General features: G+C 43.8%; 1 protein-coding gene across 3 annotated transcripts; it reads right to left on the bottom strand.

The window, feature by feature from the left end:
• Positions 1-1,922: 1,922 nt before the first annotated feature.
• On the bottom strand, positions 1,923-45,695 carry LOC145357226 (ras-related protein Rab-34-like). Of its 3 annotated transcripts, none has more exons than XM_080210381.1 (11): positions 45,363-45,695; positions 38,678-38,747; positions 30,203-30,294; positions 17,856-17,921; positions 17,587-17,688; positions 11,734-11,798; positions 9,965-10,016; positions 9,223-9,304; positions 7,424-7,514; positions 3,983-4,090; positions 1,923-2,171 (listed from the first exon to the last, which is right to left on the bottom strand). In XM_080210381.1, the coding sequence occupies exons 2-11, from the start codon at positions 38,729-38,731 to the stop codon at positions 2,104-2,106; spliced, it is 780 nt and encodes a 259-aa protein (XP_080066507.1). In that variant the 5' UTR covers positions 38,732-38,747; positions 45,363-45,695; the 3' UTR covers positions 1,923-2,103. The 3 variants fall into 3 exon arrangements, with proteins under 3 accessions (XP_080066507.1, XP_080066508.1, XP_080066509.1); XM_080210382.1 differs by lacking the exon at positions 45,363-45,695 and adding an exon at positions 45,133-45,281; XM_080210383.1 differs by lacking the exons at positions 30,203-30,294; positions 38,678-38,747; positions 45,363-45,695 and adding an exon at positions 28,477-28,618.
• Positions 45,696-52,877: the final 7,182 nt, after the last annotated feature.

Here is a 52,877-nt window from a genome sequence, read left to right as displayed (position 1 = left end):
CAGGCTTGAGGGGCTCAATGGCCTATCCGTGTCCCTAAGCCTATGGTGTCAATTTTACTGGTACGACAAGCAGGTACACCTGTCCGGGTGATGGACGGACACAGTAACACATCTAGTGAAATGCATTGGTATGTGTTTCAGTACGACCACAATTTGATGGGACAAGTCAGTCTCTGGATGCAGCAGCTGGTACAAGCTAACTTCACAGCAGAGCATGAAAAAAGCAGCAAGGACACTTCCAGCTGATGCCTGGCATCATTTTCCTTGGGATGAAACAGTTTTATATAAAGGCTGCTGCCTGCCCTCCTCTGATCTTAAGATCGAGGAGCGACTACACACATGGGGCAGGGTTTTACGGCCTTGCTCATCCCAAAACTGTACAATCCCACCCGAGGTCAACAGTCCTTTCCATGGTCTGCCCCTTGCCCGCTCCGATTCCCGTGGCAGGCAGGATGATACAATTCCGGCCATGGTCTTAAGATTTGTTCCTTCAAGCCCGCTCTCAAATGGTTATGCTCCACCGCCTCCCCACCTCCTCAATCTCAGCCCTCCTGACCCCCACCCACCCCCCACTAGAATCCCTGCAGTGCAGGAGGCCATTCAGCCCATTGAACCTATACCGACAACAATCTAGCCCAGGCCTTATCCTCATAATCTCACGTATTTACCCAACTAATCTCCCTGGGGCAATTTAGCACGGCTAATCAACCTAATGCGCACATCTTTGGACTATGGGAGGAAACTGGAGCACCACGGAGAACACGGGGAGAATGTGCAAGCTCCACACAGTCACCCGAGGCTGGAATTGAACCCAGGTCCCTGGCACTGTGAGGTTGCAGTGCTAACCACTGTGTCACCATGCCTCCCCAGGGAACAAGGAAATAAGATGGAAGGCTCAGAAATGCCCATTGCCCACTGCACTACAGTCTCTCTCTTTTCCATTGGGGTGAGTCCCCGAAATCCTGCAGCAATGTCAAGAGGCAGAGACCCATGACGTTGGATCTGTAACCATCTCATCTGTGCTTAGCACCCAGGGAAAAGTATCCACTGGCCGACTGAACAGGAAAATGTACTCCCTGTCTGCTGCAGGAGATACTGGCAAACAGCAGAGTAGCTACATGGTTTTGTATTTTAAAACTGGGACTTAATTTAGAAGCCAGGCATCGCAAGAGGCTATCGCATACGCACAGGAAAGTGGAAGGAAATACCTTGCAATTTTGTTCTGATCATCAGGCAGCTAAATCATCTGAAAATGATTCACAACTAATTAGATTTTAGGTTTGATTTGTAATGCTGGCAGGATTAAAAACATGCAAGTGACATCCCAAAACATGAACAGTGAGCTTCTCCTCGATACATTAATGCTAAAACTCTGCAGTTCCTCACATTAGCACTGAACTATACACAAGCATCACAAAAACTTTGGTTCAGTCACAGGATTGGGAATATCGTTGATTTGTGACGCTATTTGCAACCATGTCAAGTCTTAAGTGTGAAAAATTGGCCATATTTTCACTTGGATTATCCAGACAAATACAAGGAAAAACAAGTGGGGAATAACACACAAGGAAACCCATCCAATTTGACCTCCATTATAGCAAATGGGCATTAAATTGAATAAGCTCACTAAAGAACGTGCGATTCTCTCTGCCTGGTTTTTGTCTATTTTTGTATCAAACCAGGGAATTCGATTGAAATGTACACTAGCCTTGCAGCTTCTATTTCAGAACTTTGGTCTTTAATTTTGCTATAGGGTGGAGATTTCTTAGCTTGAAGCAAGTCAGTGGTGTGAGACACGGACCATTGCCAACAATGGTTTTCTTCCTGCTTCTAACAGAGCTCAACCCAGTTGGTCTCAAGGGAATGCTACATTTTTCCAGTTGGTAATTGGAAAGTGATCCGCGATTGACACACGTGAGATGACCTCAAGTGGGCAGGGTTTCTTGCTGGGCATTCGCCTGGCTGGCATTTCCTTTTCATCTTTTGGCGTTGCTTCCAAAGGTGATCAGTGAGCGGCTGCTGACACTTTGCTGGCGTGAGAAATCTTTGGTTAAAAATGAATGTAGTGCAACAGGTAATCTCTCTAGGGTGGCAGTGCGGTGGTCACTGACAGCAGTGAAGTTTGGACTTCTTTGCATTCCTGAACCGGTTTTTATCATTGTTGCTGATGCCTACAGAGAAAGAAAGTATTTGTAAAAATAAAATGATAAGATTGTACATTTTTGCTTTTTATGCTTTATTATAACAAAAATCAGTTCGGAGGCATGGTATTCAGATTATAGTTTTAAGAATTTTGATAAATTGCTGAACTCACCCTCCCTGTATCTTGCCCAGATTTTCTCCATTCACCCTGTGACACCGAGGTCTATTTTAAGTGATCCCATGAGGCTTGAGGATGTCATTGGGTTCTTAGATTTACCCAAGCATTTTGGCTACTATCATCTTAGCTGGAATTCTGATTTGGGATGTCATTTGTAATTTGTAAACTGGATTCCTACTTCATGCGCAGGACTTACAATCAAAGTACTAATGGGTGAAACATACACAACCCATCAAGCCTGCCCCACACTGCCCACCATCTCCCCACAACCCAGTTTAACTGCAGCCGGACAATTTTACACCTTTTCCTGGAAGCTAGCCACTTAGCAGTGCCAATTTGAGACCAAATATCAATAAATGAGGCCTTTGCCACAAGCCTCATGACATTGTAATGACGGGTGGGCAATGGGTATTCGCTGCATGCTAACTACATGTTGTGTATCTCAACTAAAATAAGTGGTCACATTGAGGTTTATTTTCACTTCCATCTCTTTGCTGACAGAGCCTGACAGAGCCTCTAGAACCAGGCAGATTTTTTGAAATAAAAAATACATGTGTTTCTAGAATGGGAGTGCGATCTAAGTTATTGCCAGGTTAAACATTGAAAATGACCCTTAGCTGCACACTCACCTTAGATTGATATTTTAAATAGCATTATAGAATCCCTACAGTGAAAAAGGAGGCCATTCGGCCCATCAAGGCAGCAGGACTCTCTGAAAGAGCATTCCACCCTGGCCCTCCTCTCCACTCGATCACTGTAGCCTTGCGCATTTACCATGGCCAATCTACCTAACCTACATATCTTTAGACTCTAAGGGGCAATTTTAGCGTTTGACCAATCCACCTAACCTGCACATCTTTGGAGTGTGGGAGCAACTGGAGAAACCTACGCAGATATGGGGAGAACATGCAAACTTCACACAATCTCCCAGGGCGAGAATCAAACCCGGGTCCCTGTGCTGTGAGGCAACAGCGCTAACCACTGTGCAACTGTCCCATGCTAGAGGTTTTTTCCTTTTTCCCTCTCCCCACTGTTAGTACACTCAGAATGTAATTGGTGATAACATTGGATCTGTTGTAATGTGACCAATGGAAACAAGCTGTAAGAGTCAGCTGACCCAGTAAACCATGTAACCAATGACACGATGATATGACGGTCAGCTGACCAGCTGACTCAGTATAAATAAGAACCTGTTGATAATTGTTAAATTGCTTGGAATGGCCCAGGGTGAGGCCTCAAGTTTAGAGTAATGAAGTGTCATTATTAAACCTTTTCTTTGATTTATAAGTTGGGGTAAGTTTAGTTCTATTTTTATTGTCTACACTGGAAGAGTTCCTTCTGGATGAACACACTTTTCCATTTTGCCAGTTGACAGGGTAGTTAGGGATCACCTATCACTGCTGAACAACAGTATCTGTCAGGGAGTCCATGGAGCCTTCTCTGTTCACTTTGCCATTCCTGCTTCACATCTGACAACACAGCCAAGATGAAGAACTCACTGTGTGGGGAGCAATCACATCTTTTAAAATAGATATTTAATCAGTTTCTCCACATAGTTAAAGGAATTTCCTTTTTCATTCTTGTTGCTATTTACAACTACTGTGAGCTGAATGGTTACTACTGAAAATGAGCGATATTGTATTGAATTAATCCTGTACTTACGCACAACATCCCCAATCTTCCTGGGGCCAGTCTTCTCTAGCTCCGCCAAGACATTGGCTTCGAAGGTCAATGATGCAACTCTGAAGAAGAACTCCTTTACATTCTCTCCTAATTTCAATGAAAAAGCATGTTTTAGTTTTCAATTGAAGAACTGCAGCATTTTCCACTGGCACAGTTTATCATATTAACATGTAACTATCTTGCAGCACAAGAAATATGCCAACATGTCAATGCCATTGAGTTTTGGGAACCCCATTATAGACAGGTATTGCCAAGAGGAGAAGGCAAGCCCTAAGGACATCATTGACAGCACCCGTGTCAGTAGCACAGTGGTTTGCACTGCTGCTTCACATCTCCAGGGACTCAGGTTCAATTCTGGTCTATGTGGAGTTTATACATTCTCCCCGTGTCTGTGTGGGTTTCCTCCCACAGTCAAGGATGCGCCGGTTAGTTGGATTGGCCAAGCTAAATTGCCCCATAGTGTCCAAAGATGTGTAGGTTAGATGGATTAGCTGTTGGAATATGTAGGGTTATGGGGATAGGGCAAGGGAGAGTACCTAGGTAACATACTCTGTCAGACAGTTGTTGCAAACCCAATGGGCTGAATGGCCTCTTCTGTATCTATTTTGTGATTCCAACTCCTAACGTAGAGTTCATGAGTTCCAGTGGCAGATTTCTAGATATTGGTCATTTATTGGAAAGTGTGGGCCAGGGAGACCCATGCAAAAAACAGAAAATGAAAAGCTCCCAACAGTATAGCTGTCTGCAATACAATGATATCTAAAGTGCCTCTTACAATACACTCCTGCCATTAGTTACACTCGAAATACAAACACACTAAGGAGGAGTAGAGAGAAAGTTACTTAAAAGTAGGAAACACAGTTCTTATTTTGTAAAATTCACAAAATGGCAAGTGATTCCTTCAGGAAAATGTTGGATTTTTGTGTGGAAATCCATTAATGTTGCATTCAACTCATTTCAGGAAGGACAGGCTAATAATACAGATACTGATAAAATGAACTGTTTGCTTTAGGTTTTTGTTTAAATATTGGGCTCATTGGAATTTTCCAGCCGGAATATTTACAATTTAAGTAGTTCAAGAGCACCATCTAGTGGAATCGTTCAGAGGTAACATGTTTTCTTAGTCTTGACAACAAGTTACATAATCGTCAGAAAATTCCTCAGCGGATTCTCATTTACAGGGTTTATCCACGGTGTCCACCAAAGTTACACTGGCTGGTTGGGAGACTCCCTGAACAGATGTTCAGCAAATATGGTAGGAAAACATCCAAAGGCATGATGGAGGAATGGTAGGCGAGGGGGCTGAATTTGTACACTAAATAGGAATTGAGCAAAAGTTTGGGCCAGATGATGGAACACTGCTCAAAGACAGAGGTTTTAAAAAGGCATTTTGAGCCTCGGAGAAATGCAACAAGATGGATGTTTAGGAAGAGAATTCCCCAGTAGGGGAACCATTAGATGGGAGGCCCTGTCATTGATGATGGAGCAAGAGGAGGCAGAAAATAAACATTACTTGAAGATGTGAGCTGGGAATTGGGACTGGAAGAGATTGGAAGAGACCTTGCTAGGATTTGTAAACTGGTTCAAGTTTGTCACCAAGGTAGTACTACATCTAGGTATATGAATATTTGCCCAGTACACTCAAACGTCACACAAAAGCACACATGCACACGCGATCAACCCTGCCAGGTGCACATCTACGATTCTTGGTATGACCTCCCTCATTCTCATTTCAATATTAACCCTATCATGGTGAAATGTTAGAATATAAAACAGGGCATGTCCTGGTTCCGACAGGGGTGGGATTCCAAAGAAGAGTCACAGTGAACTTGAGACATCAACTGTGCTACTCTCTCCACAGATTACCATTGCAAGCATTCTTTCTGGTTGTGTCACAGTTTGGTATGGCTCCTGCTCTGCCCAAGACCGCAAGAAACTACAAAGGGTCACGAATGTAGCTCAGTCCATTATGCAAATCAGAAAAAGCCAACATAATTAAGGACCCCACACCGCATAAACACCACATTCCAAGACTAGGACACAGGATAAAAACAAAGAACAAGTTACCATGATAATCACCAAATAACAAGATATGGGGATATACATTAATGAAAGATTGGCAGGAAACAAATTTCTATTGGGTGAGAAAGGGCAAAAAGCTATGCTATGACTGGTGGATATGTATACAAATGAAGGATTAGAAAAATTGCTCATTTTGTAGTTGCTGTAATTAACTATAACTGCTAGATTTTCTCTATGAATCAACAGAACATCTGGCAATACTTTGCTTGCCTCGTGTTCTCACTTGCGCACAAGTTATTAAAGCTTGGAAGTTGAGTACTCTGGGGTTAAGTGTTGTTTGTACCCAAGTTGACTACAGTTTAAGTGTTGTCTGTACCAAAATCCTCTACACCCAGATATTCTCTCTTCCACCTTCTTCTGTCAGAAAAGGATACAGAAGTCTGAGATCACGTATCGACCGATTCAAGAAGAGCTTCTTCCCTGCTGCCATCAGACTTTTGAATGCACATACCTCGCATTAAGTCAATCTTTCTCTACACCCTAGCTATGACTGTAACATTACATTCTGCACTCTCTCCTTTTCTTCCCTATGTACAGTCTGCTTTGTCTGTATAGCATGCAAGAAACAATATTTTTTCCTGTTTACTAATATGTGGTAATAATAAATCAAATCAAATCAAAAGATGCTGCCAGACTCAGCTAAGTATTTCTGCTTCCATGAGGGAGAGAAGCTTATACACAGCATCTGGTTAGTACGTGAGATAGATTCAATCCCACAATAATAACTTGGAACTTAAAACGGTCACAATCCCTTTTTAAAACAAACATGAAAATAAGGTTAAGGTCACTGAGGGTGATAGTCATTTTGTTGACAGGGTAGAAAAGGCAGACATCGAATCAATCACATCTTTCTTAATTTTTATTTCCTTTGAAAGAAGAATTCATAGAATCCTTACAGTGCTGAAGGAGGCCATTCAGCCCATCAAATCTGCACGACTCATATTTCTCAGGCCCACCACTCTTTCCCCCATCCCCATGCACTTACCCCACTAATCCCTTTAACCTACACATCTTGGGACACTAAGGGGAAATTTAATACAACCAATCCGGATCCCTGACACTGTGAGGCAGCAGTGCTAACCACTGTGCTATCCCATTAACGCTAGGTGAGATTGGGAAGGATTGGGAAAGATGAATAACGTGCGGAAGATCCAAACTTACCCACTTATAACATCACACAGATTTAAATGACCCCACCACATCGGAAATATTCGCTCCTCCAATAGTACAATTTCTTAACTTTCATTTTATAAAGAAATTGACAATATCAGATGTTATAGATTGCACATCTGCTGCTCTTATCACCTTGAAACTAAACTCAACTCACTTCTTCCTCACCTGTTAGAGATGACACTGCCCAATATTCTGCTTGTATTTCCTTGGCAATTTTGAGGGCATCTTTCTCTATCAGGTTGTACTGGGCGACTGTCTGTAAAGGACAAGGAACAACACATTGTGTAAATATTGCGTCCAAAACATGAGACAGATTCTGCTGCAGGGCTTTCAGCCAAGTTGAGACATAGGGCGGAATTCCCCACTTTCACACTAAGTGTGGGAACAGGTTTGCTGGCCCAAATGCTGAGACCCTGCCCTGAATTCTGCACTTGGAGCCTCATTAATTATTCACAGGCAAGTTCCCCTCCCACTCTCCTGGCAGACTGGCAGCTGATTTGTTCACCCACTCTCGGCTGAGGGGATCCCACTGGGGGGAGAGGGGGCAAGGTGTGTGTAGCCCCCAGGGGAGAGGGATAAGCTCGGGCAGTGCCTTGGCATTACCCCCTGGTAGTGGTCCAAACTGTGCCAGGGTCCTCTGGGCAGCCCTGATGCTTAAGGCGGGGCTAAGTGGCGATGCCTGAGAAGGAGGGGGGAGGGTGGGATGAGGGGAGGAGGGGTTCAATGGCAGTCAGGGGATGATGGCAGTGAAGTGGAAAAGTGTCCAAGATATTGCCACAGTGGTTGTGTTGGTTGGGGGGGTGCGGTGAGGGGAGGGGGCTGTGGAAAGAGAGACCCCCAATATTTCCATATTGGAGGAGTCATCCTGATACTTTTGGGGGTGGTCCTCTCCATGGAGGGGTGGGAATGGGGTGCCTTTTAATGACACTTGGGCAAATTTTTCTATTCCTCCTGCCACAGGAATTGTAGCGGGCGAGGGGTGGACCATGGCAGGATTTTCCAGTTTCGGGGCGAACATGACTGGAAAGTCCTGCCTGATATCCTTATCTCCATGTGGTCAGCATTTCCGGCTAGTTCAGGCCCTGTGACAGTGCAAATCAGGCCCATAGTATCAAAGGGAAGATCAATCTTATTTCTCTAGCTGAAATAAGACCTATCGAGTCGTCAGACCAACTGGGAGTCCTGGCGAATTCTAAATGTCCGCTTCCTTTAGTGTACTTCTTTGCGGCTTCCCAAGTAATATGGTTGAAATCTGTGGGAAGCGACTGCCAGGCTGCTAACATCATGTGGATGTGACCATTGTTTCTTGTAGAAATGTCTCCTGGTGGGCAGATTGGGAAAATGCTAGCCAAACCTTAAATGCTACTTTGGATAAGCAAGGCAGGATGAGAAGACCAAAAATCATAAATGTAAAGTAGTAACAGTAATGGAATATCAAAGACGAGAAGGAACAATGACACATGGGTACAGTGAAGATGTGGAATTTTTTTCCCCAAAGGTGGCTGTGTTCATTGAAACTCTTCCCTGCGGCCATCAGGCTTTTGAATAGACCTACCTTATATTAAGTTGATCTTTCTCTACACCCTAGCTATGACTGTAACACTATATTCTGCACTCTCGTTTCCTTCTCTATGAACGGTATGCTTTGTCTGTACAATATGCAAAAAAACAATGCTTTTCACTATATACTAATACATGTGACAACAATCAATTAAATCAAAAAAATTTTGAAGATTGACACTGATAGATGTTTGCTAGACAAGGTTAACAAGGAAAGGGGTTAATGAAGCTTAAGCAGGTCAGCCATGGCCCAAATAAGTGGTAGATAGGAGCGGAATGGTTTATTCCTGTTCCTGTGTTCTTCAAGTATATGAAGTTCTAACTTTTAAAATGTAAGCTTTGGAACACTGGAAAAATCTCTATTTTAATGAATTCTCTGCAAACGAGAAGCAGTTGCTACTTACACTAAGGTCTTTCTTGGTCCCAACTAAGAACAACAGTACCGAGGTAGGATCATTTTCCTTAAGGGCATCTTTTAACCATTGTCTGAGGGAAAAAAGGAACAGAGGGACAACTATTAAAAGGATAAAGGTGACAACACTTAGAGTCATAAATAACAATACTCCACTGCTGAATTTGAGCTTTTCATCTGAAAACTAGTTTGATTTGTCATCACAGAACTATAGAATCCTTACAGTGCAAAAGGAGGCCATTGGTTCATTGAGTCTACACTGACTCTGCGAAAGGACATCTTACCCCAGGCCCAACCCCTGGGGTGGCATGGTGGCACAGTGGTTAGCACTGCTGCCTCACAGTGCCAGGGTCCTGGGTTCGATTGGCGGCTTGGGTCACTGTGTAGAGTTGCACATTTTCTCCTTGTCTGCGTGGATTTCCTCTGGGTGCTCCGGTTTCCTCCCACAGTCCAAAGATGTGGGATTACAGGGATAGGGCGGGGCAGACATCCTGGGTAAAATGCTCTGTCGGCCAGTCGGCGCAGGCTCGATGGGCTGAATGGCCTCTCCTGCACTGCAGGGATGTTATGATTCTATTAATACCATTAAAATAAGCACGCCAGAGTTGTGATTATCACAAGTCCAACAACCCAAATGCGAAAGGGAAATAGGCTGACATTTTTCAAAGCAATAGCATGGGTTGTTTTGAAAGCTTATGAAATGATAGGTAAAGCAAAATCAATTTGTTACTTACTCTGCATGATCCAACGATGCTATGTCATTGACATCAAATACAATTATTATTGCTGAAAAAGATCACATTACAATTAGTATTTTCCAGAACAGCAAAAGGAGTGATTAGCAAAATAAATTCAACTAAATATCAAAAATCTATGGGGGCTGGAAAAAAAGCAATCCAATTGATAAATCTACAGTGCTCAATGTAAGCCTACTTGTGACACTAATAAGTAAACTCAAAATTTTAAACCATAGATTTACCCTGTAAATCCCCCTGACATTAAGGGACAATTTAGAACGGCAAATCCACCTGTGTGAGGAAACCGGAGCACCCGGAAGAAACCCATGTAGACATGGGGAGAATGTGCAAACTCCACACTGACAGTCACCCAGGGCTGGAATTGAACCCAGTTCCCTGGCGCTGTGAGGCAGCGATGATGCCCACGTTATGGAGAAAGGTTGAACAGGCCTTTAGCATTGGAATTTAGAAGGATGAGAGGTGATCTTAATGAAATATGTAAGATCCCGAGGGGACTTGCTGGGGTGGACACCCGGAAGATGCTTCCTCTTGTCGGGGAGGGTTAAACTAGGGAATATGGTTTAAAAATAAGAGGTCTTCCTTTTAAGATGGAAATGAGGGGAATTGCTTTTCTCCTGCTTGACTAGGGGTGTGATCTAGGTATGGAGAGAGATCAATCTCTTGAATCTTGTAGGAAGACTGTCTCATTACTCCCCAGCTCCACTTGTACATTACTCTTCAACCGTTGAAATTATAGGTCTTCCCTGACCTTCTGATTTAATAGTGCAGCATATTCCTGAGGCCTTGGGTCTGAAGGCAGCACTGGCAAAGGGAAGGAAGGAGGGGTGGGTTGGGGTAGCTCCCCTGGGCGGTCATGGGGTGAAGTGGGGTCCCTTGTGCAGGTGTTCGTGGAGGGGGAGGGTGCCAGTATGGGTATCTGCAGTAATTACCATAGTTCTTTTGCTGGGTAACTATTAGTGTAGCCCAGTTGAAACCACCCAATGTTTGAAATTTAAGTGCATTTCAGGATGGTTCCCAGTGCAAAGCAATTGCACTGAGACGGTTTGCACTTCTGAGCCATTGTCGTACCAAACTTACTTGGGAATTTCTGAAAGGGATTCCGCAGCACATGACTTGGTATCCCCCACCCCATTCGCACCCCCCCAATCCTCCCACCCCCACTACCCACCCCAGTGCTCACCCTACTTCCTCACCCCCAATCCTCCCACGTGCAAGGAAGGTTCGCCAGGATGTTCTCTGGTCTCGAGGGCATTGGCTATGAGGAGAGGTTGAATAAACTAGGATTGTTCTCATTGGAGGCTAATGGAAGACTTGATCGAGGTCTACAAAATTATGAAAGGCATGGACGGGGGAATAATCAGGGGCTTTTTCCCAGGATGGAAGTATCAGTTACAAGGTGGCAAAGGTTCAAGGTGAGGGGGGAAAGTTTAAGGGGGATATGCAGGGGACTGTCCTGGTCAGAGGAGGTAGTGGAAGCAGGCACTTTGTCCGGATGTGTACATGAATAGAGAGGGAATAGAGGGATAAGGACTGAGTAAGGGCAGAAGTTATTTTTAGTTTAATTATGACATCATGATCTGCACAGGTTTGGAGGGCCGAAAGGCCTGTTACCGTGCGGTACTTTTATTTGTTCTTTGAATAGGCAACAAACCTGCATTCCCTCGGTAAACAGCTCTGAAGTTACATTATGGGCTGGCCAATTAAACAGCATTACTATTGATGCTGCTGAAAAATGAAACTTGTACCTTGTGCTCCTCTGTAATATGTCGATGCAATACATTTGAATCTCTCCTGTCCTGCCGTGTCCCACCTGTTGGAAAATATGCACAGAATTAGTAAAATTTATATTGTACAATTCATTTGTATCTCAGAGTTTCTTCATAAAATCTTAATCCCTAATTGGTGATAAATTGTCCTGCTGTGAGTCTCACATCTTTTTCATTTGTTCCTTCATGTAATCGGTTATCTAGCTCTCTCTCAACTGGTAATTATTAATTTCATCCATTCTTTTTTCTATTTGGCTTTCCCTCTATCTTTTTCTTTCCCAAGTGCCTCTCTTCTCCTTTTCTTCTTGTGATCTGTATCTCTTGTATCTTCTGCTCCTCAGTTGCTTACAGATAAAAAGTAAATGGTGTATTACTCAGTGCTGGTGTAGCTTTTCCAACAATTATACACTCTAGAAATGCTGGAACAGGAATAGTCTACTTATCCCTTCGAGCCTGTACCACCATTCAGATAGATCAAGGCAGATCTGAACCTTAACTCCACAGAATCCCTACAGTGCAGAAGGAGACCATTTGGCCCATTCAGTCTGCATCGACCCACCTTCATGTCTTCTGGACCATCTCTCCCTAACATCCTCAGCCCCTGCCTCAGAGCTGCTCTACATTAGTAAGTGATTCTCTGTTCCTGGCAAAGGCCTGTTCAATGGGAGTACCAGCAATCAAATTGCAGTGTTGCAGTTCTGTCTTCAAGTTGTAGAGGGGCGACACATTGGTTAGTGCTGTTGACTCAAAGCACCAGGAATCTGGGTTCGATTCCTGGCTTGGGTCACTGCCTGTGTGGAGTTGGCATGTTCTCCCCGTGTCTGCGTGGGTTTTCTCTGGGTGCTCCGGTTTCCTCCCACAATCTGGAAAATGCGCAGGTCAGGTGCATTGGCCATGCTAAGTTATCCTTCAGAGTATCCGAATAGGTGCCAGAGTGTGGCGACTAGGGGATTTTCACTGTAACTTCATTGCAGTGTTAACGTAAGCCCACTTGTGACTAATAAATAAATTAACTTAATTACAGTCCGTCAACTAAGCCTCTCCTCCCAGAGCCCACAGCCGGTAGATTACCTCAAGGAGCTTGGGTTGCACTGCAGTGCTCCCAGGTTAATATTTCTGTCAAGTCTTTAACAGTCAGGTTTAGGCTTCTGCCCAGGCCCACAGCCCACATGCCTGACACTAGCCCCAACTCCCTAATCCTACATCGAACTGTGGCTCCATCTTTCTTCAGTAATGAACAAGACATCTCTGATGAAAACTTACTCACAAATAAACAAAATGTTCTCTGCACCTGGGGGGTCTCAAAGTGTCTTCATAAAAATACTTGGAAAAGCATTAGTTGGCAGAAAGAGGAGTTTGGAAAGTGACTCCTATTTGACACTCAATATGGTTAAGGAAAAGGTACACAACATTATTATTACAGTATTATTACAATCATTATTACAGTGTTAACATAGGTCAAATCACAGTGTTATTTATTTATTAGGGGTGTGTTGATTGGCTGCATATCTGGCTCTCATTGCTGTATCAGGTGCTTCTCTCCTGGTCACACTGCATACTGGATGATACTCACAGGATTATAGAATCCCTACAGTGCAACATGAAGCCATTAGGCCCATCGAGCTTGCACCAACAACAATCTCACTCGTGCTCTATTCCAATAACCCCGTGTATTTACCCTGCTAATCCCCCTGACACTCAGGGACAATTTAGCATGGCCAATCCACCTACCCCGCACATCTTTGGACTGCGGGATAAAATAGTAACACCTGGAGGAAACCCACGCAGACATGGTGAGAAATGTGCAAACTCTACGCAGACAGTCGTAAAAGACACCTGCAAAAGGGGAAGCCAATTATATCTAAGCAATCACAGAAAATAATTACTACACAATCTTAAAGGAATAATGCATTTAAAATTGGGCAACATTTAATGCAACAACCATAAGAATGAACAGACGACAAGGGACAGGAAAATAGCAGAAGATCCAGATAGCGGGCATTTCTTTTAAAGAAAGTGGATCCAAAGCAGTGCAAGACCTCAAAGGAGGAAATTAAAACCTCAAGAAAGGGGCAAAGTTGCAGCTCAGAGGAAGTAATAAGCCCTCAAACAAGAGGTAACACTAGACTCAGAGTGGGCGATTCTCCCAAAAAAATTCCAAGTGTTGAATTTGTATAAAAATGAGTAAATCCCGCTGTTTTCTTCAGCAGGAGTTTCAAAATGTATCTCCCATACTCTGGCACTGCAGAGTGCCACAGCATAATTTACAGAAATAATCAGTGGGCTGGGCCCATTCCTGCTGGAAAGCTGGCAGCATAGCAATGACGGGGTCACTGCGCACGCGCTGATCTGTCAGTGCTGATATTGGCGCAAGAACAGTAGCCCTGAGCAGCTGGTCTCCCAATCGCTGACCAGCCCTATGATCCCCACATCACTGGCCGTGCGACCCCACGCCCCCCAACCCCCCATGGCCCTGATCACTTGGCTGTTTGGGTCAGCCTCGACACCCCCCCCAACACAGCCCCGATCTCCCGATCCCCTTGTTGGTGTTGTTGGTGCAGGAGATTGTGCAGAGAGGCTTACAGCTTGAGGGGTACCACACCGCATCAAGTATGGCTGACCAGGAGTCTCTCACTGCCTGCCACTGGCGTGTTTGGAAGAATTTGTAGGTTGACGCTCAACCTGTTTGGCCACGTTATGAATGCACCTTCCCTGGCCATCGAGTCCTGGAACTCAAATGCAGAGCTTCAGGCTCAGAGGTAAGGACGCTACTCACTGCGCCACAAGACCTCCTGTGAAGGACTGGGCAAGTGACTTATTTTATATCAAATATTGAAACTTTATTTACATTTGTGTATGGTATTGCAACTCAGACCTACCCACTTATTTCATGGTTTCATATTAAAGAATCCTTCTTTTTTTTAAAATGTATTGTTTTTCCTTTGTTGGAACTCAGTTCCATACAACAGATGTCAGTACTCTCAGATCCATCAGTCAAGTGTCCCATATACATATAGTTTTGGCAGAATGTCATTCTCAGGCACATCACAGTTGAACTTAATTCTGTCTTCATGATGTCCTCACAAAGCACTTCCAGCAGAGTTGCCACGGGCAAATCACTGAACTCTGACCTGTGGTCACAGAGTACCAATCAGAGATCAATGAATGCCAATTAGAGGTCATTATGTGTTGCTCGGAGGTCACTGGGATTAGCAAATACTCATGTATAGTCACTGAATATTAGTGGTCACGATAGGTTGATTATGGGTCAATAAATACCAATCAGGATCACTAGATGCTGATCAGGGGTCACTAACACTGATTCACAATCATTGAACAATTTGGATCACGGAGTAACGCTCAAGTTGTACTTCAGTTCATGTAATTTAGTTTATTTTACTTGATTGACATGGAAGTATCAATCTGAATTGGGGATTCTGGCCACTTTTTCCTTTCTCTAATTCTAGGCACTTTGCAAAATTACAGCACCCACCTGACATTGCTCTGGCTGAGGTAGGCTAACTTGCAAAGGCTAGGGCCAAACTGTTGACCTTCCAGTTCAGTGAGCACAAAAGTCTGTTCTTAACATGATGTTACCCAAGCAACTGAGCACAAGGATACAGCAGGTCTGGGTGAACTTCCATTCAGGCAGGGTATGGTTTACACAAGCAATTATACTACACAACTCCAAAGGCCAACTGCTTTGTTTCGACTGAACCCTGAACGTTGTTTGTTCCTGACAGATTTGAGATGAAAGTATGACGTGGCGAAAACAATCTTAGCTTCTCTGCCTTCCCGATCACACGCTTCATTCAGTCCTGAAGGCAACACAGTGAGGGCTGTAACCTTCCCCCCAGGTCACTGCTAGCTCTGATCAGTTTGAGCTATGAACGCCTTCTGTTCAGGGTTTTGTCACTACAGAGCACACCAGTTGATGTTACTGGCAGAATCTATCTAGAGAGGGCATCGGAACCTGGATTTTAACTCAAGCCCTCTCAGATCAACGATCTACCTATGAGCATTCAGACTGCGTGTCTCATAGAATCATAGAATACACAGGAGGCCATTCAGCCTATTGTGATGGGGCTTGCTTTTTGAAAGAGCTATCCAAATAGACCTATTCCCCTGCTCCTCCTTCACAGAGGTACAATTTCTTTTCCTTTTCAAACATTACTGAATTCCACCACTCTTTCAAGCAGCACAGTCCAGATCGTAACAACTTCATAGAAACCCAGGTGTCGTTGAGGCCTTCTGTGTCCATTCAGCCCTGCAGAGACTGGGGTGTATTACTGACCCCTTGAATCATAGAAACCCTAAAGTGCAGAAGGAGGCTATTTGGCCCATTGAGTCTGCACCAACAATAATCCCACCCAAGCCCTATCCCCGAAACCTCACATATTTACCCTGCTAATCTCTCTAACATACACATCCTGGAACTCTAAGGGGCAATTTACCCTGGCCAATCAACCTAACCCGCACATCTTTGGACTGTGGGAGGAAAGCGGAGCGCCCGGAGGAAACCCACACAGACACAGGGAGAATTAGCAAACTCCACATAGACAGAGACCCAAGCCGGGAATTGAACCCTGGTCTCTGGCACTGTGAGGCAGCAGTGCTAACCACGATTCCACCATGCTCTGTTAACTTGCTGTGTTAACAAAGAAGAAATCTTTGGTTCTTCTACCACTTGCTTTAAATCTATGTCCTCTAGTTACTGATCCTCTTGCTAGTAAAGATGGTGCTCTATCAAAGCCTATCATAATTTTGGGCACCTTTATGAAATGTCCCCTTAATCTTCTATGCCTGAAGGAGAAGTATCACAGCTTCTCTAGTCTCTCCACATAACTGAAGCCTCTCATCCTGACTGCTATTCTAGTGAACCTTCTCTGCATCCTCTCCAACTCCTTGACATCCTTTCTAAATTATGGTGCCCAGAATCGCACACACTCTAACTGAGACGTAATAGTAATTTATGATGGTCGGAAAAGCTTCCTTGCTTTTGTACAATGCCTCCCATTTACAAAGTCAAAAATCCCCTATACCTTTTTATGATCCTTATAAATCTATCCTGTCATCTTCAAAGACCTGTGTATGTTCATCTCTTTGTGTCTCTGTTTCTACAGCCTTTTGAAATTGACCCATTTACTTTATATTGCCTCACCTCATTCTTCCTTCTGAAGTGTATCATTTAACACTTCTTTGCATTGAACTTCATCTGCCATGGCTGAGTCCTAGTCCACCATAGCATCAAAGAATCATACAGTGCAGGAGGCCATTTGTTCCATTGGGTCTGCATTGACCACAATCCCACCCAGGCCCCTATCCACATAGCCCCATGCATTTATCCTAGCTAGTCCCCTTGACACTAAGGGGTGATTTAGCATGGCCAATCCACCTAATTGCACATCTTTGGACTGTGAGAGGAAACCAGAGCACCCAGAGGAGACCCATGCAAACATGGGGAGAACATGCAAACTTCATTTAGTCAGTGATCCAACTCGGGAATCGAACCTGGCATTGTGAGGCAGCAGCGCTAACCACTGTATCCCTGTGCCAGCCCATCACCAGTCCATCTACATCCCCCTGACATAACGGACAGAATTCTCTGGGCACGCAGGTCCTGAGACCGTAAATTCCCACCCAAACTCAGCAGACCTTTGGATGGTCCACCGAATTTTCTGTCTCACCCACTACGACTCCCATGGTGGGTGAGGCGGGAGACTTTTGGCCAACATTTATACTTGTGATAAGCTATTTAATCCAAGAGTGGTGGGCCACTGTGCAGCAATCAAATAAGACACGGCTCAATATTCATTCCAGCTCCATACGTACAGCTGCAAACTGAAGGGAACTCCCAGTACTTCAAACCGCTCCATCTCAAAATCCACCCCAATCGTCGCTTTGTAATTCTTGTCAAAGGTGTCCTTGCAGAACCTGCAGGATGGAGGAACAGATTGGTGTGAAATACGTGTGATCTCAGATAGCAACATGTTTGTAAAAGCTGTAAGATACACTCAGGCTGTCTCTCTGTCCCAGCTCATTTGTTATTTTCACCAATGGTTTCATTAGCAAGTGTAGATCCATTTTTGGATTGTACTTACCGGTTGATCAAACATGTTTTCCCGACAGACAGGTCCCCCACGACAATGATCTTGGAAATCTTCAACCTAAAATTAAAATAGATTTTTTTTTACATGTCTCTTAAAAATGATGAAATATTTATTTTCAGAAGCAAATTTTCTCCCCTCATAAGGCTTTTTAAAAATTAATTCATGGAATATCGGCGTCGCTAGCTGGCCAACATTTATTGCCCACCCCAAATTGCACCTGAGAAGGTGGTGGTGAGCCTATGAAAGTTTATAAAATTATGAAGGGCATAGATAGGGTGAACAGTTGGAAGTTTTTTCCCAGGTCAGAAATGACAAACACAAAGGGTCACAAGTTCAAGGTAAGGGGGGAGGCAAGGTTCAATACAGATATGTGGGGGATATTTTTTATGACGTGGAGATGCTGCCGTTGGACTGGGGTAAACAGACTAAGAAGCCTCACAACACCAGGTTAAAGTCTAATAAGTTTATTTGATAGTAAGCCCACTAGCTTTTGGGGTTTGTCCGAAACAAGGGAGTTTTTTTTAGCCAGAGGGTGGTGGGGGCCTGGAATGCACGACCAGGCAAGGTAGCTGAGGCAGACACGCTAGGATCATTTAGGACTTATCTAGATAGCCACATGAACAGACTGGGAATAGAGGGATACAAACGGATGGTCTAGTTAGGAGCACACGATTGGTGCAAGCTTGGAGGGCCATAGGGCCTGTTCCTGTGCTGTATTGTTCTTTGTTCTTGAAACGCTGTAGTAGTGATTGATACAACTGAATGGCTTGCTGGGCCATTTCAGAGGGCAGTGAGAGTCAGCCACATTTCGTGGCTCTGGGGTCACACGTGGCCCAGAGCAGATAAGGTTGACAGATTTCCTTCCCTAAAGGACATTAGTGAACCACATGGTTTTTACAAGGATCGACAATAGTTTCAAGGGCACCAGCTGATTTATAATTCCAGATATTTTTTATTGAGTTCAAATTCCACCATCTGCCGTGGCAGGATTTGAACCCGGGTCCCCAGAATGTTAGCTGAGTTTCTGAATTAATAGTCTTCGCGATAATACCACCAAGCCATCACCTCCCCTAAGGGGGGCTGCTGATATTTGAAAGAGACAATTAACCACATTATTGTGAAGTTTTTTTCCCTCATTACTTTAACTGAGGTACTGATTCATTGCAAATGAAGAGAATAGTGTCTTCATTAAATTAGTGGGGGCGAATACATTGACTCCGTCTACACTTCCCGCTGCCTCGGGAAAACAGCCAGCTTAATCAAAAACCCCATGCACCTCAGGCATACTCTCTTCCTCCTTCATCTGTCAGGAAAAAGGTACAAAAGTCTGAAAACATGGACCTACCGACTCAAGAACAGCTTCTTCCTTGCTGTCATCAGACTTTTGAATGGTCCTACCATATATTAAGCTGATCTTTCTCTTCACCCTATCTGTAACTGCAACACTATATTCTGTATCATATCCTTTCCTTCTCCTCTATGTGCTCAATGAATGGTACGTTTGTATTGCACACAAGAAACAATACATTTCACTGTATCCCAATACATGTGACAATAATAAATCAAATCAAAAAAAAGTGAGTACTTGCTATTCACCCGTGCACCAATAAGGGGCAGCACGGTGGCACAGTGATTAGCACTGCTGCCTCACAGCACCAGGACCTGGGTTCAATTCCCCGCTTGGATCACTTTCTATGCAGTCTGCACATTCTCCCAGTTGCTGTGTGTTTCCTCCAGGTGCTCCCACAGTCCAAAAGATATGCTGGTCAGGTGCATTGGCCATGCTAAATTCTCCCTCAATGTACCTGAACAGGGGCTGGAGTGTGGCAACTAGGGGATTTTCATAGTAACTTCATCGCAGTGTGAATGTAAGCCTACTTGTGACATTAATAAATAAACTTTATCTTTAGGGCCAGGCTGAAAACTGTAGTCGTTGGATCATAAAATATGTAATATGTGTCTCTGCAAATTGATGTTTGTAAGTGCATAAAGACTAGTCTCCAGCTCCATTCTCTACCAAAGGAATCACAACACCCAATGTTTTGATTTATAACAACAGCATGCAATTCCTACTTTACAGCACAGATAATGTCAATACAGTAAATGAGCAATCACACAAAAACAGTCTTTCTACTTCTGGTAGAATAAATGTAAATTAAAAACAAGAATTTGAGTGTCACTGCCTGTGCACTCTCAGGGAATCTTTGACCCATTTTGCTAGAATTTTCCACTGAGGCGTTTGCAGCTCCAACTTCCATCGTAAATTGCATAAATATGTGGTGAATCATTGGTCGAAATGAGGCACACATGCAGCTCAAATGACAATATAACTTTGGTACTAAAATTCCACAGCATTAACAACCTCACTGGAGAGGTTCTCAGGATAACTGGTTTGAGAAATGGAAACCTTCACAATATGTGGTGTTCTTTGGAAGCTAAGACAGAATTGAAGGAGCTTTATTCCACAAAGGTTCTGATTTTGATCTGGAAGTGTTTAATGTGGGTTGCCAAAAACAACAGCCTATGAATAATAAGCATGGTCTGGTGATGAATAGAATCATAGAATCCCTGCAGAGCAGAAGGAGGCCCCATTCAGCCTATCAAGCCAACACCAACTCTCTGATAGAGTACCTTACCCAGGCTCCCTCTCCCACCCTATCCCCGTTGCCCCACATATTTTCCAAGGCTAATCCATCTAACCTTCACATCTTGGGGCACTAAAGGGCAATTTAATATAGCCAATCAACCTAACCAACAACTTTGGACTGTGGGAGGAAACTGGAGCACCTGGAGGAAACCTATGCAGACACGGGGAGAACGTGCAAATTCCACACAGTCACCCATGGCCAGATTTGAACCCGGGTCCTGGCACTGGGAGGAACAGTGTTAATCACTGTGCTGCCCCAACATATATCCCATCAAACTAACTGGGAAGTTAATTTGTTTGAGAATATTCTCTGATGAAAGCAGAAAAAGTGCTGATGCTAAATTTTACACAAAAGATACAAACGCATAATGGCTGGTTGCTTAAACCTTACACCAGCTTAGGAGTAAGGTCTTGGAAAAGTTCCTGGACAGGTGAAAAGCAACATTTAATAACTGGTCTGATGACCATCTATTAACAATAGTTTTTGAGAGTCTTCCATCCCTTTAGCATTTCCGGCAAATCATTAAAACGTTGTCTTGCAGAACCTCCTTCTCAATTACAGGTGGCACAGTGGTGGCTCACAGCACCAGGAACTCAGGTTCGATTCCTGTATGTGCGGAGTTTGCACGTCCTTCCTGTGTCTGCATGGGTTTCCTCTGGGTGCTCCAGTTGCTTCCCAAAGATGTGCTGGTTAGGTGTATTGGCCATGCTAAATTGCTCCTTAGTGTACCTGAACAGGCGCCAGAGTGTGGTGACTTGGAGTTTCACAGTAACTTCACTGCAGTGTGAATGTAAACCTACTTGTGATTCTGATAAATAAACTTTAAGAACTCAGAAAGAGTGAATGAGTGAAACAACACAAATGAAATTACAGTGCCACAAAAGTGGTGACGGGAATTCCCATTTCAATAAGGCTGGCTCAATGCCTAAAGCTATCCTTCTATTGCAGGGGAACTGTGGAAGCGGACAGAAACCTGACGTGTAAGTCTCACACAACCAGTTGAGATGCAAAAGTAAATCTCAGCAAAGCCCACATAATAAAAGCAAAATACTACAGATGCTGGAATCTGAAAGAAAAACAGAAAATGCTGGAAAAATCTCAGCAAGTCTGACAGCATCTGTGACAGAGAATAGAGCCAACGTTTCAAAGCTAGATGACCCTTCATCAGAGCTCTAGACTTGAAACATTGGCTCTATTCTCTCCCCGCAGATGCTGTATGAACTGCTGAGATTTTCCAGCATTTTCAGCAAAGCCCAGCGTGTTTACTTTCAGGGTGCAGTCAGCTGTGTGAGACCCGCGGGTCAGAAATCAATATTGCAGGTAGAGGCCTCCATGCAACTTAAGAATCTCTCCCTCACTTCCATTTCTTCAAAAAAAATAGCGTGCCTCTTCGGTTTTAAGCTTTCCTCAAATTGATAGCAGCTCCTGGGTTGACATTAACAAGGTCCAGTTACCTAGCTACACCTAACTGTAGCACATTTACAGCTTGTCATCAACGGTAGTGTATGTACACAGCTATCGTAGCAACCAAGCATTAATCAAGCTTCAACAACATAACGGAAGATCCTTAATGTTGAGCAAATAGATGCAGTTTGTATAATCCAAACTAATTTCTCCACAAATGGAGGTTGGAAAACAATACTTCCTTATTTAGCACGTTACTTTTGTAATTTACAATGAATGTGGTTTTTCATCTCCTTATTAGTAATCGCTGCTGTAATTATACCTCCAATGCTATGGTTAACATACAGATTATTGTCCTTTACTAAGATTCAAGCGTGGTCCTGTTGTGACTAGCAAGCTGATGTATGAATTTGTCAATCGATGCACTTCACACAGCATTAACTAATTTTGACTTGCCCCACAAATATGAAAAGAGACTTCCGTTTCTTCCACAACAGCAATGTAATCTTATCCAGCACCTTTAACATTGTGAAATATTCCACGGCACTTCAGAGGAGCATTATGGGGCAGTATTAGAATGAGGTGAAGTTTTCCCATCCGTGGGAACGGTAGCGGGCGGGACACGGATCATGCAAAGGTCCGTTGACCGCGGGCGGGAATTCCCGGTCTTGGGAAAAGTTCGGTCAAAAAATCCTGACCTCAGAGTCATGCAGTGAAGTACTAGGCCAAATGGTCAGAAGCTTGGTCAAAGAGGTTGGTTTTAAAGGGAGGCAGAGAGGTTTAGGAAGGAAACAGAATATAGGGCCATGCAGCTGAAGGCATGGACACGAGGCAGAATGATTAAAATTGGGGATGCTCAAGAGGGCAGAATTAGATGAGTGCAGATGTCTCAGAGATTAGAGTCATAAAGATTTACAGCATGGAAACAGGCCCTTTGGCCCAACTTGTCCATGCCGCTCTTTTTTTTATAACTCCTAAACTAATCCCAATTGCCCGCATTTGGCCCATAACCCTCAATACCCATTATAACTGTCTAAATGTCTCTTAAAAGGTAAAAGTGTACCTGCCTCTATTACTACCTCTAGCAGCTTGTTCCAGAACTCACCACCCTCTGTGTGAAAAAAATGCCCCGCTGGACACTTTTGTATCTCTCCACTCTCACCTTAAACCTATGCCCTCTAGTTTTAGACTCCCCTACCTTTTGGAAAAGATATTGACTATCTATTTTGTGCACACTCCTCATTATTTTATAGACTTGTATAATGTCACCCCTTAGCCTCCTACGCGCCAAAGAAAAAAGTCCCAGTCTATCCAGACTCTCCTTATAACTCAATCCATCAAGTCCCAGTAGCATCCTAATAAATCTTTTCTGCACTCTTTCTAGTTTTGTGGGGATGGCGGGGATTACAGAGATAGGGAGGGGTAAAACTGTAAGGACCAAGCAAATGGAGTTTACAATACCTTGTTGTACAGCTGAGGAACAAGGATGAATTACAGGTCAGAAAGTCATACAGTGCAGAAACGGCCCTTCAGCCCATCATGTCTACACTGACAATAACCACCACGAAAGGCATGCGAATCCCATTTTCCTGCACTTGGCCTATATCTTTGAATGTCGTGATATTTCAAATGCTCATCCAAATATTTTTTAAAGGTTATAAGGTTTCCGGCCTCCATTACCTGCCCAGGCAGTGCATTCCTAACTCAGCTTTGAATAAATTCGATGATTCAACCTCTACGGCTTACTGGGTTTCCTCTGGGTGCTCCGGTTTCTTCCCGTAGTCCGAAAGATGTACTAATTAGGCGCCTTGGCCATGCTAAAATGCCCCTGAGCGTGCCCAAAGAGACGTTGGCGAGGGGAGACCTTGGATTTTCACAGTAACTTCATTGCAGTGTTCGTGTAAGTCTACTTGTAACACTAAGAAAAAACTTAAACTTATTGTGCAAGAGAGTTCCACAGACCATTTGAGAATAAATGTCTCCTCATACCACCAGCAAGGGTGCACCTAATGAGAAAGTTCCATCTGAAATAGATTGTTAGCTGCATGTCCATCATCTTTCCATAGAGGGAAGGACAGATGAGGAGGGATTTAAAAATTAGGATAAGAATTTTAAAATGGAGCCACTGCTTGATCAGGTATCAAAACATAACACTCTTAAGAACAATCTATTAAGACAAGCACTGGATAATTACATTCTCATTCCATTCAGATTCCACATTCTTACCTGGAGTGAACTTTACCATTTCTCAACAGAGTTGTTAGGTGTAATACCTTACAGTAGCTCAATGCTGACAAGAAGGGAGCAAGAATAACCCTGGCTATACAGAATGTTTTCTGGACACTAATGTAATCAAGGGGATAGTGCTGGATAAAAGGGTGAAGTAGAAGATCCACAGAATCCCTGCAGTGCAGAAGGAGGCTATTCGACCCATCGAGTCTGCACCAACTCTCTGAAAGAACATCTACCAAGGCCCTCCCCTCTGGCCTATACCCGCAACCTCAATTGTATGGTGTATAGTTCTGGTCACCTCACTTTAGGAAGAATGTGATAGCACTAGAATGGGTACAGAGGAGGTTCACCAGAATGTTCCCTGGGATGGCGCATTTGAGAAGAAACTAGACAGGCTAGAATTGTTTTCTTTGGAGCAGTGAAGGTTGAGGGTGGACATGATTGAGATCTATAAGATTATGAGGGTGAGCAGGGACAGAGCCTAATAGGGCTGGCAACAGAGATCATGGCACCCAATCTGTGTTAAAGCAATAAAACACACACACACACACACACACACACACACACACACACACACACACACACACACACACACACACACACACACACACACTTTCATTGCCCTTTCTGTGTCCCTCTGGCCTTCATAATGCTCTCTTTCCCTGTCTCATTGTCCGTTTTTTCTCTCACCTTCATTGCCCTGTGTCCCTCTCTCCTTCGTAATGCTCTCTTTCCCTCCCTCACTGCCCTTGTTCTCTCTCACTTTCATTGCCTTCTCTTTCCCTATCCTCTCTCTACTTCATTGTCCCCCTTCATTATCCTCTTCCTTTCCCTCGCTCCTTCATTGCCCTCTCTCTTTCCCTCCCTTTCTCTCTCACCTCCATTGCCCTCTCTCTCTTTTTCCCATCCAACAGCTTCATTGTTCTCTATCTCTGCTTTTGCTCTTCTTTCCTTTATCCCTCTCCCTTTAACGCCAGTTTACTTAAGCATTGTTATTAATGAAAGGAATTTCAGCTGTCATGCACGGGAGAAAGTTTCACCCCTTTATGCACGGGGTGAAACTTTCTTGCTGCAGTAAAGCAGAGGCTGAGATTCTTGCCATCAACAAGAAGGCAAGAACAGCAGGGAGAGAGACACCTGCAACAGGTGCCTGCCATATAAAGACACCAATTAATCGTTCTTAGTTAAAGCAAGCAGAATGCTCAATGTTCAAATTCCTGAAGTATTGTTAGAACATTATCCCCCATCACTTTGTGTAGGCTTGTGTAAATATGCAAGCAGGGCAAATAGCCATTTGGGTTGTGTTTCCTCATTGCATCTGAACACCCCCATAGAAACTCAGTATGAACAGCTGCTGATGTTTGCTCTGTCAGTGTCAGTTTATTCTAACAAACTATTATCTAAGACCCTGGGAGTATAATGGCCTCGCTTGTACAGTGGTTTTAATGTCATTAACGATCCCAGATCACTTCACAAAGAGATTGACAGGCACTGGGGGAAGGGCTAACGTATGGGTTAAAGGTTGTGAATCTTCACCCCACCCACCAATCCCAAAAGGAGCCACCACAGAAATAGCAAGATTCTGGAATCATAAAATCCCTACAGCACAGAGGAGGCCATTTGGCCCATTGAACCTGCACCAACAACAATCCCAGCCTGGCTCTCTCCCCACAACCCACCTACTTACCTTGCCAATCTCTCTGACACTAAGGGGCAACTTTGTATTTAGGGCAGCACGGTGGCACAGTGGCTAGCACTGCTACCTCACAGCGCCAGAGCCCTGGGTTCGATTCCCAGCTTGGGTCACCATCTGTATGGAGTTGGCACATTCTCCCCGCGCGTGCATGGGTTTCCTCCAAGTGCTCCGGTTTCCTCCCACAGTACAAAGATCAGCGGGTTAGGGGGATTGGCCATGCTACATTGCCATTTAGTGTCAGGGGAACTAGCTAGGGTAAATGCATGGGGCTATGGGAATAGGGCCTGGGTGCATTTGTGGTCGGTGCAGACTCGATGGGCCGAATGGCCGCCTGCTGCAATGTAGGATTCTATGACTCTATCTTTAGAATGTGGGATGAAGCCGGAGCACCCGGAGGAAACCCAAACAGACAGTGAACCGGGGCTGGAATTGAACCCAGGTCCCTGGCGCTGTGGGATAGCAGTGTTAACCACTGTGCCACCAGACAAAGATTACTCACATGTTTAATCCGCTCTGTTCTAAATCATATTTTCTACATTTTTTTATTTACTTTCCTAAAGTGGAATTGAGATTATTTTAAAAAACAGTTCCTCTTTTGGGAAGGCACTATATACTTCTTTTGTTCTTTTAACTTATGACATGTGGTCTCAAATCCTACAGAGGACACAAAAACCCAAGGGTATCGCCTGCCTAGCTGTAAGGAAAGACGAGGCCCTAAGCTAATGCTCCACATCACTGCGGATCTGCAATGCCCTGATTTAATTTTAATTGATTTGATTTATTATTGTCACATATATTGTTCAGGTTGACTGGCCACGCTAAATTACTCATTAATGTCCTGTGATGTGTCGGTGAGAGGGATTAGCAGGGTTAATATGTGGGATTTCAGAGATAGGGCCTGGGTAGGATTGTGGTCGGTCCAGACTTGATGGGCCAAATGGCTTCTTCTGCACTGTAGGGTTTCAATGATTCTACTGGGATACAGTGAAAAGTATCATTTCTTGCGCACTATACAGACAAAACATACCATTCATAGAGTGCATAAGGGAAAAGGAAAGAAAGGGTGCCGAGTATAGCATTACAGTCACAGATAGTGTCCGGCGAAATATCAGTTTAACATATAGTAGGTCCATTCAAAATTTCCCTGCAGTTATGTGTATTCAACCGTGCAGCAGACAAACTGGATCATCAGTAATCAGCCACATTCTTCTAAAAAAGAAACTTGGCTTTGAAATTGAGTCATGGAACCTCTTCTCATATCACCCTCTGTCAACTAATTCCTGGGCCAAGATTTTGGGGAGTCCTTACTCGTTCTATATCATTGGTCATACAACACCTGGAGCAGAATGTGACTTGGATTATCCAGTTTCTAATCTAACTTCTGCCCCTTCCAACATCTTCTTGCCAGAGCTGGAAGCTGGGGAGGGGAAGGGGGAGTGGATTGGAAGGGCTGAGAATACATTCTCTTGGTGCTCACTAGCTGTTGCCAGGGGTTAAGATGCCACAAAGAGTTACTGGCCTCTCACAATCACATCCGATTTATTTCAGTCTTGCTGAGGCACACACATTCAAAAGTACTCAAAACCTGGGGCAGTGAAGTGCAAGTAATTCGGAATAAAAGGCCTGCCCAGGCATTCCTGTTTCTCGGTAGCTGCAGACTGTTGCCAGGACCTCCAACATTGCCACATTCCTGATCAGTTAGCTCACTTCAATAGACACGTGATCACTTAGGGTTGAACGTAGAAGAAAACTCCACTGATGGAAACAATTGATGACACAGTTGCCTACTGGGAGACAGTGTAATTTCAGCCGTTAACCCAAACTCTCTTTTCAGTCTTGCTGCTGCTTTTCATGCCGCAGTCACTGGCAATTAAGTGAATGGCTTTCAGTTGGAAGATGTGGAAAACAGCCAAGATTCCTGTCAGAAGGTGTTCCTGGGATACAAACACAAGCCTTTCTCAAAAGAAAATGTCCTCTTTCATTACAAAAACACTTCAACCCTGCGAATCGCTCCCAACTTCACAAACAGGAGGCCCAGTGAATAAGGCCATTTATAGTCTCTTGCCCACTACTGATTTAACCTTACAGGCACTCAGCTTCTCCTTGTGAAGTTTCTACTGCCTAAGAAAATCTCTCAAGGCAGCATCACAGTTTTCAAGCCAACCACTGGCCCAAAAACATCCATTACCAATTGCCACAAGCTGTTTTCTTTGGCCCATTTTCAAAACCCTTGCCAACAGATGACATATAGTGTGGGAGGCCTAATGAGACTAAAAGTGCATTGTCATCAGAACGGCTGACTATTCAGGACGTCTAGACAGTTGAAACTGTTCAAAACATACCAGTAGGAAACTGTGGCAAAATCTGCTGCCATTTATATCCATGGTGTTTTAGCTTTTGCCACCTCGACCAAAAGCCTGGCAGCAAAATAACTTTTTCTTAAAATGATTTATGCAGCAATTTAACCAGTAACGTTGGAGCCTTTCAAATTCAATCAGATGGATTTCCACAGCTCACAGAGGCACCTCAAAGGGTCATTTTCCTTCCTCCACAGCTACAACAGCAAGATATACAGTCACTGTCTACAGCCTTGACTTTCTGTCTGCCCACAAGTAGACCATAGGTCCCTTACCAGGAATGAAAGCCGTGACTCCTTAATTCAAAGCGAGACATGTTATGTATCGGGACGTGTACGGTTTTGTTTGTTGCTGCTGGTGTGATGGAATCCTCCTGGTGGGCTGGTCATGAGGGATGGGATTCAGCCAGGACAGGCCAAAGGACTTGCAGTGTTTTCTGTACCGGTGTCTGTGGGACATTTGAATCTCGAGATTCCCAATGAAGCCTGGGTTTCATTCACCCAGCTGTTCCCCAAGAATAAAAGCTGTTGGGTCTACACCTCCCACCAGAAAGACGTGCTTCAACATTTTATGGGGTGGGGGTATATTGCTTGCCCTCTCCCCCACCCCAGTAGCAAAGTTGGTCGACACCTCGCCGACTTTAAAAAGGGGCAGGATGTTTAGGGGGAGGATGTGAGGAAAAACCTTTTTGCCCAGAGGGTGGTGACAATCTGGAATGCGTTGCCTGGGAGGGTGGTAGAGGCAGGTTGCCTCACATCCTTTAAAAGGTATCTGATTGAACACTTGGCACATCATAATATTCAAGGCCACGGGCCAAGTTCAGGTAAATGGGATTAGGTAGATAGCTCAGGTGTTTCTCACGGTGCAGTGCAAACTCAATGGGCCCTAGGGCCTCTTCTGCTCTGTATGATTCTATGATGTTCATTCTCTGTTAGAACAATAACAACCATTTATTTCTTCAAATAATCATTCTTATCCTATATTACAGTCCTGGTTATGAGCAATCCGGATGCTGTCTTCCTTAAACTGCAAGTCACTGAAACAATCCCAACACATTTCCATTCTGCACTTAAGATTACATGTTCACCATCTCTGTCCCTGCCTTGCTCGACTATTCATGGGTTGTTAGAAAATTAATTTCAAAACCTTGCACTGCAGCATCTCACTGTGATCTCCTGCAGAAAATTCACACCACTAAAACAAACCAAAATCTTATTCTGTGCTTCCTCAACCATTATGCTCCTATCCTCTGGAACTTCCTTCCCTGAGCATCTCCACTTTGTCCTTTAAAAGCCTCCTCTGGCCTTTTCTGGTTTTTGCTTCCATCTCACCCTTCCTGACCTCTTACCTTTCTCCCTCTGCTTAATACCCATTCACCGCCCACTGCTCTAGGGAGCACTTTGCAAAATCTCTGCGTAGGCTGTGAGCATTCCCAAAAATCAAGAGTTAGACTCAAATTTCCGTGTCACCTTTGCACAAAAAAATTATAAAGAGGCAAATTCAGCTTGGAATACAGGCTGACCCTCTGCACAAACAGAGAATGGGGAGTTTAGATCTTCTCATTTGTGTTGTTGCAATTCCAGCAGGATTCAAATAACATCAAATGGAAAATTCAGGCTGGAATGCCTGCTGCCCCTTAATAAACTTTACTCATTGCTCTTAAAAGACAAAGTCAGGGTTCCGAGCTAACAGCCTGAGCAGTGATTAAAATCTGAATAAGCTCACCAAGTGCTTACTTAAGATGATTAATTGGAGCTTAACAGAATACAGTACCATAGTAATTGCAGCATTTAAAATGTTCTGCTATGTTCTGGATCTTCTAAAAGACGGGTAATGTCACAAAAGGTCCACTCTAGATTCACCGCTAAGGGTGTGGCACTAACCAGATCTGTTCGTACCTAGTTCAGCGCCGTAATTAGTTTCCATTCTAATGTTTATAGGCTGTATCTTTCAAATGATGCAAAGTTAGTATCCTTGAGGAAATTTTCAGGAGAGGCTTACCCAACGGTCCCTGTCCGGTCATCCTGGCAGGCTCGTTTCACTTTGGGATTAAATATATCCTTGGTATGTAGAGCAGCTTCTTTTGTGAAACACTGAAAAAAAAGTGTCAAATCACATTAAAATCGTGAAAACTGAAGGCAATCTCCAGTCTGCCCCCGGTTAGCCCAGCTGAAGGGAGCAAGAGTCCAATACCCCTTGGCTAAAAAAGGAAACACATACAGGCAAGGGGTTTCTGTTCTGAATCACCATCTAGTAACCTCGGCTCAACATTTGTGTGTGTGGATAACGTACAAACATAGGATGAGGTTTGAGCAAATAACTGGCACACACAATCTACGCTCACATGGGAAGAATGATCACATGTACATCTATGGGCAGCATGACGGCACAGTGGTTAGCATTGCTGCCTCATAACTCCAGAGACCCGGGTTCGATTCCCGGTTTAGGTTACTGTCTGTGTGGAGTCTGCATGTTCCCCGCGTGTTTGCATGGGTTTCCTCCAGGTGTTCCGGTTTCCTCCCACAATCCAAAGAGGTGAAGGTTAGGTGGATTGGCCATTCTCAGTTGCCCCTTAGTGTCCCACGGTGTGCAAATTAAATGGATTAGTCATGGTAAATGTGTGGGGTTTCAGGTCATCAACTTAAATTGCCTCTTTCCCATTGTAAAAAGGATAGCGCGGGGCAGAGGGCCTGGGTAAGATGTCCTATCAGAGAGTCGGTGCAGGCTCAATGGGCTGAATGACCTCTTCTGCACTGTAGGGACTCTATGATAATACATGGCACCAAAAGATCAACCTGCAACAGAGAGAGTCCCTTCAGGAAGGAAGGGACAAAATTTGGAGAAGGTTAGAATTAGAGTCACAAGGTTCAGATTTCAAATGCCACTCCAGGGCTTGAGCACAAAAAATCAAGGTTGATACTCCAATGCTGGAGTGAGGGATGGCAGCACTGTCAGAGATGCTGCCTTTCAGATGAGATGGTAAAGCAAGGCCTGTCCACCTGTTCAGGTGGATGACGAATCCTCTGGAGCTATTTTAAAGAAGAGCAGGGGAGTTATCCTCAATGTTCTGGCCAATATTTAAGCCTCAATCACAACAAATGAATATTGGGTCATTATCACATTGCTTTTTGTGGGAGTTTGCTAAGCACAAATTGGCTCTTGTGTTACATTACAACAGCCACTACACATTAGAAGTACTTCATTGGCTGTGAGATGTCTAGGGACGCACACACGCACCATCCATCATATTCTAAGAAGGGAGTTAAGATATTAGACTTTTCCCGATGTCATTCCAGGAGAATCCATTGAATCCTTACAGTGCAGAAGGAGGCCATTTTGTCCATCGACATTGCGCCAACTCTCCAAAAGAGCATCTTGTTCAGGCATCCAACACCCCCCACCATCACTACAGCCACTTCTTTGCTGTGTTGCTACTTTACATCAACAGTAATAAAGCCTCCAATGGAAGTTCAAATACAGTGCATCCAATTTATTATTATACTTATGATGTGTGAGTGGTTTTATCATAATACCTTCACATAGTACTGGGACATCATGCATGCTGTCTTTCCCCAAACATATTGGATAACATGAAGATTATTGGAATTGCTGATAGTGCCAGGGATCATCAGAGGGTACAAGATATAGATAAATTGGAGAAATGGCAGATAGAGTTTAATCAGGACAAATGCAAGGTGATGAATTTTGGAGAATCAAATTTAGGTGTAAATTATACTGTAAATGGTAAAGCCTTTAGGAATATTAACATACAGAGGGAGCTGGGCACGCAAGTCCACAGTTCCCTAAAAGTGGCAACACAGTGGGCCAAGGTGATCGAGAAGGCATATAACATGCTTGCCTTCATTGGCCAGGGCACTGAGTACAAGAATTAGGAAATCATGTTGCAGCTATATAAAAGCTTGGTTAGGCCGCATTTAGAGAATTGCATGCAATTCTGGTCACCACACTAGCAGAGAACGTGAAAGATTTGGAGAGAGTGCAAAGAAAGTTTACAGCATGTTGCCTGGTTTCAAAGGTGTTGACTATGAGGAGAGGTTGAATAAACTAAGATTGTTTTCACTGGAAAGACAGAGGCTGAGGTGAGACCTGATAGAGGTCTGCAAAATTATGAGAGGCACAGTCAGAGGCTTTTTCCCAAAGATGAAAGTGCCAATTATAAGGAGGCACAGGTTCAAGGCGAAAGGGGGAAAGTTTTAGGGAGATGTGCGGGGGAAGCTTTAATGCAGAGAGTGGTGGGTGCCTGGAACGCACTGCCAGAGATGATGGAAGCAGGTACATTAGCAACATTGAGAGACATCTGGAAGGGTGCATGAATAAGGAGGGAATAGAGGGATAAGGACCGAGTAAGGGCAGAAGGTTCTTTTTGTCATTTATTTAGGGCATCATAGTTAGCATGGGCTTGGCAGGCCAAAGGACCTATTTCTGTGTTCTACTTTTCTTTGTTCTATATCACCTCTATATGAACTCACTGTTAAAACATGTTGGCTGTCTGATTGCTTAGGAAACCGCTTCATTCTTCTTGTCCAATCATGTCAGCTGCTGCCTGCTGTCAAACACATTCTCTTTAAGTGCTGGTTGCTTCAGATACTATATCATCACCCTGAGAGATAGATGGCCATCTTATCCAGGTCTAATCTCTCAGTGTGCCAACTAACCTTTGTTGGAGCAGACCTTAGATATCATGAATCTTGATCTCAAAAGTTCTCTTAATTCATTCGATCAAAACATTGAAGCCAGAACAGAGAGTCTTGAAGAAAATGGAGCCCAAGTTGTGACTGATATGTATTGCTGTGAGGTTGTTCCTACAGTTCTTCCAGGCCCAAAAAGAGGAGCAACATGTTGAAATGCTGCCCAAAAGAATTAGCCCCATTTATTAAAAATGAGAGGTATTTTTGAGACTGCCCACCTGTCAGTGAGTGAACCAGGATCAAAGCATAAGAGCAGATTAGAATTAGCCCTGGGGTAGGCCTCTACTTTCATATCCCTTAAGAACATGAGGATTAAAGCCAGAGTAGGCCACTCAGCCCTTCAAACCTGCTCTGCCATTCAATACAACCATGGCTGATTTTATACTGTAACTCTACCTGCTCACACTATCCTCACATCCTGTAAGAACATAAGAAATAGGAGCAGGACTTGGCCATTTGGCCCTTCTCCCTTAATGCTGCCCTACTTAATAATACCCAGGTTATCTCCTCAAACATACAAAGGCTTTGAAAATCCCTGTTGTCTACATCAGTCTTGCTGGACTCTAATTTGTTATACGATTGTGTTCTGTCTTAAATCCAAAGTGATTTTCACATTTTGCCAGATTCCAAAGCACATTTAACAGGAAATCCCACCGTATATCCAGCAAGATTATCTTAGAAGGGCAACAAGACTAAATATTGAGCCATAAAGATTGTCATCTGAATTGGTTGCATTTTTAGAATGGCCATGTATGGTCAACATTCAGCCAACTGTTGACTGGATCATTCCAAAGAGTGTGTTTCTAAGAATGTTAAGCATGTGCTGATACATAAGATTATGAGGGGCGTACATGCCAGGGACAGGCTTCTGACATGTTACCATTCTGAAGCTATCTTCAGGTTCACCAACTTCTTCCTGGCTTATTTCCATCCAGATTAGATTCTGTATATTGCACTGACTCTGAGTACAATCATCTCTCATGTTTGCTGAACTAATCCTTTTTAAGTCTCATAGGGGACTCTGCGAGTGAGAAACTCCAGAATTTTGCTGTCAAAACTAATGGCTTTTTTTTGGACAGCCTCCATTTTACGTGACTGTTTTAACACCAGCTTCTGGCCTGAGCTCTCCTCTGCCATTGCAATGGTTTAAGTATCTCTTTAATCCATTTGAACACTGCTTAACAATCCAGTGCTCCATCAAACAGCCAGCTGTGTGCAGATGGAGGCTCACATAGTTTTATACGTCCGGTTCAAGATTATGTTAAACATTCATAGGCAGGCATAAATTCACCCAAAGCTTTCAGTGCTTCATGGTTAAACATTGAGCAGGATATCAATAATGATTTCGAGACATATGAGGCCCTATTTTATCATTTTGATTCTAAGTGCTGGGTGGGCTTGAAACTGGGAGTACTTCAGATATGACTTTTAGACCCATTCTGAGGCGCCCTCACAGGCACTCTGCCTGCACAAATATCAGTGATTCTGACTAGTGCTGCATAAACTTGTGGGTGGGGCTTAACGCAACCAAAATCCTGCAGCTCCGATCAGTGTCTCCAACTGTGCATGCGCAAAACCAAAGTGATAGAATGCTGCTCCCCATCCACAATGCTCCTGGGCTGGATAATGCCTCCTCCTGGCCCTCATAGAGATTGCTCCACCCCCACAACATTACTGACCTCCTTATCCCCCCACCCCTTCTTTCACCTAGACCGATCGCAGGCCCCTCCCACCCTCCCCCCTCACCAACCTCAAACAGAGTGAAAGCAGGCCCCACCTTCCACTCCACTGATCTCAGGCAGAGTGGCAGCAGTTCCCCCTTCCTCCTCACCGATCTCAGGCAGAATAGCAGCAGTCCCCTTTTCCTCCCCACCGATCTCAGGCACAGTGGCGGCGGTTCCCCCTTCCACCTCACCAATCTCAGGCAGAGTGGCAGTGGACCCACATTCTCCCCCACCAATTTCAAGCAGAGAACCTAGCTCCTCACTAATTGGAGCACCCGAATCAGACTTATATAGAGCATGTCTATTTTGTGCCGATTCTGGATGGATGAACGTGGTGGTAAACAGGGGAGTGCCGGTAAACTTGGGCACGTAGCCCATTAAGTTAATTTAAATACACGCAAATGTATTTAAATGCATTTGCCCGTTTCGGATGTGGTCCCGATCGCGACCATTTTTGGGCCTTGGTAAAGGGGGAACTGGCACAGAGGTGGGCGTATATCGCACCATTTGCCTCATGCCCAACTTTACCAAGTTTTCGCAATCGAAAATGGGCACAACGCAATGGTAAAATCGGGCTCATGAATTCACATCCTATTAGGTACATTCAGGTATTGCTTTGCTGGTTTTGGCATGCAGACTTCAGCGACAAATACGCAACTTCAAGGCCACACAACAAGAAATAACCTTGGCTCTAACTAGATAGCTAAACCTCTGCAGATGAAGGAACCCGCCAAGAAGTGATAAAAGCTTTCTTGTTGAAAGGCAAGTCTAGACCTGGATCAGAAAAAGACTCTTTGACATAACATTTCAAAAACCTTTTGAAGAGTAACAGCTTGAGGTGAAAGCAGTTCAGTAATACTGAGACTGGAGTAAAAATGTTGTTGCAGATCATTTTGACTGAGTCCTGTTCAAACATATGGGGCCCTATTTTAGGTGGAATCAAAACTATGCCACCCACTATCCTGAGGCTTGAAGCACTTTAATTTCTGTGGCATTTTTTTAAAATTGCCATTTCTTTTGCACGCGAATGAAAAGAAGGCCCTCGAAATTATCATGAGGAAGAATTATATGAATGCTCGGCACATTCATCTGAAGCTTCTTCCTTCATTGTTGTGGCAGAGATGGGACCAATTATTTTAAACAGGCTAATAGTACAAATAACACACATTAAGTTTTCAAAATGACAGCATAATTTCGAGAACATCATGTAAATTTTGTGACTTTAAAGTCACACTTGTAGCAGCTTAAAAACATACACTCATTCTCGAGTGAATTGAGAGGTTTTGAGAAAAGAACCACTTTTACCATCTATCCCCTGTCCATAACAGAGTGGAGTAATGTGACTAAGTACGAGCAAGAAGGGAAATACAAACTTAGGGGTGCTCTACAAAGTCAGACTCAGTTCATGCTCATCCACCTCTTCCATTTTCCTATTTCACCCTTTTTCCTCCTCTCCTCTCCTGAGTGCCCATGGGGTGGCACAGTGGTTAGCACTGCTGACTCACAGCATCAGGGACTCAAATTTGATTCCCGGCTTGGATCACTGTCTGAGCGGAGTTTGCACGTTCACCCCATGGGTTTCCTCCTACAGGCTGAAAGACGTGCTGGTTAGTGTATTGGTCATGCTAAATTCTCCCTCAGTGTACTCGAACAGGTGCTGGAGTGGGGCGACTAGAGGATTTTCACAGTAACTTCATTGCAGTAAGCCTACTTGTGACACTAATAAAATCAAAAAAAAAGTGCAGCTTCATGCAGTTTTATATCCCTCCAGTCCTTCCCCCAAATACATCCATCGGAATAGATAGTGAACATCTCTGCAGGCTACCACCCACAGAGGCCATCAGAGCTATGGTCAATCATATACAATGTATGATTACATTCTCACTTTCCAGCATGGTCTGTTAGATATTCTTAATTATGTTCACTCCAGTGTTCCATTGTAATTGCTATCATGAGAGAAAAATAAAGCTGTCATAATACCAACAACAACCCATTTGTTTTTAATAGATTACTATTGGTGTTCATTGAATAGAATACAAAATAGAATCCCTGCTGTACAGAAGGCGGCCATTTGGCCCTTCAAGCCTGCACCAACAAAAAATCCCACCCAGGCCTGATCCCTGTAACCTCACCTATTACGCTGCTCATCCCCCTGACACTATGGGGCAACTTAGCATGGCCAATCCACCTAACGCACACATCTTTGGACACTCAGAAAGCCATGGCCAAGGTGTATTTTTAAGAAACTTGAATTAGTTCTTCTTCACTTCTCTCCATAGTGCCACAATCTCCTTCACAAGTGGGGCAAGGAGACAGGTCCCAAAGTCCATCCCAGCCAGAATGAGGATCAAGACCTATCCTATTGGCACCAATCTGATCCACATTAGCCATCCAGCACCCCCCTCCCCCCATTAAGGAGTCCAAGTTGCCGGGGCTGTGACAGCATACGCATTTATATGAAACTTGTAGCCGGGAGCTGTGGTTAGAGGATAGCTATAGTGGAGGCTCCAAATTCTTTCCATCGTATGCTGGCCAGGAATCTCTCTTGCTCTTAGCACCTGTCATTGGCACATGGAGGGAGGATTTATAATTTGATACTCAAGCTATTTGGCTGTGTGATGAGCACATCTTCCTTTGGCAGTCAAATGCTAGGGTGGGACTTGAACCCCAAGCTTCCAGCTCGGAGGGCAGGGGCAGTACCTGCTGTACCACAGAGCCTCCTTGAATTAGTTAGATACTTTTAATTATAAATGGTTGCCTTAACTGTTAAGTGCAGAGATGTATTGCAGTGGTGAATCTCTGGAATTCTCTGCCCGTTGAAGTGGTGGAGGCTACCTCGTTAAATATTTTTAAGACGCGGGCTGATGGGTTTTTGATAAGAGAGGGGATTAAGGGTTACGGGAAGAGGGCGGGAATGTGGAACTGAGCCACGACAGATCAGCCATGATCTTATTGAATGGCGGGGCAGGCTTGAAGGGCCAGATGGCCTACTCCTGCTCCTATTTCTTATGTTCTTATGTTCAATTGCTTTGCCAGTGGAGAATGGCCTTGGTTGCGATAATGTGCATTACGTGCACATTGGTAGATAGAAATGTATCAACATTACATTCAGTGTGTATTCTTCTGGTGCATTTAATTGATTCTATTAGGAAGCCTCTTTTCTTTGCCCAAGAATCCATCTACAGATATGGCAATCAGTCTTCTATACTAACTGTATAGTGTGAATGATCAGAAATCTAAACATCAAAACAAAAACAAGTTTAAAAAATCTGAAATGCTCATTCTGAATGCTGGGATTTGGTTACACAGAGGAGTTTGCATTGGGCAACATTAACTTACTGACATGAATTTCAATTCCAAGTGGCATGTTGACAGTTACAAGTGTGTTCATTTTTTACAATAAGCAGATCTTGTCACCTGTCATCCACAAGCTGAATGTTTATTGATAATTCTCCCTTCACAGCGGGGCTATTGTGCTGCAGTCTCCTTCTTTGACGGAGACAACTATATCCACATTGGAAATAGCCAGACGTTTTGCTAACAGTGTTCTACATTCACAAGTTGAATTTGTATATAAACTACTGCAAGTCACTCATGGTATCATCAAACCTCAGCTTGTGTTCATGTAACTATTGTATTGCTCGTAGATATTCCAGGGTCTATGATATATTTCTAGTGTTTGCTGTCAACATCTCAGATCCCAATCAGCACTATTATCCTGTTACTGCACATCACAGAGCTCCCACCTTTACTGTGTGAACTGGGAGGCAGACAACACTGCTGTATGAATCTGACACACACTTGTTATCTGGACTGTTAGAAAAGATAAATTTCAGGAATCTTTGACACATTTTACAATCTGGTTATTAGCCCATCAAAAAGCTATCCATAATCCTCATATCACTAATTCCTCCAACCCTGCAAAGATATAAAGGTGACATTTGATTATTGAGACATAGACAATGTTGTGCTCTGTTATATATAAACGGTTCTGAAAAAAATGCAAGAAGGTGGTCCAAACAGGGCCAAGAAGTTCGACTTACCGAAGGTAGATCCGGTATGATTCGATCTCTTCTGACTGGTGGAAGTACACTCATGATTGGCTGCTACACTCTGCAGAGGGAATGAGACATTGCAAATTATGACTTTTTGTTTATTGAACATTGAGTATATTTGCATTGCAATGCTACTTTGTATGGTAAAGCATTCATTGTTTCTCTGGTCTAATCTTTCTTTGGAGAGAAATGGCACTAAGATGACATGCCTGGAAGGTGGGAACCAAGTCGCACTTCAGTGAAAACCTAATAAGCTGATATCTGAACCATCGGGTCTACAGTGCATGGAGAGCAGCATTGACAATCAGAACAGTCAATCTGCTTTACCGAAGGGACCTCAAAAGATATTCACATGCAGATCCATCTCAGTGGTCATCTTTACTGATGATAGTGGCCATCTTTACTGGCATTAGGAGCCATCATTAATGGTGCAGTGTCCTCTTTAATGGTGGCAATGGCCATCTTTAATGATGGCAGTGACCACCTTTAATGGTGGCAGTGGCCACCTTTAATTGCGGAAGTGGCCATCTTTAATGGCGGCAGCGGCCATCTTTAATGGCAGCAGTGGCCATCTTTAACGGTGACAGTGGCCACCTTTAATGGAGGCAGTGGCCATGTGTAATGATGGCAGTGGCCATCTTTAATGGCGGCAGTGGCCACCTATAATGGCAGCAGTGGCCATCTTTACTAGCAGCAGTGGTCATCTTTAATGGTGACAGTGGCCACCTTTAATGGCGGCAGTGGCCATCTTTAATGATGGCAGTGACCACCTTTAATGGCAGCACTGGCCACCTTTATTGGCAGCAGTGGCCATCTTTAATGGCGGCAGGGGCCATCTTCACTAGCGGCAGGGGCCATCTTTACTAGCGGCAGGGGCCATCTTTACTAGCGGCAGGGGCCATCTTTATTGGTGGCAGCTATGATGACAGTGCTTATGTTCACTGTGGGCTGGGCTTCTTCCCACTCAGTTCCAGGCAGATGGCACTATTTCAAAGAAGAGTCAGGGGCTTCTCCCCAGTTTCCTGACCAGTATTCATCCCTCAAGAAACAGATTATCCGGTTACTATCACGTTGCTGTTTCACTCATTAAAAGAACATTGATGGCACACAGATGTTGGTCTGTGATGCCAACTCAACCAAAGCAGAAACTGAAGCAGAATCCATTGTGCCAATGAATGGAATGCCCTAACTGGAAAGTCAGCTGCAAGTGCCCTCACTCTATAGTGATTCCACTTATTTCTCCCACGAGATAACCTTTAGGTGGTCCTTAATGCTAACACTCAGAAAGGACTGTGCCTCATTAGTGGGTAAATGTTTCCTCAGAGCATGAAGATCTGTTAGTATTAACAAATTAAATTATAAGGAAATGAATGGAATGTTGAGTTAATCTTTATTCGTGGCTCTCCAGGTTCTAGAATACACACCAATACCTTGAATGGAACAAAAATGAGGAGGAATGTAACATGGACTGCTAAGGTCCAGAAGATCCTAAACTCTGCCTCTGCCAGATGCTCCCTGGACTAACTGCAATCTATAACAAGGAAAGAAATATTCCACAGGGTAGTCACTTGGTTTGAAGAATTAAACTCTCCACAATGAAACTTGTAGAAATGCAGGGTAGGAAAATTCAAAAAAGACAAAGCAAATAAGAAATAGGAGTATGATTAAAAAGGGAGTGGTGTGGTTGCACAGTAGTTAGCACTCAAAGCTCCAGAGACATGAGTTCAATTCCTGGTTTGGGTCACTGTCTGTGTGGAGTTTGCACATTCTCCCAGTGCCTGCATGGGTTTCCTCCAGGTGCTCTGGTTTCCTCCTACAGTCCAAAGATGTGCAAGTTAGGTGCATGGCCATGTTAAATTGTCCCTTAGTGTCCCAGGATGTATGGGTTAAAGGGATTGGCGGGGTATATATCTGGGGTTACGTAAATAGGGCCGAGGTGGGATTTTTGTCTGTGCAGACTCTACAGTGCAAACCCTAAGTGCAGATGGGCTGAATGGCCTCCTTTTGCATTGTAGGGTTTCTGTAGTTTTTAAAGTATTGTGGGTGCTGGGATTTGAAACAAAAACAGAAAATGCTGGAAAATCTCAGCAGGTCTGACAGTATCTTTGGAGAGAATAAAGCCAACGTTTTGAGTCTAGATGACCCTTGTTCAGAGCTCAGATAGGAGTAACAATAGAACTAAATTGTGCACCTTAAACAGTAAGACCGATAGGGAGGTCTTGTGGCACAGTGAAGCTCTGTGTTCGAGTCCAACACCAGGATTTGTTGGCCAAGGAAGGAGCATTCATAACATAGTTCAACAGGCTAATGACCAGCTCAGAAATCTTTCACCTCACTATTCCTCAAAGGGGAAAACCCAGTGTGTCTGTGAAGATGTGCTATAAAAAACAAGACAGTTTCAATGGGAGGCATAATCTTCATTCCCCATCCTACTTTCAACCCCAGGTTCAGACACACCTCACGCATTCTAGAACTATGGAGTAAATATTCCAAATCAGGTTGTCAGCACAATGTTACAATTCAACCTTGACACTGAATTCACTGGGGACAATCCAGAACTATGACTGTTTATCCACAAGGTCTCATTAAGATTGGATTTTTGACAGAATGGTAGCCTTGTGTGCGTACTCAACTAAATCCGGTCCCCAGTCATCTTGCAGACAATTTATCTTGGGAAAAATTGCAGACAAGAGTCAGAAGTGAAGGGAGAGAGATCTGTTATGTGAACAGAAAGTGCTGGAAAATCCCAGCAGGTCTGACAGCATTTGTGGAAAGGGAATAGAGCCAGAGAGATACAGTGGCATAGTGGTTAGCACTGCTGCCCCATGTATCAGGGACCTGGGTTCAACTCCGACCTCGGTCACTGTCTGTGTGAAGTTTGCATGTTCGCCCTATGTCTGCGTGAGTTTACTCTGAATCTTTGGTTTCCTCTCACAGTCCGAAGATGTGTGGGTTAGGTTGATTGGCTATGCTAAATTGACCCCAGTGAGAGGGGGAATTAGCAGGGTAAATATGTGGGGTTACGGGAATAGGGCCTTGGTGGGATTGCGGTCAATAGAGACTCGATGGGCTGAATGGCCTCCTTCTGTACTATAGGGATGCAAAGAGCAGAAAGTGGAATCGTTGTGGGTGGAGATTAGGAACAGCAAAGGGAGGAAGACGCTGGTGGGTGTCGTCTATAGGCCCCTGAATAATGATCCGGAGATGGGGCGGGCTGTTAACGTTCAAATAAGTGCGGCGTGCAGGAATGGGACGGCGATAATTATGGGGGATTTCAATCTACATATTGATTGGTCGACCCATGTTGGACGCGGTGGGCTCGAGGAGGAGTTCTTGGAATGCTGCCAGGATAGTTTCCTTGAACAGTGTGTGTTAGAGCCGACAAGGGAGCGAGCTATCTTGGATCTGGTGTTATGTAATGAGGCGGGTAGAATTAGGGACCTTGTGGTGAAGGATCCTCTTGGGGAGAGTGATCATTGTATGGTGGAGTTTCTGGTGCAGATGGAGGAGGAGAAAGTGGGTTCCCAGACACACGTCCTTTGTTTGAATAGAGGGGAGTATGGTAGGATGAGAGAAGAATTGGCGAATGTTGACTGGGGGAGCGCGTTGGAAGGTAGGTCTGCTGAGGAGCAGTGGAGGATCTTTAAGGAGATCTTTCTTGGTGCTCAGCAGAAATTTATTCCGATGGTTAAAAAGGACCGTAGGAGGAGAGGTAATAAGCCATGGATAACGAAGGAGGTGAAGGAAAGTGTTAAATTAAAAGCGGAGGCGTTTAGAGTAGCTAAGAGTAGTGGGCGAGAAGAGGATTGGGAGAGGTTTAAATGTCAACAAAGATTGACAAAGAAGTTGATGAAGAAGGGTAGGAGAAACTATGAAGCTGGGCTAGCGCTTAATATAAAAAAGGATAGCAAGAGTTTTTATAAATATATAAAAAGGAAGAGGCTGGCTAGGGTGAACGTTGGACCCTTAGAGGATGAGGGGGGGACTTAGTGGTAGGGGATGGGGAAATGGCTGAGGTCTTGAATAACTTTTTTGTTTCGGTCTTCACGGAGGAGGACGTGAATAATTTGCCGGGTGTTAGCGATGGAAAGGTGGTAGGACTGGAGGGTCTCAATGACTTTATTGTTACTAGAGAGGCGGTGCTCGACAGACTGGAGGGACTGATTGTGGACAAGTCCCCAGGACCGGATGGAATGCATCCGAGGGTTCTGAAAGAAATGGCGGAGGTGATAGTGGATGCCTTGGTGGTTATTTTCCAAACGTCACTGGATTCCGGGGAAGTGCCGGAAGATTGGAAAACGGCTAATGTTACGCCATTGTTTAAGAAGGGTGGCAGGCAAAAGGCAGGGAATTATAGGCCGGTTAGTTTAACATCTGTTGTAGGTAAAATGTTGGAATCCGTCATCAAGGAGGAAATAGCGAGGCATCTTGAGGGGAATTGCTTGATAGAGCAGACGCAGCATGGTTTCGTTAAGGGGAAGTCATGTCTGACAAATTTATTGGAGTTCTATGAGAATGTGTCTAGGGCGGTGGATAGAGGAGAGCCTGTGGATGTGGTCTTTCTTGATTTTCAGAAGGCGTTTGACAAGGTACCTCACAAGAGGTTATTGCAGAAGGTAAGGGGGCATGGAGTTGGGGGTAGGGTGTTAGCATGGATAGAGGATTGGTTGTCAAATAGGAGGCAGAGAGTGGGGGTTAATGGGTGCTATTCGGATTGGCGGTTGGTGACGAGTGGAGTGCCCCGGGGGTCGGTGCTGGGGCCTCAGCTATTTACCATTTACATAGATGATCTGGAGGAGGGAACCGAGTGTATGGTGTCGAAATTTGCTGATGACACCAAGATTGGTGTAACGGCAAATTGCGCGGAGGATGTGGAGAGTCTGCAGAAGGATCTAGATAGGCTGGGCGAATGGGCCAGGAACTGGCAAATGGAATTTAATGTTGGCAAGTGTGAGGTGGTCCACTTTGGTAGGAATAATGGTAGGAAGGACTATTACTTACGGGGCGAAAAACTGCAGCAGGCGACGGTGCAGAGGGACCTCAGGGATGAGTCACAAAAACCCAGCCTGCAGGTGCAGCAGGTGGTCAGGAAGGCTAATGGGATGCTGGCCTTCATAGCGAGGGGGATTGAATATAAAAGTAGGGAGGTCTTGCTGCAGCTGTATAGGGCATTGGTGAGGCCGCAGCTGGAGTACTGTGTGCAGTTTTGGTCATCGCACTTACGCAAGGATATTTTGGCCTTGGAGGGAGTGCAGAGGAGGTTTACTAGGCTGATACCGGAGTTGAGGGGGTTGAGCTATGAGGAGAGGCTGAATAAACTAGGCTTGTACTCGTTAGAGTTTAGAAGAATGAGGGGAGATCTCATTGAGACATATAAGATGATGATTGGGATGGATAGGATAGAGGTGGAGAGACTCTTCCTGCTCAGAAAGGACAGTAGGGCTAGGGGGCACAGCCTCAAGATAAAGCGGGGGAGCGGTTTAGAACGGAGTTGAGGAGGAACTTCTTCACTCAAAGGGTGGTGAATCTCTGGAATTCTCTGCCCATTGAGGTGGTGGAGGCTGCCTCGCTAAATATTTTTAAGACGCGGGTTGATGGGTTTTTGATAAGCGAGGGGATTAAGGGTTATGGGGAGAGGGCGGGAATGTGGAACTGAGCCACGACAGATCAGCCATGATCTTATTGAATGGCGGGGCAGGCTCGAAGGGCTAGATGGCCTACTCCTGCTCCTATTTCTTATGTTCTTATGATGATATACGTGCTGATTAAGTGCATTGGCTATGCTATATTCTCCCTCAGGTTTACCCGAACTGGTGCTGGACTGTGGCGACTAGGAGATTTTCATAGTAATTTCATCGCAGCGTTTTGTAAACCTATTTATGACACTACAAATAAACTTTTTAAAAAGCTTTTGGAGTCTGGCTGACGCTTTGTTAGCTAAAATCTGTTAGCAAGATGATCAAGAGAGCCAAGCTTTTGAGGTCTAAATCAGTGTCCCTCTCCGTTCCTTACCACAAGCCCCTTTCCCCCCAATCCCTTCCCTTAGTCTTGCTTCTCCCGAATATTCCCATCCGAAGGGTTTCCAGACTCTTGCCCCGGAGCCCAATCTCAAATCGTCATCACCACCACCCCCCACCCTCCCCTTTGCTCCTCTCCGGAAACTACAAAACATGACTTCCTCAAGACTGGAAGAAAGCCAAAGTAAATGTTACAATGAACGATTAAGACGAAGTTTGTATTAGTGGGGTTGCATCCATGGCAAACGAGCCTTAGCGTGCACTCTCCTGTTTACTATTCTGTCAGCCGAACACAAAGTAACAACATGGGGAAAAAAAGCCGCAGTTCTTGCTTGGTTTTACAAAATAACAATCTTGGCTTGTGGATTTCTTTTCCTCCAACTTTGTATCAGTAAGAAAACTCCACACAATTAAACTGATACTCACCCCCGCTTACCAGTAGTGCCTGACTTAAGTAAGAAATGTTAAATAAATAAGTGCGCTTAAGTCGATTTCTTTTTCAAAATCACAGTTAAATCCGACAAAGATGGTTTAAACGACCGTCCACAGATCCAGGGAGTGAATCATGGAATAACATTATCCTCTGCATACCAGGGATCAAACCGCGCGGAGACAGGAATTTGGGACGAGAGTTTCTTTTAACTTTTGCTCGTTACCTGGTCGATTTCTGTGAAACTGACACTCGAGGCGTTTTGTTTTTTTTTTGTAACTCCTTTTCCGAGTCGGTTAGTGGCTGGTTCAGCTGGATGCGGTTCCTACGGACGAATCTGCTTAATCTTCGCCTCGGAGATTGTCCCAACGTGGCTGGGTCTCTGTCTCGCTCCCTCTCTCTCTTTCTTTCTCACAAGAGTAGGATTGACTTTGTCCCAGATTCCCAAATCCCCGCAAGGCGCCCAGCTAGAATCGGCAGCTGTTTCCCATTCCCTGTTCTAGAACTCCCTCCTGCTTGTTCCCAGGAATCACAGCAAGGACTGAATATTTCACCCAGAGAGATCACATCCTTTTACACATTTGGTATTGGGAGGAGTGCTATACTTTCCCAAATGTTACGAGAATTGAATAAGCGAAAAAAAAACATGTTTTTCCCTCTGCTATTCGGCATCATCTTGTGCCCGTATTTACAAAACGCCTTTAAGTCTAGAAGTTAAATTATTGTTGATAAAAGCGAATAATTGTCCTATCTGCTGTTTCTACCGGATTGTTTAAAATAAATTAAAGTCCCGCTCAATAGAACAGACAAGAGCGATGCAGTCTTGAACGGTGAACCACTGGTTTGCGAATATTGCCAACAGCAGTGTCTAAACCTTGTATATCCTTCGGGAAGCGGCTGGTTTCCAAATGACCAGATCTGATTGTATTATCAAACCATGCCAGAGATCTGGCGTTACTCAGTTGGTAAACTGCTCAGTGTAGATTCTGAGCTAACAATGCATTTTACTGTTTAAAGCGCATATTTTTTTGCAGTGCACAAGGGTCAACTCCACAGTGAAAGCCACCCAGATGTGAATGGATAAATGGGGCTGGACGAATATACAGAGTTCTGATCATTGTGTAAAGCTTTTTAGCTTGGAGGAAATTGGAAGGCTCCTCTGTAAAACTGATGGATAATCAGAATATTACAGTGACCTATTCAAGAGTGGATGAACTCATGGGATATTCTATGATTGAATGTAATTGTGAGAATTGGATATCATAAACTCAGAATCATGAATAGCTGGGAGTGAGTTACAGGCTGAAATTTGATTGAAGATGTTAGCTGTTTTATCGACAGAGTTAAAGATACCTGTGAATGAGTGTTGCGGCCTTTGATGTTCAGCCTTTTAATTTAATCACAACTTTGTTCTCTTCAAGTAACCAAGACCAAGTCACTGAGATCTCTTAAACAACTGTTATAATGCAGGCTGTAAGGAGAACCCTGGAAAGTCACAGTCTGTAACAAGCTAGAATATAGAATTGAGGAATACATAAGCAGTTGTAGTTTCAAATTTGATTACAAGTAATCAAGGTATCTCTGTCCACTCACAGCTATTTATTGAGGTTATATTGTGCATAAGATAGATATTAAAACCAATCACAATCATTTCACCCCTGCTAATTATAATATCTAATCAGTGTGAAGACTTAATCATGTGAGCTGACCTAATTCATAATTGTTACAAGTTATCATTGATGTCCCAGTTTGTGTCTGTGTTTGTGGATATCACTCTCTCCTCCCATATCCAGATATTTGATTTAATTAATTTTCACAGATGCTTATCTGTGTCGACTTCTGTAAAGACCTCTGGTTTTTCTCATAGCAGTTTATGTGATTTTTAAACGTGTGTGATTATTAACCCTTTCAATGAGTTACAGGCTGGAATTTAATTGAGCAGTTAAAGTGCATGGTATTGATGTATTTAAAGAAAGCTGGATAAAAAATGAGGGACAAAAGAATAAACGTGATGCTGGGATGAAATGAAACAAGGTGAATTGATGCTCATGTGGAGGTGGAAGAATTCCACGGGTCAATTGGGCAAAATGGCTAGTTTTGATCCTATGCGTCTATATAAATATCACTCTATATATTGTGGAGGTCTTGTGTCACAGTAGGGGTTTGCATCCCATCCAGGACTTGATGGCTAAGGAAGGTGCATTTATAACATGGCTAACAGGTTGAGTATCAACATGCAAAATCCTTCCAACACATCAATGGCAGTCTATAGAGCTGGAGAGATTCTTAGTCAACCAAGCTTGCTGTAGAGTGGCACCCCTCAAGCTATAAGCCTCTGAGGACAGGCTAGCGACCTGTCTTTGGAGAAGTTTGGTATGAGAACAGATGAAAGTCTGCCAGGAGTATAACCTTTTTAATGTAAATGCATATTGCTCCAATCTCCATAGACATCAATGCCACCTCTAGTCAGAGAGGTGTTTCTGGGAGTTCTACAATAGTAAGCTTTTAAAAGTGATATCCTTTATCATGTCATGATTTGAATCCTTTTAATCTTGTGGCTACCTGCAGTGAGAACATATAATCAATAAAAGGGTATATAAAACAAAATATTGCTTCTTTTAATGTCTATTTTTATCCATTTCTTATGACATTTTTTTACATTTCGATGATTTCATTGATAAAATTGCCATCAAATGTTATTACTTGAGTGCCATCTGCTGGACTTGGATCAGGTTTGTAATTTAGATCCGGTTTGGAACAGGTTTTGTAATTTAGTTAAAAACAAATGCTGAATGCTGGAATCTTTGACAAGCGGTTGTCCAGACTCGAAATGTTGGCTCCATTCTTTCTCCACAGATGCTGTCAGACCTGCTAAGATTTTCCAGCATTTTCTATCTTGTTTGTAATTCAGCAATTGTCTCAGGGTATTTAACCTTGAGTTACTGTATATTTGCGTTATATTCTTCATATCCCACACAACATACGCTTTTTTGGTTTCTCGACCAAGCTGGCCTCCATTTCTCTTCATCTACCTGATGAATTTACAACTTCTTCAATTGAATCAAAATTGTGCTTGGCATGCTCTATGTGGATGAGTCTAGTGTTTTAATAAATAGATAACTTAAAAATTTCAGAAAGATTGAAAAATAACATTTTAAAATCTTTTTTATTGAAAAAAAAACTTTTGTTTACTTGAAAATATTAAAGAAAGGGCCTGTTTGTGCTGTAGCGTTCGATGTTCTATGTTCTATGGCTTGGTAGGTATAGAAGTGATCAGCGCAACTTGTGGGCCAAAGGGCCTGTTTGTGCTGTAGTGTTCTACGTTCTATGTTCAAATTGCTTACTGCAATTTAACAAAGTGTCAACAACAGAGATAAATGGAACATTCCATTGCTTGTAGCTTTTTAACAGATTTGCACAGGTCATAATCGATTGGGCCCCGACAGAGAGGGATGAAGGGAGTCCCTCTCAACTCATCCCTCTCCCCTTCTGCCACTCAAAGTGCAAGACACAGCCAAGATTGATGTACAGGAAAACGCATGTAGTTTGTTTGCAGTAATCGAAATTTAAGTGACTGCTAAGGTCTGGCAATCTTAATTCCAAGCTACGCAACCCAGAGTTTCAGTTGTGAAGCTAAGCTACTGGTTTAAAAAAAATCTCATCCTACTTCTGTTACCAAAAGAGAAAATCTGGAAATCTCAGCAGGTCTGGCAACATTTGTAAGGAGAAAAAAGAGCTGACGTTTCGAGTCCAGATGATCGTTTGTCAAGCTACTTCCGTTAGTCAGTGTTGATCACCCACCCTGAGTAGCATTATATTACAATCGATTGAGAAATTTTAAAAAAAGTGATTCGTGTCTCAAATTCAGAATTTCCAGTGCCTCAAAAAATAGATCTGGTGTTACAGTGGTTAGCACTACTGCTTCACAGCACCAAGGACCTGGCTTCGATTCCCGACTCAGGTCACTGTCTGTGTGGAGCCTGCACGTTCTCTCCATGCATTTCCTCCAGGCGCTCTGGTTTCCTCTCACTGTTCTGGTCAGGTGCATTGACTGTGCTAAAATTTCCCTCAGTGTACCCGAACAGGTGCTGGATTGTGGCGACTAGGGGATTTTCACAGTAATTTCACTGCAAAGTTAATGTAAGCTTACTTGTGACAATAATAAATAAACTTAAACTTTCTGGATCTGGCCAGTTGGGGCACAGGAAAGCAGATCCGGACCCCAGGCCCTGTGGACCAAGTCACTGGCTATAGTATTCTCGTGGCTGGAGGTTGCATGTTAAGCAAATCTTCCCAGGTGTTGTAGCCTGTAAGGCTATGGACCAAACGCTGGAAAGTGCAATTAGGCTGGGTTGCTCGTTTTTCGACCAGCACAGACAGAGTAGGCCAGGAGGCCCCTTTCTGTGCTCTAAACCTTCTATGATTCCATGACCAAAGTCAGCAACAACAGTTTCCATCATCCCAGGACTGCCTTATTTCTAATCTTCACTTGTCTCAGTGTTGCTACTTGCTTCTTTCAAAAATAACTATCGAGCTGTCGCTCTGGATACTGAATGAAGTCAGGGTCAATCTTATGACAGGTAAGCTAGTGTACGTTTTGTCAACAAAACAAAGGAGATTGTCATAGACTTCAGGAAGCATAGAGGAGAACATGCCCCTGTCTACATCAACAGGGGCGAAGTAGAAAGGGTTGAGAGCTTCAATTGTTTAGGTGTCCAGATCAACCTGTTCTGGTCTCCCCAGGCCGACAATATAGTTAAGAAAGCCCACCAATGCCTCGATTTTCTCAGAAGACTAAGGAAATTTGGCATGTCAGCTACGGCTCTCACCAACGTTTACAGATGCACCAGAGAAAGTGTTCTTTCTGGTTGTCTCACTGCTTGGTATGGCTCCTGGTCAGCCCAAGACTGCAAAAGATCATGAACGTAGCCCAATCCATCACACCAAACCAGCCTCCCATCCACTGACACTGTCTACACTTCCAGCTGCCTCAGCAAAGCAGCCATCATAATTAAGGACCCCACGCACCTTGGACATTCTCCCTTCCACCTTCTTCCATCAGGAAAAAGATACAGAAGTCTGAGGTCACGTATCAATTGACTCAAGACCAGCTTCTTCCCTGCTTCTGTCAGACTTTTGTATGGACTTACCTTGCATTAAGTTGATCTTTCTCTACACCCTAGCTATAACTATAACAGTACATTCTGCACCCTCTCATTTCCTTCTCTATGAATGGTAGGCTTTGTCCGTATAGTGCACAAAAAAAAAATACTTTTCACTGTATGCTAATACATGTGACAATAGTAAATCAAATCAATCAAATTGGTTTAACTCAGTTGGTTGGATGGCTGGTTTATGATGCAGAGTGATGCCAAAAACGTGGGTTCAATTCCTGTATTGGCTGAGGTTATTTATGAAAGCCCGCCTTTTCAACTATTTCACTCGACCAAGGTGTAGTAGTAGTTAATTAGTCACAAGCAGGCTTACATTAACACTGTAATTAAGTTACTGTTAAAATCCTCTCGTCTCCACATTCTGGCACCTGTTCAGGTACACTGAGGCAGAATTTAGCATGGCCAACACACCTAACCAGCACATCTTTTGGACTTGTGGGTGGAAACTGGAGCATCTGGAGGAAATCCACACAGACATGGGGACAATGTGTAGACTCCGCATAGACAGTGAACAAAAAACAAAGAACAAAAACAGCCCGGGAAACAGGCCCTTCAGCCCAACGAGCCCACGCCGCCATCTCAACACCACCAGTCCCCCTCTCCGCCCACGACCCTTGTCTAATGTTTTATGGCCATCCAGATTGAGGGAAACTGATTTAGGGACAATTTATTCCTGCCAATCAGCCTAACAGCACATCTTTGGGGTGTGGGAGGAAACCAGACCACCCGGAGAAACCCACGCAAGCACGGGGAGAATGCGCAAACTCCCACAGGAACCGGCCCAAATCCATGTGTCTGCACAGCAATCAGCAATAGTCACTGAGCTGTCGTCTTGCCCAGTATCTGGTCCAGTTTAGGCACACACTAACGACATGAAGCACTAGGCCAATCTCGAACAACCAAGAGCAGCCCCAGTACGACCCATCGCGTGTATGCCCCTCGTTGGACACAAGGCGGACCGACTTAAAACCTGTGAATGAAAAGGGAAAAAAAAGTCGGGAGTTGAACGTGGGTCTCTGACACTGTGAGGCTGTAATGCTAACCACTGTGCCACCGTGCAGCCCCAGATTAAATCACCACCAGTTAATTCTCCCCCTCAATGGGGAAAGCAGCCCATTTGGGACCATGGAGGTTTTACCCAAGCATAGCTCATTGCATCATGAGGAAATTATATGTATATTTATGTGTAGTAGCAGCTGGAACGTGGAAAAAAGAGTAATAAGTGCTTTTTCTCAAGGCAGATAAAAATATACAAAGTGAGAGAGGGATAATTATACATGAAGCTACCTTCATGGGGAAAGAGTACCATTGGAGAAGAATGATAGAAGTATAGAGATAAGAATTTTAATATATCATCAGCAGTCTTTCACCTGTGGCATTGCAAAAGGCAAGTGGATAATTGAACTATAATACGCTGTTGGAATTCATTCTGCTTCAAAGTTGAACATTCTGTCATTTTCATATTCCTGTTATAAATTTGAATTTTCACATTTATACTGGCCAATGTCTATGTAAATGGTCATACTGTACTTATGCCCTTTTGCCAAATGGAGTGATGGGAACAGTTCCATTGTTGGGAGACTGGAACTATAGGATGACAAGTTTAATCAGGAAATTTCTTGATAATCGATGCTGGTGCAGATGTCAATTTTTTAATTTATTAATAGGGGTATGCATATCGTAAATAAAACAGCACAGAACGAGACCTTTGGTGAGTCTGTGCCGACGTACAAATAGAAACATAGAAAATAGAAAGAGGAGTAAGCCATTTGGCACTTCGAGTCTGGGGAGGCAATCGCATAGTGGTATTGTCGCTGGACTAATAAACCAGAAACCCAGAGTGATGCTGTGCAGATCCGGGTTGAAATTTGAATTCAGTAAAAAAATCTGGAATTAAAAGTCTAATGATGACCATGAAACCATTGTTGATTGTTGTAAAAACCCACCTGGTTCACAAATGTCCTTCAGGGAAAGAAATCTGCCGTCCTTACCTGGTCTGGCCTATATGTGACTTCAGACCCATAGTAATATGGTTGACTTTAAAAATGCCCTCAAGGATGGGCAATAGATGCTGGCCCAGCCAGCAACGCCCACATCCCATGGACGAATTAAAAAAAACATTCGTTATGATCATGGCTGATCAAGATCTTGCTCTACAACCTAACTATGACTGTAACATTACATTCTGCACCCTATCCTTTTCTTCTCCCCTATGTACTCTATGAATGGTATCCTTTGTCCGTATAACGTGCAAGAAACGATACTTTTCATTCTATACTAATACGAGACAATAATAAAGCAAGGATCCCTTGATTCCTTGATATGTGTGTGTGTGTGTGTGTGTCTGTGTATGTGTACAGTAGAATCTTCTGATTGTTTGATAAATATATTTCAGGGCATATGAAAGACTTGAGAAGAGATTGTAATAGAGCCAGCAGCATGGTGACACAGTGGTCAGCAGTGTTTCAGTGCACTAGGGTTCAATTCCTGGCTTGGATCACTATCTGTGCAGATTCTGCATGTTTTCTTTGTAGTTAACCTCTGGGTGCTCCGGTTTCTCCTACAGT

The sequence above is a fragment of the Carcharhinus amblyrhynchos genome, chromosome 23 (genome assembly GCF_965287045.1).
Source record: "Carcharhinus amblyrhynchos chromosome 23, sCarAmb.v2.hapA, whole genome shotgun sequence".
NCBI classification, from domain to species: domain Eukaryota; kingdom Metazoa; phylum Chordata; class Chondrichthyes; order Carcharhiniformes; family Carcharhinidae; genus Carcharhinus; species Carcharhinus amblyrhynchos.
This window is presented reverse-complemented; position numbering and strand designations above follow the sequence as displayed.

Excerpts from the sequence above, each read along its gene's own strand:
- LOC145357226 (XM_080210381.1), bottom strand. The coding sequence starts at position 38,731 with ATGAGTGTACTTCCACCAGTCAGAAGAGATCGAATCATACCGGATCTA. Across the intron at positions 17,689-17,855 it reads AAAACATGTTTGATCAACCG|GTTCTGCAAGGACACCTTTG; the intron begins GTAAGTACAATC and ends TCCATCCTGCAG. Across the intron at positions 10,017-11,733 it reads ATATTACAGAGGAGCACAAG|CAATAATAATTGTATTTGAT; the intron begins GTACAAGTTTCA and ends GATCTTTTTCAG.